The following is a 72,089-nucleotide window of genomic DNA, read 5'->3' as shown; positions in this document are numbered from 1 at the left end:
GTTTATGTTTCCAAGAGATGACTTTTTACCTCATTATGGGCCTCATGTAGGTACCTCAATACCGGTCGGTAACGCCTGAAAATCGGTAAATATCCCGTTACCGACCGGTATTGAGGCACTTGAGATGTAGGTGGCTCATTTCTGGATTCGGTATTTACCGAATCGGAATTTTAAGAAATCGGTAAAATACCGATTCGGTAAATACCGAATCCAGAAATGCAATGTAGGGGGCACTCAAGTGAGTGCATTATTAGTGTCTGGATTCGTTATTTACCACCAACTACAAGTTGATGGTAAATGACGAATACCTTACAAAAAGCATTTTTGTGCTATTTGTAAAGTGCCATGTGGCAGACATACATGCCCTTAGGGCATGTATGTGCGCCACATGTGCACACATGCACGAATCAGGGGTGCAACAGGGTGTCAATGTGACACCCTGCCACCCATGATAATGCCTCCCCTATTACTGATTCGGTATGTAGCGAATCGGTAATAGTAACTGGCTTCCCATTCATTCCTATGGGCCTCCAGGCCCATAGGAATGAATGGGAAGGGATGCATTATTACCGATTCGGTAAATACCGATTCATTATTACCGATATTTACCGAATCGGTAATAATTACCGATTGTTTACCTACATACTATTTACCGATTCATAAATACCGAATCGGTAAAATTCGGTATTTATGAATCGGTAAATAGTATGTTACCTACATGAGGCCCTATATGTTTATTTCGCTTCTTTCTGGATGCTAAGGGAAAAGGTATGGTTTGAGGGTAGACACAGGCATTGAAGGAGACAACAATCTATTTCTATGCATGGCATCTTAAGTCTTCCTTTCTTGTCCATACCATATATTTCTAACTTCTTCATCATTTGTAGATTCCTACTCCAGTGCTTCCCAACTTAGCTCATTCTTGGCAGAGGGGTTGAGAAATAACACAGATATATTTAATGGCATAGACCAAGCAACAAAAAATGGCAAAATGTTGGAAGGGAACCCACAAAATATTGCTAAGGTGGACAGACACTGCCAACAAGCAAACTTACGGTATGATCCACAAATCAATCTGTCCATGAAATTTAGGTGATTCTTGCCAGATTCAAGTGTAAACCACGCCTGGAATACTCAAAAGGTAATTTGCACTCAATAAAGTAGGTGCTCATACAAAGACTTTCTTACAAGTAATCTACACCGAGAGGGAGAGAGAGGCAAGAGTGGTTGTAGGACGTTTATTCCAAGGATGGAATGCCCTTAAATTTGGTCACACCAACAAATTTTCAAGTTTGTGGTTATTCTCTCCGACTCATCTCCATCTTGAAAAAACGTAGATTAGCTCCTCCTGAGGCCCCAAGTACATCTCTTTCCACGATGGGAGTGGGAAAGAAAACTCCCCCAAATTTGGTTTTACATGTTGAAGAGGTGTCTCCATAGAGACAACATTCTTTGCATGGAGAAACATTTCTAGGGCTATGGATGAAAGCCTGCAGGTTTCCAAGGGTACTCTTGGAGGTCTTTGAATCTTATAAAAAGCTGAGAATCTGCACCCATTCGAGGGCTGAAACCTAGAGGTGCAAATTTCTGACTATTTCTGTGAATCGAACACCAGGTTTATGTCATTGTGAGCAGAATTGCTTTTTTGTTTTTTTACAAAACAGCGATTCAATGGCAGTGATGGTTCAATTTGGGTCTCGGCTAGACAGCCTTTAGGACACTCCAATTTTTTTTTCCTTTAGCTCAGTTAAATATTTGTGAATTGGGATCATTTTAAAGCAGAGATGATCTATGAGGAGGAACAAAAATAATATTAGCATCAAGTAAAAAAGTAAGAACATTAAATACTCTATTGAATATTTCCCCTTTAGTCCACAAATCAACCCCATCTGCAGTTAACACATGGCTCTGTAGAGGGAACCATTTCTTTATAAAAATGTACAAAAACAGAGTGTGAAGCTCACTCATGGGTGTATCGTTTTCTGTTTTGGCAATAAGAATTAACTCATGATCCTGCTGTTGCGCTTTGAAAGCTAGGGAGACTCGAATGTTCTCTGCGTCAGATAACTTACACACCAATTAGTTTCCTTAGACATGAAGCCTTTAATCGGTTGTCCCACTGTCTCTCTGGGGATGACTTTAGGTGGCAATTGAAATACAATTTACTTCCGCCCAAAGGAGTTTTGTTCTTTCCAAATAAGATTGTTAAAAAGTCACTACCCATAACTCAGAAAAACTGTTGCACTATAAAGCTCTAACCTTAAACCTAGATTGCATAAAGCATTCTTGCCCAGAGGAGCGGTTTCTTCACGGAGAGAGATGCCTGCAACCAAGTTGGCTTTTTCTACTAATGGAGGTTAAAAGCATCTGTCAAGGAAAGAGCCGTCTTCTAACAAACAGTTGTGTTTTTAGGACATGAAATTACCTTTCTCTCGTAAAATGAAATTGACTTCTATCCCTTTTGATTGCTAGCACTCTGATCCTACTGACTCCTGGAACATTTTAAGACAATATACTAAGTAAGGGATTTTTTAAGTAAATGAAACAGTAAAAGTTATCAGACAAATACATGAAAAATACATATACAGATGGCAATAATGGCAACCCGTTTCAGTGGAGAGAAATGTGAGCAAACTTTACATACATTTTTTATCTAATGTAAACATATTACCGCAAGCATCCAAAAGAAACATTTTCTGTCAACCACAAACATAGAAATCAGTGACGGGCAGTGAAAACTGTCCTCTAATTCCGTCCATCTAAATTAGGTGGGTGGAATTAGAGGGCTGCCTCCAATAGTCCTTATTTGCGAGGGTGTCAGAGAGGCCTAATCACAGCAGTGAAGGTGTAGTCTCTGGCGTGACTAAACCTAATGTCCAGCCACTTCTAAATTTGACGGATGGACCATAATCTTGACGGTATAGATACTCCTTCACAACAGAGTACTGCCAAGATATAGATCGGGCCTTAAGTCACTAGTGCTGTGTCACTTATTTAGTTTTACATTTAAAATAAATATATAACATTAATTTACATTAATCTTTAACATCAAATGTTATTTTACAGACTTTTACCAACTTTAGCACATTTTTTAATACTTTCTCTATACTTTACCTAGAAATTGCCACCTCGAGTGCAGAAATCTCCCTTTGGTGTAGTAACTTTACATGGGCAGTTTGTGATTACCAATGTACACGTCCCAGTCTAAATCCCTCCCTATCCCTATCCTTCCTCTCCTTTCGCAGCCGTGGTGCGTGGAGGTAACAGTGGTGGGGCGGTGGGGCCGGGTAAGGGGGGATTTCGAGGGAGGATGCCTAGGGAAAATTAATTATTTATTTAATTTTCCCTTTGCATCGTCCCTCAAAATCAACCCTTACCTGGCCCCACTGCTGTTACCTGCATGGACTGCGGCTGTCCTTACTCTTTCCTAATGCCCTCTGCTTTAGCAATAAGTATTTCTCAGTTTTCAACCACTCCCCCTGTCCCTCCTATATGTACTACTAAAACTAATACTTACGTATACAGAGACTCTGCAGTCGGGGGCATGTATCTGCGAACAGAAATGGATAGGGAAGGAAGAAAGGGCAAACTCTGCATGTAGATTTGTGAATTGCATTTTGGACAATGTTTGTAGTTGTACCACTGTAGTGCTACAAAATGTATAACAAAATGCACTTTGTTAATAGGCTTTAATAAATCTCATTAATTCCCACATCACCCTTGCTCGTACGCTCTTCTAACACTGTCACACACAAACACATGAGAATGTGGTGATGGCAGTGCTGACAATAGTGGTGTTCATGGTAGAAGTGGTGACAATGGTATTAGTGGTGACAATGGTAGTAGTGGTGATGGGGTGGGAGTAGTAGTAATACTAATATTAGCAGCACTAGTGTTGATGGTGATAGTGCTTTTGTTAGTTGTGATCATGGTGGTATTGTGATAGTGGTAAGAATGGTGTTAGCTGTGATGGTTGTGATAATGTTGATTGTGGTAGTGAAATTGGCATTGCTATGATAATGTTTGTTTTGGTAGTAATAGTGGTGCTAGTGGTCGTGGTGATACTAGTAGAGGTGATGTTGATAGTGGTGGTTGCAATAGTGATGACGGCTGTGATAGTTTTGGGAATCATAATGGTAGTGATGGTAGTTGTGGTGATAGTACTGGTGTTGCTGATAGTGATGCTGGTGACTATAATGGAGACAATGGTGCTAAATGAGAGGACGGTACTGGTGGTAATAGCGGAGATGTGATAGGGGTGATGGTAGTTTTGTTAATACTTGTAGTAAGGTTGTAGTTTATTGGTTGTTCTAATGGTTGGAATGGTGATGGTAACTATGGCAGAAGTAATGGTAGTCCTGAAGGTGCCAGTGAAAGTGATACTGGTGGAAGTAAAGGTTGTTCTCGTAGTGATGGTGGTGTGGCGATAGTAGTGGTTCTGGTAATGGTGGTATCCATGGTTTTAATGGGGGTACCAGTGATGGCAATGGCTTTGTTGCTGCTAAGAACAGTGTTGAAGGTTCAGCTAATAGTGGTGGCAACGATGTGGTGGAGATGTTAGTAATGGTGTTTGTTGGTAATGGTCTTGAGATACTCACAGGCAATTTGCCGCGCTTTGTAAATCCTTGATTGATTGACTTGAATGGTGGAGGCAATAAAGTGGTGATGGTAATGCTAATGGTAGTAATAATTATAGTGGTGGTGATGACGGCAGTGGTGGTAATGGTAATACTATCATGAGTACCACTGACCTGTGTATCAATAAATATTTCTTAGTCATTGACTAGATGGCCCAAGGTGTGAACAGGTGCTCTAAAAAATGCATATTTTATGTTATAATGATGGTAATGGGGATAGTGCTGGTGGTGATAATGGTAATGGTGTTGGTAATGACTGAGATCATAGTGTGGTGATTGTGATAATGGTGATGGTGTTATTGATATAATATATGTGGTGGTAACCAGTGTAGTGGTGATTGTGGCTGTGGTAATAGTGTCAGCAGAGTTTCCAGTGGTGGTGACAGTGATATTATTGATAGTGATGGTAATGTCGGTGATAGCTGTGATGATGGTGGTATTGGGGGTGATAGATGAAGTGGTGATACTGGTAGTGGTTACAGTAATAAGGATAGTGATAGTGGTGATACTCATAATGACAATGGTGGTGGTAATGATGGTGATGCTGCTAACGGTGCTGGTAGCAGTAATGGTGGAGGGGATACTGTCAAGTGGTGGAAATGATTGTGGTAATGGTGGAGGCGGTGTGGTGGTGATGGTGATAACAGTGGTGGTGATACTGTAATGTTGATAGGAAGGGTGGCAAAATCCATCAGCGCACACATTACAAAAAGATTACACGTTTTAACGCCTACGGGCATTTGCACGATCTACAAACCGGTTACTTACTTATGCATTTTCTCCTCACTTATCAAAGATATGCAGTGTGCATTCGGATGTCAATTATTGCAGCTCTCCCTTAAACATTCACGGAAGAGCCCATACTAGTCATCTCACTCTTGCACCATGATACTTATTCACCACAAGTGACATGTCCCCTGACACACATGCATTCATTAAGCTTCATTAGTTCTTAAGCTTCAATACTAAAATCTGAATTCATCTCTAACAGAAGGACTAGAACAAATAAGTGCTAACAAACATTACAATGGGAAATAGTTTAATGGTTAAAACGTAATTAAAATGTGCCACATTTTGAATCATTTTATCTGTTGACTTATTCAAAAAGAAGACAATTTAAAATTAATTAAACATTTATTATTTAAACGATTGCAAGAACTGTCTGTGCCAGATCGACAGCGGGGGAATAGATATGATTTCTATAGGTTTATTAGTTTAAACATTTTCAAAAGGCTGCATCGGGTTGCACGACTGTTGACTTTTCCTTCTGCTACATATAGTTGTAAGTACTCTTTCTACTAGGGAAGTCTGCATGTATTGATACGCAATGTGGTGCCAACCAGACACCAGGCTCTTTGCCCTCCATCTTCGTAAGACCAGCCTCCCTTTTTAATTCGTTCATATTTAGAAACAGAATGCGCCCCACAAAGGAATCCCCGTTTAGCTTCCCAAAAACAGTAACGATCTGTATTAAACAATACATACTGAAAGAAGCATTTTTGTTCCAAAAGACGAGGGTTTTTCTTCCATTCCGAAGGTTCACGATTGAATAATAGAATACACCTGGAAGGCAACATATTTGGAATTCGAGCTGTTTTCCTTGTGCACTTCCTAATGAGAAACTCTAGAAAATGAGTATCTAAGAGTTGCGATATTTGATTAAAGTAAACCTAACACAAATAGAGCCTTTTTTGTTTTGCTATGAAATAAATTCTATCATCCATGTCACTGTGACAGCTACAAAAGCTACAAGTAGTTACGAGGGACGGACTAACCTTCTTTTGGCTTCTCTGTTGGCCACCGATTCCCACATGAGCCTTTCATTCGTGCCCGGTTGTAAAATCCAAAAGCTGCTCTGCAGGGATGGTTTAGGGCAGAGAATTTCTGTAACTTCAAAACACAGTATAAACAAACAAGTATGACCAAAATACATTAAAAATAAGAATAAATAAAGCAAAAAAAGTAATGGTAAAGTAAAGTATTGGCCCTGAAAATAACTTCCTTTTACTCAAATGTACTAATCTGATCAGGCCAAATGCTGTTAGTGACAGTGCAAGGGGGCCATTGGCAAAAAAAAACATTTCCCAATGCTTTAGCTGTGGTGAGCGAAAAGAAGGTGTAAATGGCAATTGAACAGACTAATGGATGCAGAGGGCTGACCCAAACCTCTGTTGTGTATGTATATATGTAAACATTGTTTAATTAATTGTTCTCTGCCGGACCTGAAACACAAACAGATTCAGTGACTGTGGGGCTCATTGAGACGGACATTAATGATTGAAGCAGTATTAAAATATGGTTTTGGAAATAAACTTGTCAACATAAACACAGCCTGTGCAGAAACCACTTGGCCATACACTCAAAGTACACACATCTAACTACTGAACAGAGTGAGGTAGAATCCCAAGGGTTACTTCATAGTCTCATGTAACGCCATCAAAAGAGTTACACAGTCACATGAATCATACATGTTTTGAATACATGGTGGGCTGGAAGTTATTGTTGTACATAACTGTGTGTTACAATTCACTAGCATCCCCCTTTACAAACGTTATTACCAGTGAGACTGCAAAAGGTTTCCAACCATGCAATGCCTTTTTACGTAGCCAATGAAAAATCTTTTGGGGAACAACAGTAAAGAGTGAACGGTGTGCAAAAGTGAGTGAAGAGATGGAGCATGCTCAACAAGATGGCAGACATGATATGAAATTGATATCATTCACCTGGAACCCCATTAATCAGCTCCTCATCCAGTCCTCCAGTGCATATCGTACCTGTTGCCAAACGCCCCTGCTTTGCTGCCAGCGGTCTTCCCGGTTCCGCGCGCCCGCAAGGGGGAGGCCATTCAACTGGGGGTGCCTGGACCACCACTCCCAGCAGCCTAAGCGGCGTCTGCGCCACCAACGACAAACCAACGCGACATGAGGTGCTTAAATTGCGGCCAGGACTCCCAGAGCGCGGGAGCCCTATCGTATCTGTTGCCTGCAGCCACTGCTTTGCCGCCAGTGGTCTTCCCGGTCCCGCGAGCCCGCGAGGGGAGGCCATTCAACCGGGGGTGCCTGGACTACCACTCCCAGCAGCCTAAGTGGCGTCTGCGCCGCCAACGCCTAACCAACGCGCCAGGAGGTGCTTTAATTGCGGCCAGGGCTCCCGCAGCACGGGAGCCCTATCGTACCTGTTGCCTGCCGCCACTGCTTTGCCGCCAGCGGTCTTCCCGGTCCCACGAAGGGGAGGCCATTCAACCGGGGGTGCCTGGACTACCACTCCCAGCAGCCTAAGCAGCGTCTGCGCCGTCAACGCCAAACCAATGCGCCAGGAGGCAGGCCTCCCGCAGCGTGGGACGGGCGCGGGCCTGCTCGAGGAAAACCCGGGCCAAGGGCGGGCCCGTCCAAGCCGGTCAGAGGCTGGTTGAGGCTGGGCTACCCTGCTGAGTTCTGTTATTTTTAAGGACTGTGAAGCCCGGGAACAAAAACAGAATCGGACATAAGTAGATTATTGTATTTGTTTGAATCCCTGGTACCACTAGTAAGTGTCATATTCATCTTATGCATGGTAAGGGGGGACTCTTGGAAACATGTTAGTGTGATTGGGTTTGTGCAGCCGAGTATTGGTACCATACGTATTCTACAGAGGTCACGATAGCAAGGGGGATTGTTTAAAGCGGAGCAAACAATATGGGGAAAAGAAAATTACCAACTAATAACTCAGTGAAAAACCCCAGCAAGTTAAAAGATGTGAATATGACTCTGTTAAACTATCTCACGGGTGCAGTAGGTGTCATAGAAAAACAGATTTCTTCTTCTGTAAAAGAATCTCTAAATATGGAGTCCCAGGGGATAACAATTTATGATAAGGTAATACCTACACCCGATATAGGGATAGACGAAGTCTGTATTCCAGGACCTTCTAACTCAGGACATTCTAATAATGGCTGCATCCGGGTTATTGTAGACGATATTTCGATCTGCGACTTGGATGGTGAAATACAACCCTCGTCAAAAAGACCCTGTAATCCAAATTCAATTTTGAATTTGGATAAACCCCTACGAGCAACAAACCTGGCCGCTCCTGAGAATAACCCAAAAAACAACAAGGGAAATAGGAAACCCTTAGAATCAAAAAGGGTAAAGAAAATGTTCCAAGACCAAAAAATAAAGGTAACGGTCCCCCTGCGGATAGTGAGAAAATGTTAAATTTGATCATGGATTTAACAAAGTATGTCAAACAGTCTTTCAGCACCCTGGAAGCTAGATAGGAGAAAATTGAAGCAGGTGTGGAGAAAGTCATTGGAAACCAGAGTCTTATCATGAAAAAGGGGAATATGAGTAACCTGGGAATGCTCAATGTCTCATTACAACCTCAAGGTGTAAATCAAAATAATACCTCTGTAATACCTGATAAACAGAAAGGTGCAAGGGATAAGGCTGATTGGGTGGGGCCGGAAACTACACATAGTACTTTAGCTATAAAGGGAAGGATGGCTAATGAAAAAGAGAAGGCTGCCTCTGAATTATGTATGGGGGGTGAGACATGAATAGGATTCTCTACCACAAACTAGTTCAATTAAGTTTAAGACTCATGACAGTTCATGTAACCTAAATCTAACCCCGGCAGTTACTCCCTTTACTGTGATCATAGCCAATGTTCCGACCCTGGCCCTAGGGGAAGATGAAACATGGATTTCATTGAGGAACAAAGCTATCCATTGCTTAGGGAAGAGAATAGTACTAACAAGGGAAATGCTCAGAGAATTTAAAATGGTTAAGCAGGTGACCTGGGTTGGTAACAGTAGGACATTTTTTCCAGGAGGTTGTGTTGTTCATTCTTTTGGTGCTCCACCCCTGCTAAGGGAAATTTAACTTAGAACCCGGGGTAGAAACTTTACTGATCCAGGCATTACAGTCCTCCCCCTGGGCTATTTCAATCAACCGAAATGTTCACTTTGGCAAATAGAAAACCATCCATCTATTGAGCCTAGCGATAATTTCTCCTATAATGTGGAGGTATCAAATAAATGTGGGCCTCTACAATCTCTGGATATGAACGAATGACTAGCCAGACAAAAGGGCCAGAGTGTTATTGTTAAGTTTATTGATAATCGAATAACCCATGAATTCTGCCATGATTCTGGGCATTGATCCGCTGGTTAATAAGATCAATATGGGTGAAGTCATTGGGGCAGGTCCTATGACTAGGGAGGCAATGGAAGAAAGTATGTCCAGTAATTCAAGTAGGGTTGAGAATCCCAGCTTTGAATCAAGTTGTCAGTTAGAATCTGTTTCTGGACTAATATCTCCCAAAAATATTAGTCTGCTTTTTTGGAATGTAGCGGGCCTCCGTAATAAAGTGAATAATCCAGTCTGGTCTGAGTTTGTCACTAACTTTGACATCTTGTGTCTACAGGAGACTTGGGTGACAGATGAAATCCATATAGATGGTTTTAAGACCTATCATACCCCTGAAATACACTCAACTCACGGGAGGCCAAAATGGGGGATTAGTGTTTACATCTCAAATCTGTTGAGGGTGCAAAGGATTGAATTGATAAAATCTGAATATTGTTATCAAATAATTTTGATTCACATAGATTCTAGTTTTACCTTGGCCGTAATAAATTTCTATAATAATGTAGAAAAGGGACAGCTGGGGGTAATTTTGAATATGCTTAGGAATGATCTTAGTAAAGTAACGGTAAATAAAAGGACTGAAATGATTATTGTTTGGGGAGGGGACTTTAATGTTACCCTATGTGCGAAAGCTGGCCTTGGGATCTGAGGGCTGGAGGCAGAAGAGGATGAACACCCGATACATTTCGAGCATATTGACAGGGGGGAGATGTTTAATGAACTCTTGTTTTCACATGATTTGGGGTTTGCTAACTGTTTGTGCTCTCCGAGCGTGGATTTTGACTATACTTTCAAAAGTAGGGGTTTACGATCTATAATAGATTTTATTATTGCCCCCAACCGTTATGCTAACTATTTTGCAAACTATAAAATCCACTCAAATGTGATGAGTGATCATCTGCCCCAAAGTATTAACATTCTCTTTCCAACTATTGACGACCAACGCATTTGAAATGAATTAGTTTGTACTAAAAATATTTCTCTTGGCCCTTTATTCAGATATACTTTATGCTGGTCTAGCCGTGATCCCGTAGAATTGAATAAGCAAATTATAACAAAGGCATATGATTCAATTCAAACGTACTTGGGGGAAATGACTACCCATGAAAACATTTTGGGTGTTTTTTCCCAAACAACCTTGACTATACAAAACTTACTCAGAGTGCAAAACAAGGGCACTCGTATTTGTAGTAATGGGTGGTTTGACTCACACCGTACAAAAACATATTCACGATTAAAAGAGGCCCTACATAGGAATATGAGAGACCAGGGGGAAATTCAAGAATGTAGAAGGATGTATAGCCTGGCAAGAAAATCTAGAAAGAAAGAGCTAAAAGAACATGCTTGGGCTGCACTCCATGAAGCATCACTGAGTAAGGATGGTTCTTTATTCTGGAGGACAGTGAATGCACCGTTTTTTACCAAATCAGATGTTGCGACATCAGCGGTCGCAATAGATGAGAAAACTTGGATCGATTTTTTCTCAAGCATGTATGAATCAAAAGAGAATGTAGAAAACATGACTGATTCTCTGGATTGCCAGGTGGGAGATCATTCTATTTTTTCACCAATGGAACTTCAGTTCACATGTGAAGAGGTGACTGGAGCAATACATGCAAGTGTGGCAAGGCCACTGGCCCCGACGGGGTGCCTATTGATTTGTTAAAGTTAACTCCCACATTATGGTCTCATTTGATAATACGGGTCCTCCAAGCCTGCTGTGAGAAGGGGTTCATTAAAACATGGTCGGAGTCTGTCATAGTACCGATTTTTAAAAAAGGGGATCAGGAAAACCCGGCATGCTACCGCCCGATATCCCTTTTAGACTCCTTGATGAAGGTAGCTGGTAGGATAGTATTAGACAGTTTACAAATATGGGAAGAAGATAATAATATTTTAAGCGACATTCAGTATGGTTTTACACAGGGCCTAGGAACAAGCGAGCAAGTCTTAAATCTAAGTATTTTAATTGGAAAGTACACCCAGTCAAAGGCAGGGAAATTTTATGTGGCGTTCGTAGATCTTACAGCTGCATTTGACTGAATTATGCACAGCAAATTCTGGGACATTCTGGCTGATCTGAAGGTCGACTTGCTTTTGGTACAGTTCTTGAGACAGCTGTACTCCAAACCTACGGCCAGGGTGCGGTTTGGAACTAAAGGGGAGTGCACTACGCCGTTTAAAATTGAGAAGGGAGTGAGACAAGGTGGTGTCTTGGCGCCTTTCCTGTTCTCTCTATATACCAATACTTTGGAGCATGAGATGGCAGGAGGGGCGAGAGACCTGCCGTATGTTAATAAACGACCGATTGTCTCCCTTCTCTATGCAGACGATACAGCGCTCATGGCCCCGACGCAGTTAGGTCTGCAGAAAGCCCTTGCATCCTATTCTAGCTATATGGACGATTTAGGACTAAAACTAAATGCTAAAAAAACTTTTATTATGACCTGTGGGCGGAGGAGACAAAAATGTAGAAGTCTCCCTTTGGGTGAAAGCAGGGTAGTTTCCACTAACACTTTTACATACCTGGGTGTCCTGTTTGAGCATTCAGGTTCCTGGGGACCGGCGGTCAAGAGCAGGAGCCTTTTTTTTATGAAGTCGACCACGGTCGTTGTGAAGTTCTCAAAGAAAATGGGAAAAAGACCTCGGCGGATCCTTCTTAAGATATATCAAGCAAAATGCGTGAGCATTGCACCATTTGGGGCAGGTGTCTGGGGTTATTATGATGTATCCCCCATACAATGTGTGGAAAATGCTTTTTTAAGGTTTATTTTAGCTGTACCGTCTAGTTCCCCAGTTTTTCATTGTCATAGTGAGTTGGGAATTGCTTACATTTCGGATGCGATTAAAATGCAACCAGTGCTACTTTGGCACAAAATTTGGACCTCAAATTGTACGGGACTAAATAGAAGAATTATTAAGGACTTGATGAACCTCGATCATGCAAGCAAGATTGCATGGCTGAAATATATTCAAAACATTCCTACTGACCTTGGGCATCAAGAGTATTATAATATTCCAGAGTCGATGAACTCCATCTCTAGGAAGGAGTTCAAAGTAATCTGCATGGTTCATCTAGAATCACTTAGAGTGGCCCTAGAGAAGAGTAAAAGCATGGTAGTCCAACACCAACTGACCTTGATAACCTATGATGTTAAACCATATCTTTTATGTTGCACGGGGGGGGGATATGATAGGTGCCTCTTAACATGTTTCAGGTTTGGCATTTTTCACCGATTAACTAGCCATCCAGTGATGAATGATTCGTCTAGAGAACTCTGCCATTGCTTATGTGACAATGTGTCACCACAAACTACTATCCACGTGATTTTATTTTGTAAATTCTATGATAAGGAAAGATCAAGATGGATTAGGCCTCTATTAAAGATAGGGGGATGGAGGCAATGCAGACCCGCTTTCTTATATTTACAATTGTTGGATAGTATTTATTGTATTGGTGTTATGGCTGGGTTTTTAAAGAATATAATGAAAGTGAGGAAGAGTTTAAATAGTTAAAATTCAGAGTACATAGTTCTGCCTGTACAAACAACTCTGGATTTTATTTTGTCCTAAAAAGTATTCCCGCAGAATATTAATGTGCCTGGGTTAGTTATTCTTTTATTTAACAATCTGTCCGATAAGTCTATCTTTGTACTGTAGATCTGTTTTTAGTCTGTTGTATTTATGAAGTTTGCTTTTGTGATTTTAAATGACTAAAATCGAATAAAGCATATTTATGATTTGATTTAATTTTGATATAATTCACCTGGAACCCCTTTAATCAGCTCCTCATCTAGTCCCCCAGTGCCTATAAACGTTCAGAGAGAGACAGATTTGGGTAGTGGCTAAGGTGGGGTGCATGCAAGCATCCTCGAATAGGAGACATCCTGTGGCAGGTGAGGTCCTGTCCTATAACAATGTCCATTTCTGCCTCTCACACCACTGTTTACATTGCCCCATTTGACCTTAACAACAATCAGGTGCTGCCCTTTTTGGTGAGCTAAACTCTAGTTGCACTCACAGAGATCCTGAAAGTGCACCTTGATACACCATTTACAGTGCAGGATGTAAAGAATGCAGTAGGCCTCATGGTTGCAGTCAAATCTCCAGAATCAGTAGTTTCTCTGCCACGTTTTATGTCACATTCTAGGGTGGGTTAACCTCTAAGCTTCTGGAAGTTTATAAGTAGGGGAAAAAAGAAGGTAGACTTCCCCTCATAACCTGCAAAGCAATCATGGTGTCGGTATGTCTTGCTTTATACTCCCAAATAAAAGAAATCCAGCCCTCCCAAACAGAGGCACTCCCACATAAAGTAAGAAAACACCTGGAAAGAGGTTGGCCGTAGAACTCACCAAATGAGGCACATCAAGAGACTGTTTTCAGAATAAAGCGTGGGGTTTTATTAGTGCAACACTCTCTAACAGACAGACTTTCCCAGATGTCAAATGAAAACAACAGGCAAATGTAGAGATTCACTGAAAAAACCAAAGGTTACATGGACATTATAATTAAGCTGACATTTCAGTTGTACATACCCAGAGCAATTCAGCAGTTACAGATAGCTGAGTGAACTATTACTCGCGTCCTCTCAATGCACTGCTTATGACCTCACATATTACATCACTCATGACATGGTCAGAGAGATCACTGACGACATCATTGATGACATCTCAAATGACATCACTGATGACATCATACGATGACTGTGAGGGTTTCTAAAAAGTATATGAGTGTTAAACATATATACTTTGAGGTGTTATGTTATGTTATGTTAATAGAGCTTATAAAGCACACTGTTACCGTGAGGTGTCCTGGCACTGAAACGTTGCCTGCGTGGTCAGATAAGAGGTTCAATTAAGAAAAGAGCCAAGTTTTCAAGCCCCTCCTAAACTCTAAGAGCCCAACTGCTCCTCTAAGCTACAAGGGGAGGCCATTCCAAGCCTTTGCAGCACAACAGAAAAATCTCCTGCCCCCCCAGCTAGCGGTTTTAACGCGTGGGACTTTTACCAGCATTGCCTTAGTTGATCGTAGGGCCCTGGGGGGGGGCGTACCATTGAAGGTGTTGACTCATAAAGGCAGGACCATGCCCCTCGAGGGTTTTAAAAACCAGGCATAGAGCCTTAAATTCTATCCGTTGTTTCATTGGGAGCCAATGAAGGTCCCTGAGTCCCTTCTTTACGGAGACAAGCCTGGGGATACCCAAAAGGACCCTGGCCGCTGCATTTTGCACTGCTTGCAGTCGATTGAGCTGCCTTTTATGGATGTTGAGGTATAAGGCGTTGCAATAAGCTAGGCAAGACAGAATAAGCACAGTTATTACTGTCCTAAGGCTATCCACTGGAAGAAAACGCTTAATTTTCCTCATAATCCTAAACGGATGAAAACAGGAGGATACCACTCTGCCAACCTGATCCGCAAAAGACAGTCTAGAGTCCACCATCACTCCCAAATGTTTTGCCTTACCAGTTGGGGCTGGGGGTGAACTCAGAGATTCTGGCCACCAGTCGGTTGACCAGCGATTTGAGGGATTACCAAAACTAATCACCTCAGTTTTCCCTGCATGCAGCTTGAGGCAGTTTGCTGACATCCAACCTGCAATAGACTGCATACAATTGTAGCAGTCCCGACCAGTCTCAGCCTCTTTGCCTTTGTATATGGATGACACTATTTGAGTGTCATCAGCATAAGAGGTCAATTGGAAGCCGAATGATCGCATAAGGGCTGCCAAAGGAGACACATATATGTTAAACAGCGTAGGGCTTAGCGCTGACCCCTGTGGAACCCCACAGGGCAGAGAGAAAGGCTTTGAGCAGTCATTACCCATGTCAACTGTTTGAATTCTGTTAGAGAGGAAGGATTTTAGGAGGGCGAGGGCCTTGCCTGTAACCCCCCTTTTGCCTAGCCGGTCCAGCAATACTTCATGGTGGACCGTGTCAAAGGCCGCCGAAAGGTCCAACATAATCAGAATTTCAGCGCCACCATGATCTAATACTTCTCTAATTTCCTCCGTTGACTTAATCAGTGCAAGCTCTGTGCTGTGTTCTGTACAAAAGCCAAACTGAGTAGAGTCTAAGAGTCCATTGATGTTAATAAAGGAGCTCAACTGACGGTTCATTTCTCTTTCAATCAACTTGGCCGGTAGGGGAACACGAGAGATAGGCCTATAATTGTTAGGCTCCGTTGGATCCAGGTTAGCTTTCTTGAGAAGGGGGAGGATGGAGGCTTTTTTCCAGACTTTGGGAAGCAAAGCGCATTTAAAATTATTATTAAAAACAGGGGCAAGAGCAGCTCCGATAGTGTTAGGAACTAGTTTAGCTACTAATGCTGGGCATGGATCTGAAGGGGACCCTGATTAAATTGCTCGCAAAAGCTTAGAGGCATCTTGGGCACTCATAGTCTCAAAACTGTCAAACAAGGGCACCTTCTTGGTGTCATTGGGAAAATTCCAGACGTCCAACTTAATTCCGTCCCTTGGCAAAGTGCTAAAAGACGAAAAGATAGTGCCAACTTTTTCTTGAAAAGCAGAGGCAAGAATTTCACAGAATTCAGGGCTACTCCGAGGTTTTGCCATGGTGGGTGTTGTAAGTTTTAAAACTGTATTAAAAAGTTCTTTTGTGGAGGATTTCGCTTTACTGATCTGTTCCCCATAGAATTATTTTTTTGATTCAGAGAGCGATTTTTTGTAGCTATAAAGGCTATCCCTATAAGACGTCTTGGTGGAATTAGTGTAGCCTTTCCTCCATGCACGTTCCAGTTGTTTACATTCCGTTTTTTGTAGTTTTAGATTCTCAGAATACCAGGGGGCCGAGGGTGTCATCCTCCTAGGGGTACACATTCTAATTGGGGCTAATACTTTACAGGCCGAATCTAACCATTCGGTGTATGCCACCGCGGCCTTATCGACCGATAGGGGCCAGACACCCATGGTAGACTTCAAATAGTTATCGAGTTCCTCGCTATTGATGCTTTTCCAGGCCCTGGTTTCAACCCTGAATGAAGGTTTGGTTGTTAATTAGAGTTCTTAGTATGAGAAATCTCAAAGAAGACAGCTGCATGGTCTGACCAGGGAATTGGCAATACACTGCGATAATGAATACTGGGATTATTAGAAAAAATTCCGTCCAAGGTGTGACCAGCGGTATGGGTAGGTTCTGGAACAAGTTGAATAAGTTCCCCCCCACCAAGTATTTCTTGAAGCTTAGCATTGTCAGCATCCATAGTATCCTCAAGATAAAAGTTAAAATCTCCTAAAATAGTGAATGAATTAGCACTGAGTCCTTCTTCCAAGAGCATTCCTACTGATTCTAAAAATGCGCCTCTCGCTCCAGGGGGGCGATATAGAAGAATAGCATTAAAAGTATCGTGAGGGGAGATACGGACATTCACTGACAAGGCTTCACACGTTAAGATAGGAATTGAACAAAAAGAGGGCTCTAAGGAATTATGATAAATTATCGCCAACCCTCCCCCTTTCCTGCCGCGTCTGTCTTGTGTATAGCAAAGATATCCAGGCGGCAGGGATTTTACTAAGTCCGGGCCGGAGGATTCATCCGACCAAGACTCTGTAACAAAAGCCATCTTAATGTTATGATCCTCAATTAACAGTGCGCATTCATCACTGTGTTTGATAAGGGATCTGGCATTAAGAAGCATGCTGTAATGGGTGCAGGGGAGCTATTATCTTTCCTACAGGGCTTAGACCTGTTCAGGCATTCTGTGGAGGAAGGGAGCTTCCCCAAACATTTGGAACATGAGGCTAGATCACCCTTAGGGAACGCATCAGGGTTTATCCTTGGACAACACATGTTCCTACCGTTGGGATCTAAATGCAGAAGAGAGTCTCTGGAATAGGTGATGGTTTCGGATACCAGAATCAGTATGAGTGCCTGTATGGATGATTTAGTGGGTGCACAACTGACTGTATAAGTGAGTGATTATACGTGTCTCAGTGAATGTATGGGTGAGTGATTAATTTGTGTGAATGTCTGTATCAGTCTGTCCATTGTGTGTAAGTGGCTGCATGGGTTGGTGAGTAAGTACATGATTGGCTGTATGGATTATTGATTGGTTGTCTGAGTACCTTTATGGGTGGGTTAGGGGGTATGTGACTCCTTGCATGGATGAGTGAGTGGGTGAACCAGTGGGTGGGTGAACCAGTGGCTGTATGAGCTGGTGAGTACATCTGTGAGGGGCTGTATGGGTGAGTGTGCGTATGGCTGTGTTGGTGAGTGAATGTATTTGTCAGTGGTATATGGGTGAGTAACTGCATATGTGAAAGGCAGTATAGGTGAGTGTTGGAGTATGTAAGTGACTATGTGTGAGTGAGTGATTGTGAATGTGGCTGTATGGGGAGAGTGTGTGCTTGTGTCAGTGACTGTATAGGTGAGTGAGTATGTGTTAGTATCTGTATAAATAAGTGAGTTGGTGGGTGTATAACTGTCTAGGTGAGTAAGTGGCAGTTATCATAATTTACTTTTTTCACTTTTAAATATAAGTCAACAGTCTGTGTTTAAATCTTCTAGTAAGTGCTTCAACAACCTATACAAACATACTCTGCTTTTTACAGAACACTCTTAAATTTTATAATCTCCTTTTTTGAACTATCAACTGTAATATATGTGTCTTGTTCTGCAAAGCCTTCTCTTGACAACTCTTCATTTTCCCTAGAATCCTGCTCAGGATCAAAGAAACAAAACTGCACATCACCACAAACCTTTTCTACGTCTGCTACACTACCACAGAAAAGTGCTTCACTTATTTCTCCTAAACACAAAGTAGCAGTTTTCACATAATACAGCCTCCTAACTGAAGTTCACATTGTTGAGTGGTATGACTTATTTTGTGTTTTAAACTTTGCCTTGGAAAGATAAGTCAGAATTTTCTTAATATATCAATGGATGACTGGAGAACTACTAAAATTCCATTTGTATAAAGGACCCTGACCACGCCTTGGTTGTACCTTTTGCAATAAGACTTCTTGCTAAGGCATCCAACACACTACCTAATTTTATTCACTTTCATGCTGACAGCACAGCATCCAATGAAATATATCTTTTTTTTTAACTACCTCATTCAGCTCCAGCCCTCTCCTGACTACTGTTGCTCCTTCACTTCAAAATGTTTAGAGTATGGATTTTGGGCAACACCTATATCTAGTGGTCAAAAAGGCTTAAAAAAGAGAGGTATTGGCAGGGACTTCAGTTTGCCAAATGTGAAGATTACTTGGTTTGCCCACAGAGGGTTAAAGTTTCATCCGTTGCTGGCTTTGGTTAAATCCATTGTGGATTCCCAAACTCCTTTCCTCATAATTGTGCACTGTGGTGGCAATGACCTCGGAACATTGACTGAGGTAGGGCTGGAAATACAAATGAAGGAAACCTTTACAGAACTGATGTCACTTTTCCTTCATACTGCCAACTGTTTCTGCTTTCCTAAGAGACCATTGTATGGACTGTATCTATAACAACAATCTGTGTTTTGACATGCGTGGAATGTACAGAAATGATGGAGTGCACTTTACAGATGAAGGCAACAGGGTGTTTCTAAGTAACCTTAAACTTTGCATCCAGTCTTATGTGTAGCAGCCATATACACACAACCAACTTAACAGCTCTTGTTAGAGCCACCCAGTACCCAAAATATTGTGAAGTGTTTTTCTAAAGGGTTTTTTTTACCTTTAATTTTTGGGGATCTTCGCAATGACATTGTGGTCCCCCTGGACACATTGCGAAAAAAAGCAGACATTTAATGGCCACCAACACATCCAAAAATAATATGTAAAAAAATCCAATCTGAACATTGCCCTACACACATTACTATATACATACTTCTTTCAAAGCATGTTTAGACTCATATTTTTGTACCAAGTTTTTTTTTACAACCATCTTTCAGACGTATTTTACGTTGTCGCTGTTATTCTGGACATTGTGATGACATCGTTAACCGCAACGGTCGCGCCTTTCCCATAAAGTAAAAACACATATACACACACATCCTACACTATTTTACACACTAGGGGTTCATTACTGGAAACTTCAAACTCATGTTTTTCTAGTACATTTCTATAACAACCATCTCTAAAACCTATTTTCCGTGTTCGTGGTGAGGCCAGAGATCGCAATGATGTCAGTAATCGTGATCCTTGCGCTTATGTCACAAAAGCAGAAAGCAAAAGCAGGATTTCAATGGCCGCCACCACATAACAAAATTATAACTATATAATTAATTCTAACCATAACAGTAGATAAATCACCATGTAAATAACTCTATAAAAACATTTATTAATATCTCTATAATATTGCATATTAATGATTCATTGATATATTTTTTAATATTTTCACCAATATTCACAATGACGACGGTGGTCACAAAGTCCCCACGATGGTACACAGGGGGGGGCGCATAACTTCTGTCATTAACACCTCCATTTCTCAACCATGGGGTCAGAGTATCTTCACCCTGACCCCATATATGGGCTTTCACACAGATTTTCAGCCCCAGGAACCGTTCCCAATAGATAAAATGGCAGCTGCAACTTTCTATTCAGGTTGTGAAGGCCAATCAGAGCATTCACTTTGGAATGTGCATTCAAGATTCATCGCGAAAACCACCATGAAATATCCGTCGCTGAAGATATCACTAGAATTTTTAGCTTACATTTCTCAAAAAATACTGAACAGATTTACACCAAATAAGCAAAGGCACTTCCTTAAACCAACAACTACCTCCTGTTAGTCCGTTCAGCGGTTCAGGCTGTAGAGGTGGCTATTACAAAAACAACCTTATTATTGGCAACATTTCATGCAGATTGGTAAAATGACGTCAAAGTTATAGCCACGTAAAAAAACGCTTGTCCTATGGAAACTAGGTCCTAACTATAACTACCTACTGCCAATCGCCAGTATGTAACATACATATGTACAAGCAATAATAACGCACTTAAAAGTATGCAGATTATAATAATGGCAAATGCAAGAGAAATAGAACACAAACAAGTAATAATAATGATAATAATACTGGACATTCACTGCAAGAAATAGGATATACACCCAATCAAAGGAAAGCATGGAAATATATCAAATATACACAAAATACATCAGATGATTATGACATACATATAAATGAATGCCAAGAATCACTGAATACCTGAATGTACACACAGACACACTCATACATCACAATACCAATAATCAGAGAAAATACCTCACCGGCTGCAATAGCTTTATCTTAGCCCACACAAGACTGGGGGCATTCCAAATCACAGTCCTGGGGACAAGAAACTCCTCAAGCTAGAGAGAGTCAGAATTTGAGATGTAGTTTAGGGCATGGCAAAGCAAATAGTAAAAACTTCATAACTCTTCCCAGTGTACAACATAATGCACATTTGTGCACCACTGCCTATAGCATCACACACTTCATTTCCGTATGTACAACAAAATGCACATTTGGGCACCAATGCCTATAACACTACACTCCAAGACAGAGACGTACATTTGACACTTTTCTTTCTCTCTCATGCTTTCAAACGCACATCGCACACGTTCTGTTCTTGGAAAGACTAAGGGTGTCTTACTCTGTGAAACAAAACTACACGGAGACACGAAATGAAATCTCAATTAAAACAATGGTGGTTAAAGTTCATCATGTGGTCACAATACATGGGAGTGCCTATAGCACTACATGGTACCAAAGTCTAACCATCATGGGTTGGAAATGACTTCCTACAGTCCTTCGACCCTGCTTAATTTTGACTACAAGACACTGAGCCAAATTTTGGTATATAGACTTCTCCCAGTGCCTAGCACTCTGGTGCACCTGGACCAAAATGTAGTTTGTCCTAGGACAGAGCACCTCCCCAATCTTGGAAGGTTAAACCATATAATGAGGTTTGACTCAGTTTTCTCACCTGCTCACTAGAAATGGAAATGACACCCTGAACTGGAATTATCTTTACTGGGTGCTCAAATTAATGAACTTTGACACAGAGTTTATAAGTGGAGTTTGTCCGCTGTACACTGATCCAGCGGTGAGAGACCAGACAGATGACAATGTGCCCAGACAATGGCCCGTGGGAAGGGGCACTCACAACAGATGTCCAAAATCACCCTTACTATTTGCCTTGGGAGTTTAAACTGTGGCTTGGGGGTTTTGTCAGGATTCCCATGAGAAAGGGGTTTTGGTCCTGCACACACATCATATTGTTTTCTTATATGCTGACAACATCTTCCTGTATACTAGTGATCCAAAGGTGAATTTGAATGACATGATGTGAGCAGTCATTGATATTTGTCAAGTATCAGGCCTGTGTTTCAAGTGAGGAAAGTTCTGTCTGTTCCCATTAAAACCACAAAATCATAACATTTTGAGAGAGACCATGTGTGACCCACTGAAGTGGGCTCCCTGAACCTTCAAGTATATAGGCGTCCGAATATTTCATAGCTCAGATGACTTACTGGGAGTTAACATGGCACAATGAGCATTGCATAGGTTTGGTGGCTTTTTGGTGCAGTCTCAACACGTGTGTTTACATTATTGATTAGGACCGCATGGCAATGGGAGCATTCCCTGAAGAGGACCGAATGCAGACAACATATGTGCTGGAAATATATTGTGGCAGGGAGCAGCAACAATAAACGGTGTTATCACTCTTTCCTATAGATTAAATCATACAGTCCAGTACTTCAGTGAAGACTTCAGATACTGAGTCCTTCAAGAAAAACATTCTTTATTTCATAATATAGTCTTGAAAAAAACACATGAAGACAGCCAACTCGTCTCGCTCCCATATCAAGAGATTCTTCAGGGCTGTACTTCAAAAGTACACAAACAACAAGATAAAAACATAAGATTAATATGTACATTAAAAATACAAAGTAGAGAACATTTTCCAGTTTTCAAAAGTCCAAATCATCTATATTGTGTGATAAAGAGAAAGACAATAACCTGAATCAGGATATCGACATGTGTAGCCCGCATAAGCATATGATTTGACTGAAATACAATACGTTTATTTGTTAGGGTTAATATTTTCATAAAAAATATGGCATTCTAAATCATGTTTTGCAAGGGAAGAATGTATAGCCCAAATCGTGCTTCATTAGGTACTCATTCTATAATAAGTGGGATAAGGCAACCATTCCTTATCTCCCAGTATCTCCACCTCCCTTTCATATATATATTAAGACCTATGCCTACCTAAAAGGTGCAGTTCTCAAGTGCATAGTCTACATATTAATTCTTCTTAGTATTCTGAAAGGAACAAAATAACAAAAAATGACTATCCTTTCAGACATTCTTTTTCATTCAACTAAAGAAACAAAATATCAGGAATGGCTTACCTGAAGATCATCCTAAAGAGTATGGGCCAGATGTGTGAAATTATTATGCATTCGCAATCTGTGCAAATAGCATAGTTTGTGCGTTTGCGAATGCAATATAGCCTTTCCTTATGTATGAAAGGCTTTGGTATTCACAATTTACGTATTTACAATTTTTTGCGATTAACTAAATTGCGAATGGAAATAGGGAATCGCAATTTGCAAATCCCTAATAAACATGTAAGAGGCCTCTCCTGAAAGCGAACTGTGCATTCAATAAATTAAACAATCACTCAGGGGTTTACAGAGTGCACTACTCATCCATAAGCATCTCAGAGGGCTGGGGGGAGGAGGTTTCAGGCAGCTCTGAGATCATCCGAAGAGCCAGGTCTTGAGGTCCTTTCTGAAGGTTTACAGTGTAGGGTTTCGTCTGATGCTGAGGGGGAGTTTGTTCCAGGTCTTGTCTGCGATGTAAGAGAAGTATCTGCCTCCCGTTCTGGCTCTGTGAATGCGGGGGATTTCGGCCATGGCTTGGTCAGCGGAGCGGATGTTTCTCTTGGGGGCATGGAAGGTGATTCTTGAGTTGAGGTATTAGGGTCCGGTGTTTTGGAGGGCTTTGTAGGCGTGAGTGAGCAGCTTGAAGGTCACTCTTTTTTCAACTGAGAGCCAGTGGAGGTCTTGGAGGTGCTAGGTGATATGGTCGTGTCATGGAATACTGAGGACGAGTCTGGCTGCATCATTCTGGACGTTCTGGAGTTTGTGAAGGATAGATTTGTTGATTCCTGCGTAGAGGGCATTTCCATAGTCCAGTCTGCTGGTGATGAGTGTGCGGTTGATGGTCTTTCTGAATACGGGGGATCCATTTGAAGGTCTTGCAGAGTTTGCGGAGGGTGTTGAAGCATGAGGAGTATATGGCATTGATCTGTCGGTTCATGGTGAGTGGGGATTAGAGTATGATTCCAAGGTTGCGGGCATGGTCCATGGATATGGGATGGTTTCCGATGGCAGGGAGGCACCAGGTGTCGTCCCGTGCGGTGGGGGTGGACCCGAGGAGGAGGACTTCCGTTTTCTCCGAGTTGAGCTTTTGGCAGCTGCTGCTCATCCAGGAGGCAACATCATTCATTCCTTCCTGGAAAGGGAGAGGATGAGCTGGGTGTCATCGGTGTAGGATACTATGCTGAGTCCATGTTTTCTTACAAAGGTCTCTGGCGGGAGAGCCTTCTCCTACATTGCAGCCAAACCCTGGAACGAGCTCCCTTTGAACATCAGGCGCTCCCCGACACTGCACACGTTCAGGAAGGACCTCAAGACCTGGCCCTTCCACTGATCCGGAGCCGCCCCTTCCCCCCCCCCCAGCGCCTTGAGACACTCAAGGGTGAGTAGCGTGCTTATAAGCCCCCGATTGATTGATTGATGGTTGCAAGGGGGGCCATGTAGTTATTGAAGAGCATGGGGCTGACGGAGGATCCTTGGGGTACTCTGCATCTGATCTCTGTGGCTTCGGAGAGGAAGAGCAGGAGTCTTTCTCTCGGAATTCTGCCGGAGAGGAAGGAGCGGATCCAGTCCAGGGCAGTTCCCTGAATGCCGGCGTTGTGTAGTCTGGCGGCTAGTGTGTGGTGGGAGACAGTGTCGAAGGCTGCTGGGAGGTCTAGTAGGATGAGGGCTGTAGTGTGGCCTTGATCAAAGAGGGTGCGGATGTCGTCTGTGGCGGCTGGGACGGGGGTCTCGGTGATGTGGTTGCTCCGGAATACAGATTGAGATGAGTCGAGGATGCTATTGGATTCTAGGAAGTGCGGGGAGTTGACGATTTTCTCTGCGACTTTGGCGGTGAAGGGGGAGGAGAGAGATGGGCCTGTAGTTCTTTAGGTCCGTCGGGGTCTGAAGAGGGCTTCTTGAGAAGGGGTTCCACTTTGGCACGTTTCCAGTCATCGGGGAACGTTCCTGTTTCGAGGGTGCAGTTGATCGTTTAGGAAACGTTATTACCATCAACTTAAGCATGTGCAAACTTTGAATAATGCACAAAACGGCATTTTTTAAAGTGACAAATACCTTACAAGTGCACCTTTCTTTTTTTTTAGAGTCGCATCGGGCAGCCTTGCCTTTGCATTACCTAATTTGTGATTACCAAGTAGGTAATCGCAATTTAGGTAATGCAAGACCATTTGCACCTATGGAAGGCCCATAAGAACAAATAGAGTCACAATTGCAAATAGCGATTCCCTAATTGCGTTTCCGATTTTTAAGAAATCACAATTAAGGAATCACTTTTTCCTGGCTGTTTTGTTACATCACATTTTGAGATTCCCAATCACTATTTGAGAGAAGTAAAATGCTTTTTTGATACATCTAGCCCTAAGTGTCCAAGCCGCAAGGTGCCTTTGAGAGTAGCGCACTGTGAGGGTATGGTTGGCGCAGCAAGTACTGTCGTAATTAGTGCTGCCAGGTTAACTATGGAAAAAAAGGGAACGTAGGACATAATTAAGTAATTGTAAGGCATGTACTATTGGTTTGAGCAAACCCTTAGAATTTGAATGAAGTACAAGACAGATATAAAATTGACCATTGGATTAACTGAGTACATCTGCTGTACATGTCAATATCTGTAGATAGTGAGTTATCTGTGAGACAAAGCGAGGCCATGAATCCTAAAAAGGTATGGTAGATGCAGGGCTAGCTTCATGCCCTGGTATAATGGACTATGCTGGGGCTAATTTATAGTGTGGTGGATATAGACCTTCTAACAATGTGTATAGCCTGCACACCTATCTGTTCAACTGAACAAAGTTAATCTGTGATTCAACAGTATGTATCTATTGTGTGCAACCTGACCCACTCCTATCAGGATAACACTAACTGAAATGATGTGTACAAAATTTGTCACATACTAAAAGGTGCACCACTCTATACCTATGGATATTATGATTTCTATACATGACAGTTCACTATGTGGTAATAAAGCGGTCACGTGATGACAGGGCAGGAATAGGATGTTTCATGAAGGCGTTTTGAGCTCACGGGCATGTTTTACAACACGGGTGATAAAATTTGGAGTTACAGCACACTGACAACAAACAGGGTACAACTCACTTTCACTAAATCAAGCATGGCAATCAAGGCAAGTGCGGCAAATGGAGTATCCGCACGTTTTTGATCATTTTAGATAATGTTTGCATCACGCAGCACATCAAATAGACAATCCTTTGAGCAACAGCACGGATGCATCCCTATAATTGGGCAGTGACGGAATAGCCTATGATGTTCTTAAACTTCTTGTTACCTCAGCATATCTGAATACATGTAGTAATCATTATTTGTAGAGTTCCCCTGACGAAAGGACTTCCCGAAATGCATTGGGGACACAGCACTGAAAACTGAATATTGATCTTTTGATTGTTATTTCAAACAATGTGAAGAATGTAACAAGTACATTTCATGTGTTATAAAATTGTTGAAAACGAAATGACTAGCAAACAAATGTTTCGACTATATGGGTCAAGTTCTCGTTCTGTGCATTAAAGACAATGTGATAAATTGGAATAAAATAGAATGATGAACAATTCAAAAAAATGTTATTGTAATTGCTGCACCTTAAGATGCAGACCTTCTACCATACACCAGCGGTGTCCCGCATGCACCACTTATGTGTTTTTTCCATGTATCATTTAGAGGTGAGGGAAACTCAGAGTTTCTAAAGGCTTGAACCTCAACTGGCCATCTGCCACAGGTCCATTGACCCTTGAACGTCAACTGGCCAGCTTTATTTAGCACTGGCCTTTAAATACTCATTTTAGCTGCAAAGCAAACCCATAAAGAAATACTAAAAATAGTCATTATGTACTGGCAAAAAAATCACAGCATGGCAGCGGCATTTGTTTAACGGTTCACAGAAATAAACCCATGGTTTAGGAGTTTATTTCTGAACAAAAAAAAGCACTAAGGCCCACATGCATCAAAGCAAAAACCGGTCGCAAACGGGCAGATTCTCAGAATCTGCCCCTTTGCGACCGGTATTTTTGCATTTGGGATGCATCATCCCAAATGCAAAAATCGCAATTTAAGGAATCTCTAAATTGCGATTACTTAAATTGCGATTGCATTTAAGGAATCTCAAATTGAGATTCCTTAAATGCAATGCACTAAAGTAAAAAAATTTGCGATTTCGCTAATAGGAGGAGAAAATTACCATGAAGTTGAACTTCATGGTAATTTGCAAAAACGTTGAAAAATGCACTAAAGTGCATTTTTCAAAGTTCCATTTTACACACACACATGCCCTTGGGGCACGTGTGTGTGCAAGATGTAATCATATGCAGATTTCAGGGGTGCAAAAGGGTGTCCTTTTGACACCCTGACACCCTTGAAATTGCATGAGCAATTTGCGATTCTCTAATTGAGAATCGCAAATTGAGAAGGTCTTCCCATTCATTCCTATGGGCCTCTAGGCCCATAGGAATGAATGGGGAGGTATTCCTTAATTGCGATTCGCAATTTGCGAGTCGCAATTAAGGAATGTTTAGAAATCGCTATTTTTTAAGCGATTTCTACATGCATAGCCTTTTGCTATTCCTTATTAGCTAATCCTTATTTTAGCATTTCCGTTTTTACCGAATGTGCACACGCTGTGCATCTGAGAGCAGGTTTGGGAAAATGTCCCACCAAAGAGGACTGCCAGTCTGAAGGAGGTGGGGGTTTCTGCTGCCCGAGCGGTTTGGGGGCCAATCCTCCAACATATAAATGATGTGTACATTGCCCCCTATATTTTCTATATCTGGAACGCTGTACATTGACATAGGAGTATGAATCACTGTAATGTAAGGGAGTCAAGCGTTCACCAACGCAGAGGGACAGTACTTAATTCCATTATGAATTTTGGCCCCTTGCTGTGAATGGCCATGCGCTTTGACTTGCTTATAGTTTATATACACTGCCCCGGTAGACTAGATCATCATTTAACATTACTGGCCACCAAACATTTTCGTACTCAATAAAATGAACACCACTGATACCTACAAACAAGACCCTCATTCAACAAATGGTCATAAACAAATCTACATAGATTAGTAAGGGCCCTAAGAATTAATGTTGACGAGGACTAATCTTTCTGGTATACATGTTACCATAGAATACAATGGGTGTGCTACAACTCCTCCTATATTCACAAGGCAGCCTGCTTCATTGGCACTATAATGCTGGTGTAAAACTGATCTGCAGAATGTTTCTTTTAATATACTTTTCTCTGCACTAATCTGCAATTTTTCTAATCAGTGAGCTGAGATCCATTAGGAAGATAATGCACATGACAGAATTGCCTAAGTGAGTGAGACAGGTCTGCTTTAAATGAGTTTTGCAAGTGATGGGGAGTAATACAAGCTGTAGGAAAGTAGGATCTTTCTGGCATAGGTCCCCCCACTTTTTGACTGGTGTCAGTCTGGTTTGATTGTAATTAACTGGGATCCTGCTAACCAGGACCACAGTGCCAGTGCTCTTTCCTATAAATTCCATGGTGAGTACTTTGTACACCCCACAATTAGCATACTGGGGTACCATTATATGTCCATAGTATATGGTACTAAGGTACCCAGGGCACTGGAACGCCAGGGGTCTTTCATGGGCTGCAGCATGTATTATGCCAACCATGGAAGCCCATGCATACTGTATTTGCAGAACAGCCTTTGCAGTCTGTGTGAAATGGTGCTTCCACCTTTCACTTTGGATATAAGGTTTCCCACATATCCTGGTCACTGCACTTTTAACATACAAGTCACCCCTAAAGTAGGCCCTACAATCCGAGGGCAGGGTGCTTGGTTCTAAGTGTGCAGGTACCCCTGTACGAGCAGAGGTACCGCTAAAAAACACGTACTCCATTTTCTTGGGTTTGTAAGTGCAGGTGGTATAAGGTATGTAGTGAACATTGGCAAGTCAAGATGTCCAACTACATAATGGCTGCCCCGAACCTGGTCCTGTTTGGTATCAAACATGTTGGAATCATGCAACTACACCGATTCCAGTGCTAGTTGCATGATATCATGTACTGGGGGGCTCATTAGAGGACCCCCCCATACCTACCTGAGTAGCCTTAGACGGTCTCCCTGCCAGATTTTGCTGCTGTCTACTGTAGGCAATGGTCTGCACCCCTGCTGATGAGCTTCACTCGGGCAGGGAAAGCTGAACAAAGGATTTCTTGCAAAGGAGTGACCATGGTGGGGGCGCTTCAGAGCATCACCAGACTGCATTGAAGGGCACATTTGGTGCCCTGCATGCATAAACCAGTTTTACCCAGTTCAGGAGCCCCTGGCTCCTGCTCTGGCATGAAACCACACAAAGGACATGGGAGTATCCACCCCCTGTCCAGCCCCTCCCTAGGGAGCTCCTCCAGGTGGCCACTTGATTCTGCCATGTTTAATCTTGGTCCCTGGTAGCATCTAGCTGGCTAGGACAGATGAGTAGCGTCCCTGACCTCCTCTGATAGGTGGGTCACCAGAGAAGAAGTCCTTTCCCATTTTTGGGTTACTTAAGGGCTCCCCTGAAGGTGGGTCCTTGGATTTGTCCCAACAAAAACTTCAAGATCCGACTGCCTGCCATCTGTAGACTGCCCAAAGACTCTTTTGTTGGTGGGCAGAGGAACTATGCTGTTATTTGAGCCAAGACCGAAGACAAGACTACTTCTGTATGAAGATTACTGATGCATCTTCGTCCCTGTGCTTCTTCAAGCTCTGCAACTCAGTGGTTGTGCATCCTCTGAGTCACCAAGGACTCAGTCTCCATCCCAGCCAGAAGGAATCTCCCTTGGAGTGAAGGAGTCACTTCCCTGCATCCGCAGGCACCGCTATGACAACAACCTGTTTGCTAATCCTGTTGTCCCATGGACATCACCTGGCTCTTCAACACAGGTGGTGATTTTTTGGTCCTCCAGACCAGAGGCCTGACCAGTGTTCACTACAAGTGGAGTGACTGTAATCCCTCTCCAGAGGATGTGACCCGCCTCCCTGTGCACTGTATCTGTTTGTCGTTAGCAAGACTTGTTGGCTCTCTTCACGAAAGGTCTTCAAGTGGTTACCAAAGCTTGTTGGGTCTCTTCACGATAGGTCTTCAAGCTCCGAGAAGCGCCAACCTCCAGCACTGCTCATCTCCAAGAACGGCGTCTTGCCTGCATCCTCTGCAGCATCAGCCTTCATCTCTGTGTACTATAGAGGCTTCCCTGCGACTCCCTGTGCCTGCTGCTAGAGGGTCCTCGAGGGGGCTCCATCAATTCCTGCTGGCTGTCCTGAGTGCTTAGGGATGTCCTAACTTACACTTGCTGGGTTAGCCCCACAGAATTTTCAGGTCTGCAACACAGCATGTACTCCTGCAAACTATTGTTTTCGTTTGCCGAGGCTTGTTGGTGCTCCTGCTGGCCACTGACCTTCCTGCACTCGTCGACCTGCGTGGGGTAGCTTGTGGATGGCTCCTGTATTCCTGCATCATCGCCTGAGCTCCACAGGTGGTGCTACAACTCCACCGTGCTATAGAAAGAACCTCCAACCAGGGTTGGTATTGTGCTCCTGTGTCTCATGGTCACCTCTGGGTGGTTAGGACTCTGTCCCCTCTGCTTTCAGGTTCTTCTCGTCTGGATTCCATGTCCTGTTTCCACCGGCCTGGTCCACGAGATGATGTAACTGCTGAACTTCCAAGAACTTCCATTGGTGTCTATGGGCGGTTCTGACACCACTTGATCCCTATGCACCGGGGTTCCCTGGTGTTTGTATCCTGGTTCCTGGGGTATCCACAGGTGGTGTGGCCCTCCAACCTTCCTTGACCCAAGTGGTTTCCACCGGGGTCTTTTGGGAAGGGTCCTAGAACTGTAAAGTTCAAACCGCAATTTACCCTGTGTTTTCCTATGTACGTTTGACCCCATGTAACCACTCTGCATCCTGGTGTCTTGGGATCCCTGGCTACTCACTTTGGGTGGTTCCATGTTTACCCTGGGGTACTCTATCTTTGGGTTCTGTCCCGTTTAGGTATTTACCTCACATCCCACTATTTTAGAATATGGTTTGGCCCCCTGGTTGGGCCCTATGTGTTTTCCTATGCTACTTACCTCTTTCTAAAGTATTTTTTGTGGGTAACCGATAGTTGCGGGTAGGAGATATACCAAGTTAGTGTCTAGTGTGTAGTAATAAAGACAAAGTGTGTTTATGCTCACCTGGTGTGGTTCTTTCTTGTGTGAAAGGCTTACTGACTGACTATAGTGCTACATGCAATTGCTTTACACCCTTCTGGATAGGCTTTAGCTGCTCTCCACAGCTACCCCTTGGGAGCTCTTGTTTTCAGGACCTAAACACTATTACTAAGGGTTTCCTGGTCTCAGTGCACAGTGCCTCACCATAGGTGAACAGTATATACTGAGCCAGCCTCCTAAACAAGTCCAGAATTGCAGCAGGTGAGAGAAGCAAATGAACCAGACCTCTTATAAGAAGGTTAGGAGGTCTGCCCCGAAGAAAATATTGATGAAAATAGGGTCAAATAGTGCATCATGTTATAGAACAATTTTCACATACATTTATTAAAAAGCCATAGGCTCTGAATTTCCTTGCATGATGTGCTAAGCCAATGAAACTTGACATTCCACAAGTGTCGACCCCATTTTTTCAAACTGCTATGGGGGCCCCAGAGACAGCTTTTCGTCATGGGTGCACCTTTAGGGCAAAAATTGCATACAGTATACCAGAGCCAGAATTGTGCCCATAATGCCATTGATGTAACATGGGTGACCCTCATGTCACAAATTACCTCAGTATGTCAGGGCCAGCTTTTTTGTCATGGCTATTCCCTCTCATAAACCACGGTTTTCCCTCATGACAATAATTACCTCCAATGTGCTACTACCAGCACAGGTGCCTCCATGCCAAGAATTTCCAAAGAAAGCTAATTCCACCATTTGTCTATGGATGCACTACATGTGAAGAATTACCTCTAGCATGCGAGCACTAGCATTTTACCATTGTGCCAAGAACTATCTCCAGTACTATTCACTTCTAGTAAGCCAGTATCACTATTCTACCATTATGCCAAGAATCACCTCCATAAGTATCAGCACCTCCACTCTGCCAGTATTTTGTCACATGTACCTGTCATTATAAGGATTATCAGTGTCAGTAGTTTGCCAAGGGCACCACCATAAGACAAGAATAACCTTCTCTATGCCAGGACAAACAGAAGACTGTGAGAAATTGGGTTGTTGATTGACTAGGGTGTGAGCCCTGGTCAAGCAAAAATCATAATTCTTGTCAGGGTGAAGAAAAACCCTTCCCTAAATTAACCTGTGCTCAACACTCTGGTAGGATAGCACAGAGCAATGAGGCCTAACTTAGAGACATTGTGTAAAGTATTTGTGCAACATTTCAAACACTAATAAAGTGATAACACCACACAAAAGGATCCCACATCAAGTTAGAAAAATAGATCTTCCTTTAATAAATAAAACAATGACAAAATGACAAAAATCCAATTAGTAGAACCGTAGATATTCAATTATAAAGATTTTGCTAAAAATAGTGGCAAAAAATACAAAGCACCAACTGTGGATATCTGGTTGCATTGGACCAGGACAAAGTTATAAGTACAGGCTGACCGCAATGGAGTGTGGGCTGGCTACAGGGACCAGTTAGGTTTGCTGAGGAGTACCTTAAATCCTGGTTTGCTGAGAGTTGGGGAGGGATCAGCGTTGAAGATGTGTCACGCAGCAGAAAACTATGCGTTGGTTCCGAAATGCAGCGAGGCTGCTATGCAGGGGCCTGCGTCGTCGAGGATCCCGTCAATAGGGCTTGCAATGTGAAGTGTGGCATGGAGGATGCAGCAAGGAGTTGGGGCGATGTGTCGGTTCTGAGTAGCTGTTGAGGCTGCAAAGAGGAATCTGATGTTGTTATCGAGGTTGCCGTTGACAAAAGATGTGAGGGCCTGCAGTGTGGATGTGTTGTGCTACGGCAGTGCTGAAGGCGATGTGGGCTGAGACAGCCATGCAGATCTGTGTAAAAGGTCCAATCCAGGTAGCAGTGGAGATGTGTTGGTACTGCTTGGGTTTACACCGAGCAGCACAGGAGATGCGTCAGTTCTTCTGGTTCCACAGAGACTGTCTGAGCACCTTAAGCCTGCTTCCAAGGGTTCAGGAGACCGCATGGCAGAGTAGACTCATTGATGGCAGAGTCCAGGTGCAAGGTTGTTGGAAGCCTATTATGTCCCTGAGTCTTCAGATCAGGCCAACTAGCCCTTGGAATCACTCTGGGTTCAAGAGATGCAGGTCCAGTCCTTCTCACCCAGGCAAGAGGGCAGCAGGTCAGCACAGCAGGGTAGAAGTTCCTTCAGAGCAGCAGTCCAGCAGAGTAGCAGTTATTGTAGCAGCACATCAGTCCTTTTTCCTGGAAGAATATCCACAGGTCCATCAGTGTACTGAAGTGGTGGTGTCTGAGTTACAGAATATATACCCAGTTGTGCCTTTGAAGTAGGTAGAAGATGTGTGCCCTGCCTTAGAGGCCTTGGCTGCAGACTACCTACAGGGAGTATGCAGCCCTTTGTGGAGGCAGGACACAGCCTATTCAAGTGTAAGTGGGGCTTGGTTCAGTTCCTCATTTCCAGGGATGGCCCATCCAGTCACACCTACGCTCCCCATTGTGTATGGCTGTCTAAGAGGAATACACAGGGACCAACTGTCATCTACACCCAGTCATGTGACCCAGTGAAAGGCTGCAGGCACCAAATAGCTAAGGCAGGAAAAAGTAAACTTTTTAAAAGTGGCATTTTCAGAATTGCAATTCAATTCCAACTTCACCATAAGTTAGGATTTTAAATAGGGATTCCAAAGACACCAAACATTAAGGGGTTACCTGTTCCAATTTGGCAATTACACTTACACAATGTATTAAGGAAATTCCAACATAACCACATGGGAGAAGTAGGCCTTGTGGAAATGAAAAATTAATTTGAGTGTTTCACTACCAGAACATGTAAAACTTAAAAGTACATGTACAACCTTTAGAACAAACTGCACTTTGTCCATGGGGCTGTCCAGTGCCTACCGTATGGGTGACATATGTATTAAAAAGGAAGGTTTGGGCCTGGCAGAACATTCATTTTACCAGGTTGAAATGACAGTTTAAAACTGCACATACGCAGGCTAAAATGACAAGCCTGAGGCATGCTAGGGTGCTACTTAAGTGGGTGGCACAATCAGTGCTGCAGGCCAACTAGTAGCATTTAATTCAAAGGGCCTGGGCACAGGTGGTGCCAATTTACTAGGGACCGACAAGTAAATTAAAGACGCCAATCGGGTTAAAGCCAATGTTACCAGGTTTTAGAAAAGGAGCACAAGCAGTTAGCAAAAACAGGAGGTGTGAAGGCAGAAATGTAGGGAAAAAAACACCCCAAGGATGCCAGGTCTAACAAAGACTCACAAGTATTATACCGCATTCTCACTCATGCCCACTAACATTCACTCACTCACACCTATTTTCACTCACATTCATTTTCACTAACTTGCTCTTTTCTTCACTGTCACTCTCTCTCTTGTACTCACTTTTACTCCCTAATTCACACTTTCTTTCACTTAAACCTCACTCTGACTTACACATTCTCCCTGACTACCTTTCGCTCTCAGGCAAATTCACTACGACTCTGACTCAAACTTTGTCTCTGAGACTCACTGGCACTAACTCTTTTTTCTCACTCACACACTGTCACTCTCATGCATTTTCAGGTGCACTGATTCTCACACTGGTTAACAATCCCTCACACTCATCCCTCTTTGCAGTCACATCACTCTCACTCACTGACTCAGTCATACTCACTTACTGACACTCAATCTCACACATTATCACTCACTATCTATCATTGACTCTCACTCACAAATGCTTCCAAATACACACACACACTTTCATACACATGCTCTCTCACATAAACAAACTGTCAACCACAACTACGCAGCCAAAATAAGTTTAAAAGCCTTTTTTTACTTACCTCAGCTGCCATGAAGTTTCCTATTCCAGCTGAGCTCTATTTTCATTACACCAATAGTGAATAATATAATAGTCACTAATAGTGAATAATAATCTAGAATTATTCATGATTAGTGAAATAAAAATTTGGCAAGCAGAGTGAAGCTCTAACCAAAGCCTATAATGTTGAGCTGTCCCTGTGTTTCTGGCACATATTTTTCCAAGTGTCGCAAAGGCAGTGCCAGAGGTTACAATGGACATGGTAGGAATTGCCTCTGTAACCCCTGGCAATCCCTGAATGACATCCATGCTCACTAGTTCTTAATTTGTGTACGTGACTTGATTGGATCTGTGGTATTGACAAATATTTATTAATTTTTTCATTTTCCTTTTTTCACAACTAAACCTTTTTATATATATTCTTCATATGATTCACATAGAAAACACTTATAGGCTTGTCAATACACAGGGAAAACAACAACAATGTATTTACAAGAAAGGAAAAAAATCACAAATTTCCACAAAACTTACACAAAACAATGACAACATTACAAACAGCAAATCTCAAAGGAAATCTTTAAAGCCCAGGTTCATGTTTTTGGGTTATTTAATTGAAGCTTACATTCTTTTCTAATTCCAGTCCTCCTTGAGCGGGCAAAACCTAAACAGTGTCCATACTGAGCTCTGAGAAAAATCACAGTTCCTTCAAAGTTTGATTTGTTTGGAGTTCCAGTAATATAACATTTATAATACACTTGTTTGGTTCATGGAAAAAAGTCGATGCGTTTTGAACGCTTCTATGAGTTTAAAAAACGGAACCTGGGCTTTAAATATTTGCTGTTTGGAATGTTGTCATTGTTTTGTGTAAATGCGTGATTTTTTTTCCTTTCTTGTAAATACATTATTATTGTTTTCCCTGTGTATTGACAAACCTATATATGTTTTCTATGTGAATCATATGAAGAATATATCTAAAAAGGTTTAGTTGTGAACAAAGGAAAATGAAAAAGTGAATAAACATCTGATGGTCATAACATGTGGTGTGTGATCATGGGTGTGGATGATTTTGTGGAGTATCTGTACTGGCACTTCTGTTGTTTTTCAAACTTATAGAAAGTGGACATTTCTCTGCTCTATAACTCTTTGTGGCCTTTTAGTTTGACTCCAGTCCATACTGGAGGCTGAGGTAGCATATCTGTGCATTCCCTAGCGACAGCCATAAATATTGGGCACACAACTTGAATGACAGACATCTCCCATTTGAAGGCCTGGCTGGATCGATCCAGAGAGAGAGGTTTTGACACTTGGCCCCTGGGAAGCCAGATCATGGCCCCACTAAAGATTAAGATCTGCATTCCACGGCCTCATGGCAGACAGGACTGAAATTTAGGGGAGACAAGAGTGGTTCAAAGGGAGCACTCAGACCCACCTCCTACTTCAAAGGCACACTACAGTATAACTACTGATGAACATACTTCAGCAGGGTAGAGATACATTTGAGGGTACATGTGACCAGACATCCTGGAACTGCGTGGTGCACACTGTCAGAGAAATCTATTGTGCAGAAGAAGGATTACTGCCATTGGAAGGGACCATGCACCATTCCTTAATAGTGGCTGGCATGGGCTGACAACCACTGATGTGTGGCACCCTGAGGTGTGCTCTCCAAGGGCTTGTGGTCTTGCCCCCTGTTCTCTTGTGGTCTCAGGAACATCAAAGACCTACCGCGAGGGACCCACACCAACTACGTGCCACACATGGAGAGCACTGACCTCTTAAGAGCCAATATCGTCTGCTGGATCTCAACTGGTAGCACGGCATGAGTATGGAACTGAGTATTTTACCTGAAGACCTGGATTGCCTTGTGCGGAGCCCCAAAAGTATTGCCCACAACTAAGGAGTGAGACCCCTGTATCATAGGGGCCTCAACATGCATAAGCGTCTTGGTGGGGAGTGGATTTACCACTTGAGGGACTCCGCGTGGCCGGCTTTGTGGATTGTACCACATATCTCTCATGCCACATGCCAGACTGTATGCTCATTGTGTGCAGTGTCCGCTTCACAGGTCGCAACCCTTGGAGCGAGGGCGTACCGGTAGTAGTGCCTCATTCTACCTTGTGCAGCACTGCTAAACTTGCGCCTGTGTGTGTGACCAGAATTGTCTGGGGCAAACCATATCAACGTTCACCAGGTGTTGAGCCTCATTTCCAGGGAAGTACAGAATTTGCAACTCTACGTTACGTATAACCGATAGCATCTGGTGCAACCCGTATCTACGTGCACCAGACATGGTTTCTCATTTTCAGGGAGGAACAGAATTTGTAATTCTTCATTGTGTGTGATAAGTATTGTCTAGTGTGACCTGTATAAATGTGCACCAGAAGTGCCTTATTTCTAGGGAGGTACAGAATTTGTAATTCTTCGTTGTGCGCAACCGGAACTGTTTGGTGTGACTCGTATCAACACACACCAGATATTATGCCTCATTTCCAGGGAGGTGCAAAGGAGCAGGTTTGTGTTCTGTTGTGCCCGGATTGCCTGGATACTACTTTTATCAACGTGTGTCTGCCGGGGTGCCACCTTCTTCAGAAAGGCTTCCCTGCTTCACCCCACATTCACCTCCCACTCATCGATTATTCCTTTTGTGCCCTCAGTGAGAGTGATCAACTGCTGTCTCCTCACCCGGGTCCAACGACTTTGTGTTGCCAAGCAGTATTGCCCGGATCAGGCCTGGGTGGTGAGACTAATTGACTGGACTGAGGAACGCTTCAGAGAGCAATCAGAAATTGGTCAAGAGCCTGCATGACCCCCGTGCTTTGCAGAACTGGCCTGGTGCTGGAAGGCCAATGTGTAACCCTTTGATTGAACGATTATTGCCCTCTGCCCACTTCTGCTATGCATACAGTGGGTAAACGTGCCGAATGGTGGCCAAATCCCCATTTTTCAAACGTTTCCTAATTAGCCCTGCTACTTACTCCCACCTTCTTCCCGGGGACCCTGACTTAGTGTAACTCCAGTCGCAATCTGCCTAATATCAGGGGAGGGTTATTTTATCTCTAACCCATGGGTATAGGGTAGTCAGGGTTAGCTGAAATGAGGAGGAGGGCTTGGGCCACAGGGTCTGCATTCGTATTATTAATTGACCTGCCAGATTTGAGTTGCACGGCATTATGGTGCTGTGTGTGTGCGAGTGCTCTCCATATGGACCTACCTGATATCTGTTGCACAGCATAGCTAGTGGTGCTGAATGCGTGAGTGGCAGTGACTGCATGAGGCCCGCCTGCTATTAATTACACCACACTGTGGTGTTGCTTTACATGTTGATTCCTTGCCAATAGAATAATACATTTGACATTGTTTTTTACCCGTGCAGCCTTGGCACGCTGCACTGATTAGAAGTGTAATTATCTGTGTGTACACATTTCCGATATCGTTGTGATCTGCTTGATATTGAATTGTAATAATTGCCAGGATAGGCCTAGTTCTGACAATGCTTCACACTACGTAAGGATGCTGAGGGGTAAAGTAGGATCACTTCGTCGATCGTACAGCATCTCTCTCATGCGACATACCAACTGCATACACCATTGGTTATCAGCATTAATGTGTGCTGCAATTCTTTAAAATATTTATGCACTAACTCAAGACTGTCCCTTTCCTTTCCACCTTTTATTCTTGATACCATTTATTGAAACATCATGACCATGGTGTAGGAGAACGAGGCATTATTTGTGTGGCCTGCACAAGTAATAGGTCTACATTTGTCCTTCACTGGGAACCAAACACCCCATTGTAGCAATTGACTCTCATATGGTAGCGTTGCAGAGCAGTTCAAGGCCTACTCAAGGGGTGGTGGTGTGGGTTAGTAATCACCATACACAAATAGACAATAATAGCACTCAATAAATGACTGTCTAGTCTGTGCTTTTCTTTAGGAAAAGTACACTTATTACACACACACTACTCAATACTATGCAATAATATATATACAACAGCGAATGGAATTACTTTTGGTTGACATTGGCTTAACATTCTTACTCCTCCCCAAGGAGGGGGGGGGGCTAGTACATATAACTCAAATGTGTAGACATTAACCAGTTGGTAAATGCCAGAAGCTGAACATAACTTGGAGTGAGGGCCCTTACCACTGGTACCAAGCCAGTGGCTGCCCGCCGCCTTATTTCAACAAGCATATCCTTAAGGGTATAAATGCAGTAACTACACATGACTGAGAGCACCTACTACTGGCAATAAAGCATACAACTTTAATCACAAGTGTATTTCAGTCGCCTTATTCAATTAAAGCATGAGCAAGAGTAAATAAATGTCCAAACATGTCTGAGTGTGGTGCACTCATCATGACTGATAGCATGAACCACTCAATTCCCTCACAGCCCTTAAAGGGCATCTGCATTTATACTTACACTCAATGCAATGTTAATCCCATCCCTAAAGGATGCTTACAACGTTCAGAAATCAACATTGAAAACATAATGCATACGAACTACTTTAGTGAGTGCACATCTTTGCAATTTCTAACATTCACCCATAGAGGAGGTCTCACAAAATGAACACTCATACTAATCATATTCAGGCCACAAGTAGTTACAGCCATACACTTCACTGAAAACACCCTCAGCTGTAAAACAAAAGTTCCAGCATCAGGATGACTTGATAACATTAAAAAACCCTTAAGAGGTTATTTCCTAGAGATCACCAGAGACTTAGTGTGGGGACTTTTCAATTCTTTGAAGGAGAGGGGGGGAGGGAGGGGGACTGCGCTGCACCTGCAGCTCCCCCCCCACACATTAGCTTCACAATGGTGGTAACCCCATCTCCCTGGAGCCATTTCAGTCCACAGATCCGGCCAGACTCTGCATGGTATTATAGGGCACTCCCTCGTGAGCACGTGCATAACTGATCAGTGGATTACCCGCTGCTCTGGGAAAAGCTGCGCTGGAGTGCTTGCAGGTAAGCGGCCTTGAGCCACACCCGGGTACCCCACATGCCTTCCTGCCATGGCAAGCAGCTCGGAGAACCCACCCGTAGCTGCCCTCGCCTGGTTCCCTGCCATGGGAGCTGGCTCTTCTCCCCTGGTCTTCCCGGTCCTGCAGCCAGGCCGGCGGGCGCATCGTGCTGCTTCTGGTGCCCAGGGTTGGGGTCCTAGGACACTCGGGCACCTTCACGTGAGCGCAATGCAACTCCCAAGCTTCCTCCACTTCTCTGGAAACCCAGGATTTCCCTCATTGGAGTCCTGAACTCACTCAGAGGTGCAGTCCAGAGTCCTGGTGACAGTCAGGGGGTTCCTCTTTCCGACTGCTCATGGCGTCAGCTTCAGCATCTAGTCCCAGTGTTCCTCAGAAAACACACATCCCAGAGTTCTACTTCCTGCACAAGACCTTTTAAGGAGGGGTGGAGGATGCTGGCAGGAATGCACCTCTGGCCTATCCTGCAGTGCCACATCACCTCTATGCCCGTGTTTCAACCTTCCTGCACAGGCCTCTGGGATACTTCAATATGAATGAATGAAAAAGATTTATAGAGCGCAACAAATGCCAAAAGGCGTCAAGGTGCTAATAGCAGAATAGTCTCAGGAAGAAGAGAAATACAACCTTCTGGCTGTTAACGATTAAACAGCCAGGTCTTTCAAGCCTTACGGAATAAGGTGTGGGATTAAAGGATAGAAGTTGATAGGGGAAGAGAATTCCACAACGTGGATGCCGCCACCGAAAAGGCTCTGCCTCCCCATCCTGATCGCTGTTACCTAGGTGTCATTAGAAGATATTTTCCTGAAGATCGAAGCTGTCGGGGTGGGGTGTGGGGTGTTTAGCGGTGAAATAGATACCCGAGTTGTTGAGGGCCTCTGTTGTTAAGGGCATTGTGGACCAAGCAAAGAGTCTCATAGGTAATTTGATTGGTAACAGGAAGCCAATAAAGTTTACGAATCCCGACAGGGACAGGCTGAACTTTAGGGACATCAGGAATCAGTCTGGCAGCTGCATTCTGGACTAGCTGCAGTTTCGTAAGGACTGTCTCGTTAATGTCTAAATAAAGAGCATTATAATAATCCAGTCTGGACATAACATGGCCTTGTCCAAGGGTCCTATGCCACAGGGTCTCTGAAAAGCACACTAGCCCACTCGCTGACATCATGACACGGGCCTGGAACAGGCTGATTTATGCCGAGCAGCTTCACTCAATCTCTCCCTCCTACGCTCGGTGCAAGCCAAACTAGTGACCCTTCCCCGCCATAACAAAGCTAATTGGGGAGGCAGGAGTTTCTGCCATTGTGCTGCTAAGGCATGGAACAGTTTGCCTTTCCACCTTAGAAACATCACTGAGCTCCTCCCTTTTAGAAAAGAATTAAAAACTTGGCTATTCATATAATCACCTTTTTCAGCAATAACCACAGGTTAATTTCAGGTGGGTAGTGCACAGCGCCAGGACACCTCTGGGTAACAGAGCACTATAGAAATTATTTTAACATAACATAACATACCTCAATCTCTCCCTCCTGGAGAGAAGACCTCTGCCCTGAGGAATGCTTGCCGTAAAGGGCTAGGTGTTTGATGTTACAGCTTGGGATGGAAGGTAATTAATCCAGCCTGGCAGGGTCACATAAGGCCTGGGATCTGGTTCTGAGCTGAGTCAGAGAAATATGACATTTCTGGATGACCCATAAGCTGTACAGATATGCTTTTCAACACAGTATAGTGAAGGTTTGAGCATATGCTCCTCTTTGAATAATAAAAAAAGTTTCAAACACCCATAAGGTTTTACTCCTTAGTTTCTTGAGTTTTGTAGGAAAAGCAAATTTCATATGTTGTCTTTTTAGAAGATTCTTTATTGATTACATCCTCATTGGTCCTGAAGAGGTTTCGGATACGAGGCAAGGAAGGTCCAGTGCCTCGAGCCAAGCTCCTCTAAAAATCATTAATAGATGTAGGTTATTTTATCCAGATACAGGATTCCTGGACCTACTACGTACTCTTTGATATGCTTTTCAACACAGAATGGTTCTTTTCACATAGTTTGCAATGTACTTTTATGTGTGTCTGGAGTTTGAAGGCCCCAGGGAACTGAAGCTACACCGTGAGGCCTCCTTTCCGATAGGAGTATAATGGAGTGTTCCAACAGAGAAACAGTAAAGCATACCGACTACCCCTTACATGTGTCTAGCCACATTATAAGGCCTACTCCAGGTCACCACCCAACTCTGCATAGTCCCTTCAGCACCTGTCAATCTGTATATAGCTCCTGGGGTGTGCAGGATGGGAATCTCTCCCAAGCAGCCATTACACGGGTGCACACACATGTGCACACATGTCCACAGTTAACCAACCCAGTGTCTCTTACTCTGGCTGAATCGCAAAGGCCTTTTTCTCACAAGGCGGACACTGCCGGAAAACCCTCACAGTCCATTTTACCAAGAGTTTACAGTGGGTGAGTCCCAGCTTATGAGAATCTCCCACAGTAAAAGGTAAAAAATTCAGGTGATCAAAAAGCGGAAAATCATTATACCTTTTTACTAACCAAAAAGGATTCCACTAATAGATCCATTTTGAACACTTTTTCTAATTATTCTGTGGAAAGATATCAACCTGAAAACCCAGTCCTATACGTCTTTTCATTTATGTAAATTTGTCGCCAACCCATCCTCCTTCCCAGTCATCACTGTAGCCTTCGATTAGGAGTGGGCCAAATGTAGATGCGTGAAAATTGTGTGGACAGAAATTACAAATCGAAAATTTATCCTTGCACCTAAATCTGGATATATAAAAAAAATTATACCAGGTGTGGGGAATAATAGGAAGAATGACCAGATCCACAACTTCTTCCTGAGTGCCAATAATGGGGTCATTTCCTCTCCCGTTTACCACCTGCTGTGAATAGGATGTAAACGACAACCATGGTCAGTGGGTGTACACAGCATGAGGCCATTGGGAGCTGGAGAGGATATGGGCTGGCGGGTGAGAATGTTCTGTCCTCCCATGAGGGGGGGGGGGGGTTTGGAAGCCAGTGGAAGGGTTGTATTTGCAGCTTTTTAAGCACATGATTTTACCATCAAGATTTTCTGGGCTGTAAAATTGGGCAGGGTGTCACTGCAAATGGAAAATCTGGATGGCGGAATATTGGCTCTATTGTGATCAGGTGAAGAGGAATCCCACCTGCAGATGTCACTCTACCCAACACATAATCGTTCCCCATGTTGTGACTGCTAGCCTGCTACACCATGGAGTGCATTACTAACATCAGATTTTTTCTGCCGAGATATTTCATTGACATTGCTACTGGCTAAGTAACACTAGATCATGATGAATCTATTAGTTGTCACTTTCTAAATAATGTAATGAGAAAAATGTCTCTTACAACCTAACAGAAAAACGTGACTGAAATATAGATGAGCATTATCTTACACTTATTATACCTGTTTATTAAGGAAAAATCTTAATTGTCAATGATATAGTATTCATTTATGTGCAGGGGAAAATCTCACAAGTCCAACTTTGTGTTTTTTCAGCCTATAACTATGCTGCGCTTCAGTGCAATGATAAATCAATATCTTTTGTATAAAAAATTCCATTATTATCTATCTTGCTAAAATGGCCAAGGCCATGGATAACACAATATACAATTTTTCATATGTCATACACTTAGGATATCAATAATGCAGGTATAATATTATGTGATGCTCAGTGAACGTACCATCTACCTAGAACAATGCAGTGCTCTGTCAGGTGGTTTAGTTCACTAGCAGGTGCCAAGTGCCAGTTTGTTAACATGCAGCAGATCGTGTGGTGATGGAAGCTGAGGTTGACATGACACCCTGGGGTAGTAGTACACCAAATGTTTTGTCTTCTCCCTTTCTGTTTTGCTGAATTCATTTTTGATGGCTGTAGGACTCCATGCACTTCACCACTGCTAACCAGTGCTAAAGTGCATGGACACTCTCCGAGAAACATGGGACAATTGGCCTCCACCTAATTGGTACATTTTATTTACTTGTAAACTCCTATTAAATGGTACTCCGTGTACCCAGCAACTATAAATTAAATGCTACTAGTACGCCTGTAACACTCATTGTGCCGCCCACCCAAGTAACCTTATAAAACATGCCTTAGTCTATCCACTGAAGCCTGTAGTGCAGTTTAAACCACAATTTCGACCTGGCAAAATAAACCTTTTGCCAGGCCCAAACCTCCTTTTTAATACAAATAAGCCACCCCTAAGGTAGTCCCTAAAAGTTCATAGGGAAGGGTTTATTGTACTTGAAAAGCTGAAAATGTGGCTTTAAATTTTACATGTCCTGGTAGTAAAAAACACAAAGTCGTTTTTTCACTATTACAAGGCCTGTCTCTCCTACAGGATAACAGAGTTACCTTTTTGCATTTTATAAATGATAACTTCAGTTGGGAGCAGATAGGAAAATAACGTTTGTACTTACATGAATTGTAATTTAAAATTCCCCTAATTGTAAAGTCGGATTTTAAGTCACAATTTTCAACAGTGTCCTGGGTTACATGACCGTGAATAGCTTAGCAGTTGCCCTTTGTGTATTCCTCCCAGACAGTGAGATAAAGGGGGCAAAGCTGTTGGTAGGTTGGGGCATCCTGACAGGATGTTTAGTGAGGAGGAGTTCCCTGCCCCATTTACATTTCAAAGGGCAGCCTACAGCACACACACAAAATAACTTAACATTAGTCTTTTGTTGCCCTAGACCACTAGGGGCCTTGACAAGGGAAAGGAAGAATTCTCCAAAACCAGAGTGGGGGTAGTATAGGAATTCCCCCCTATTCAAACTCTGGCATCAGGTATAAATAGTGGACTTCCAAAGCTACTCATCAGATCACTTCTCTGCCTGTAGAAGACTCAGAAGGGCTGCCCTGCTGCCTGAGGAAGGAAGCATAGACCTGCTCCTTGAATCTAGGACTATCAGAATGACTCCAAGGGCCAGATGGCTGACCTACTGTGTGAGTTACAAGTATACAACAAGCTTCAGAGACTATGCCCTGCATCTCTTCAGCTAACCAGGTCTCCAACTGGACATGCCTGAACCCTGCTGGCCTCTGCTAGAGCGACACCCTGATCCGCGAAGACGTGTCTCCTCAGGTCCAAGACCCTTGGCTGTGATCAAAGTGAACTCGTCTGGAAGAAAAGGAGAAAGCCTGGCATTTTGGGCTCTTCACGACCATGAACGGATCCGTTTGTGCAGAGACTCTGCTGTTCATGACGATGGCCAAAGCGAAGCTCAGGTGACTCCGTCTCTTAACGCTACAGCGAATTTCGTTGCGCGCGCTGCATTGCATTTGGCGATGCAGCGCGCGCAACGAAATTAGTTTTATTAATTTTTTTCATAACTTACCTGTACTCGGCCGTATGCCGCATTTTGCAACCCCCCACCCTGCCCCTCCTCTGCGCCACGTCACCGCCCCGGTAAAACGCCCTACACAGGCAGTCACTGAGTGTGGGCATCAAAGCCATACTTCTGTAAATGCAAAGCTATGGCAAAACCTACTCCTCAATGTTTCTTCTCTATGAGGGATATCTTGATACCATTAAAAGAAAGGTAACAAAGTAAAGAATTTGTCTGTCAAACTAAAATACCGTGGAAAAGGTAGCAGCATTTTGAATGCTCCTTTCAAGGTTCTTAATACCACATTCAAGTGATTAAACAATACTAATAACTTTTGCTAGAAATAAGATTTAAGGTACTGGGAAATGTGCTTTTGGCAGAATAGCTGAGATGAAAGTAATAAAGGCTGATGAGAAAATTCAGGTCTTGATTTAAAGGGGTTCGAGTGACATCAATCTGACTTTAGTACTAAAACTGACTCACCTTTCAGAGTAGGTTTTATAACCAGGGCCTAATTGTGGGTCACTGGCATACAAATAAAGACTTTGAAGCTCTTTCTGCGGTTTCAAGGCCGTCAATAAATTGCAGAAATTTGGCATGTCATTAATCTCAACGTGTGTTAAGCAGCGCAGTTATTTTGGTGAGTGAAGAAAACACTAGCTCGTATAGCTGTGACTGATGTTTCTAAACGAAGAGGCATTCGGAGAAGATGCAGTTGAAGGAATCAAATATGTTTTCTGGCTACAATACAAATAGCTTCATAGGTATTTTATATTAAAAATAAATATACAGCTTAGCGAAAGCATGAAAAGCACATTTCCTCGACAATCTCCGCCCCAACCCCACAAAGTGTATTTCCTAACTTCGAAATCTAATCATCAGCAGATAAAGTTTTGTACCTTTCCATATTAACACAACTATAAGTAGAATGTACTTGTACACAACTCTGCGGAACTGTATCACTGTTTTAAGATACTGCTGTGTTGGCAGAATTCAAACAGATGAGAACAATGCAAACAAATGTTTTGTAAACAAAACTGGTCTAGGTTCTGAAAAGTAACTTAGTCCTCCTTTAACCCACATTAAACACAACTCTAAAGCAGTTCTCCATAACTTTAATATTTGAGGATAGTCTTTGTTTTTTCCCCTTACACGGCCCTCAACAAAGCAGTTACATTGATTGCATCAAGCACTTAATTGAAACATATTCATCCCCGTTTGCAGTATTTATTTTTTTTTCCCCAAAAAATTCCCCGACTGGAGTCAAAATGATAATAATTAAGCTTTATGGACTATGTTCGGAAAAGTTGACTTTCCATGTATAATATCTCCAGTTAGAGTAGTAAATTAGCTGTTCCATCAAGCAGGTCTGCCATTTTCACAGATAAGTAACTTTCTAAGCTACCAGTTAGTCACATTTTAATACTTGTTGCTCCAAAGGTAAGTTTGGCCGTCCTAGAGAGAGAGGAGGTTATTTCCTCAATAAGTAGCCTACAACATGTTTGTAAAAGAAAGGTTGGACTAATTTGCTGGGTGATGTAGACATTTCCCTGATTCATTGTCTTGGTCATAGCACAATTATTAAAGTGATGTTCAGTCGGAAAAAACATGATAGAATAGGATAATCTGTCCATTCTTCCAGGGCAAGCAGTTGACTTGCTCTTTTCTTTCAGCTCAGTTAAGTTTGTTTCTGGCTTCTGGACCTGGTGTTAACTAGAGGTGGGCAGAGAACTACGCTTCGCCAGTGGAGCGGAGTAAGCCAGCCACCCCCGCCCCGGATCCTGCTTCTGAACCCAGCCAGGTCGGGTGAGCCTGTCCTGCCCTAGATGGACCCCTGTCCCCAGCGCCCGCAACCTCGGATGGCTTGCAGGACCTGGGGGCTCCAGCACCCGAGGGCCCGCCACATGGCGCTCAAGCCCCGGTCCTAGCTTTCGAACCGGAGCCAGGCTGGGGAGAGCCTCCCCGGGCCCCGGTGGACCCCCTGTCCCCAGCGCCTGGACCCTCAGCTGGAATCAAGGAGCGTCAAGCTCAGGCCACGTTCTCTCCCCACCGGCCTGGCCGGGGAGACCATTTTTCAAGATTATTAAGCCCCCACTACAGAACCCTGGGGAGGGACAAAAGTTAGAGGTAGCCCGGCCGGCCGGCCATCTGGTCATCCAGCCCGCAGGGTCATCTGGTCACCCAGCACGCAGGGTCATCTGGTCATCCGGCCCGCAGGGCCATCTGGTCACACAGCCAGGCAACCAGATGGTCCGGGACGACCGAGCGCCCAGATGGCCTGAGATAGCCGGACCCAGTCGCCCTTGCAGTCTGACGATGACGAGGGTGGCCAGGTGCTCTGAGGCCGCTGCTTGGGAGGCTCCTTCCCCGGGGCTGCTCGCCTCCCTGCTAGGCTTGCGCGGGAGCAGTGGGAAGAGGGCCTGGCAGGCCCAGGCCATCTGGTCACCCTGCTGACCTGCAAGGGATGGTGGCCCCCATCCCATCCCTGGTGGGGCAGGGATGTGAGGGGGAGGCCCCCGTGCTGGAGGGCACGTGGTGAAGGCAGCCTCCCGCAGGCCCGCATCACCCCCTCTGTGTCCCTCCCGCCGTCCCAGCGGCAGAGGGACCCACCCCTGGGTGTGGTGGAGGAGGGCATCTGCGGGCATCCATGCACGGAAAGACAAAAACGTGGCTCGCAGGATGACTTTCAATAGATCGCAGCGAGGTAGCTGCTCTGCTACTTATGAAACCCTGACTCAGAATCAGGTTGTCTACAAATGATTTAGCACCGGGTGCCCTACGAACATACGGTGTACTAAGGGCGATGGAGGCAGCCCCCTACCGTCTGGGCTCCGGTTCCCAAGCCAGCGGCTCTACGCACCGGACCCCAGAGAGAGGCCGGCTATCGTAGGCCAACCCAGGCTCCACGGCACTGCGGTATCGTTACAGTTTAGGGGGGATTCTGACTTAAAGGCGTTCAGTCATAATCCCACAGATGGTAGCTTCGCCCCATTGGCTCCTCAGTCAAGCACATACACCAAATGTCTGAACCTGCGTTTCTCTCAAACTGAGCAGGATTACTATTGCAACAACACATCATCAGTAGGGTAAAACTAACCTCACGGCGGGCTAAACCCAGCTGACGTTCCTTATTAGTGGGTGAACAATCCAACGCTTGGTGAATTCTGCTTCACAATGATAGGAAGAGCCGATATCAAAGGATCAAAAAGCGACGTCGCTATGAACTCTTGGCCGCCACATGCCAGTTATCCCTGTGGTAACTTTTCTGACACCTCCTGCTTGAAACCCAAAAATTCAGAAGGATCGTGAGGCCCTGTTTTCACGGTCTGTATTCATACTGAAAATCGAGAACAAGCGAGCTTTTTCCCTTCTGCTCCGCGGGAGGCTTCTGTCCTCCCTGAGCTCGCCTTAGGACACCTGCGTTATCATTTGACAGGTGTACCGCCCCAGTCAAACTCCCCACCTGCCACTGTCCCCGGAGCAGGTCGCGCCCAGCGGGTGCCAGGCGCTTGGAGACAGAAGCGAGAGCCCCACGGGGGTCGCCCCTGCCTCACCGGGTAAGTAAAACCGGAGCTCCCGGGCCACCGACCTTCCCGCTGTGTTGAATCCTCAGGGCGGGTTCTACCCTCTCCGGGAATCCGTCCGGGAAGGTGGGCGCCCGAGGGGCACAAACAGGCAGTCGGTGGGACACCACAGACAGCCACGCACGGAATGCAGCCAGGCGCCCGGGACGGGCCCAACGCGGACCGTTCGCCAGCCCCCTCCGTGCCGCAGCAGGGAGGTGAGGCTAGGCGCGCCAGCGGTGTACTTACACGACAGGACTGGGTGAGGGACCCTGCCGCAGGTGATCGGGGCGTCTGCCCTAGTGGGAGGACGAAGGGAAGCGGAGCTTAACCCTGCAATGGCCCCAGCCGCTTCCCGGAAAAGCCTGGGGCGATTGACGATCGAGTGACCCTCAGACAGGCGGAACCCGGGGCCGCAAGGTGCGTTCAAAGTGTCGATGATCAATGTGTCCTGCAATTTACACTAATTCTTGCAGGTACGTTCTTGGTCGATGTGCGAGCCGAGTGATCCACCGCCAAGAGTCACAGACAACTTTTTGAAAACGTTGGCCCACCTGCAGGCGCAGGAGATGCGGGGGAAGGTGATGCCGTCTGTCTGTCTACCGTCGCGTAAGCCCCATTCAAGACTTCTCCTCTGGGAGTCAGACTGCACCGTATGGGACCAGGTCAAACCGGGCCCCTGGCAACTAGGGTGGGTCGCCACACCTGCACGTCAGCCACCCGGGCAGCCAGAGCTGTGCCAGTGGGCTGGCAAGTAGCCCACCCCATCCTTGCCCGGGTCAAAGGCGCCAGAAGGGGAGAGCCAGGCGGCTCCCCATTCCGCACAGCTACCACCGAGACAGACGAGCCGGGGTCCCTTCGCAGAACCTTGGCTCCTTCTCTTCCAGGCCGCCCTGCCGCGCGAGGAGGTCTGCTCCTCGGTTGCCAAAGCCCAGGACTCGGGCACGGGAGGGCCCGGGGTGGCAGGGCCTTTCAAGGGGGGGTGGTACCAGCCTGGGGAGGCACTTCCATTCGTTTTCCCCCAATCACAGGGGTCGTGCTGGGTGAGAAGGGATTCCGTTCCGGGATGGCCTACCGCGGTGCCCCTCCCGGAGACGGACAGGGCACAGGGGCCGCCCCCGTCCCTTGCGCATCAGTCAGGTCCTCCACCGGGGGAAGAGGCCCGCTAAAGGCCCGGTCCTCACCCAAGCACCCCGTGCGGCCATGGACTGCTCCGCCGGCTGGGGTACGCGAGGGCCTTGTGCCCACATTGTATATGTTGGAGGCAGCCGAGAGCTTCGGGCTGGCGCCGTCGGTCGCTCCGCTGTTAATGATCTTTACGCAGGTTCACCTATGGAAAGTTTTATCGTCTTCTCGGCGCTCCGCCAGGGCCATTGCCGACCCCGGCGGGGCTGATCCAAGGACCTCACTAAACCATCCAATCGGTAGAAGCAACGGGCACTGTGTACAAAGGGAAGGGACTTAATAAACGTGAGCTTAAGACCCGCACTTACTGGGAATTCCTTGTTCATGGAAAATAATTGCAATCCCTATCAAGAACGGGGTTCAGCAGGTTACCCACACCTGTCGGCAAAGGGTAGACACATGCTTATCCGTTCAGTATAGTGCCCGTGCAGCACCGGTCATTGAAGGGCTTCACAGACCTGTTATGGCTTGATCTCGTGTGGCTGAATGCCACCTGTACCTCTAAGAAGTTGGACGCCGACCGCTAGGGGTCGCGTATGTAGTTAGCATGGAGGAGTCTCGTTCGTTATTAGAATTAACCAGACAAATCACTCAACCAACTAACAACGGCCATCCACCAGCTCCCACAGAATCTAGAAAGAGCTATCAATCTGTCAATCCTTTCCGTGTCCGGGCGGGGGGAAGTATCCTGTGTTGAGTCAAATTAAGCCGCAGGCTCCACTCCTGGTGGTGCCCTTCCGTCAATTCCTTTAAGTTTCAGCTTTGCAACCATACTACCCCCGGAACCCAAAGACTTTGGTTTCCCGGAAGCTGCTCGGCGGGTCATGAGAATAAGGCAGCCGGATCGCTAGTTGGCATTGTTTATGGTCGGAACTACAACGGTATCTGATCATCTTCGAACCTCCGACTTTTGTTCTTGATTAATGAAAACATTCTTGGCAAACGCTTTCGCTTTGGTTTGTCTTGCGCCGGTCCAAGAATTTCACCTCTAGCGGCACAATACGAATGTTCTCGGCCGTCCCTCTTAATCATGGCCCCAGTTCCGAAAACTAACAAAATAGAAACGGAATCCTATTCCATTATTCCTAGCTGAAGTATTCAGGTGACAGGCCTGCTTTGAACACTCTAATATTTTTAAAGTAAACGCTTCGGACCCCCAGGACACACAGTCAAGAGCATCAAGGGGGCACCAAGAGGCTGGGACAGGCGGTAGCTCACCTCGGGGCGGACCGCCTGCTCGATCCCAAGATCCAACTAAAAGCTTTTTAATTGCAGCAACCTTAATATACGCTATTAGAGCTGTAATTAACGCGGCTGCTGGTACCAGACTTGCCCTCCAATGGATCCTCGTTAAAGGATATAAAGTGTACTCATTCCAATTACAGGGCCTCGAAAGAGTCCTGTATTGTCATTTTTCATCACTACCTCCCCGAGTCGGGAGTGGGTAATTTGCGCGCCTGCTGCCTTCCTTGGATAGCCGTTTCTCAGGCTCCTTCTCTGGAATCAAACCCTTATTCATCATTATGCGTGGTCACCATGGTAGGCACAGAAAGTACCATCGAAAGTTGATAGGGCAGACCGGATTGGTCTTGATCTGATAAATGCACGCACCCCGGGAGGTCAGCGCTCGTCAGCATCTAGAATGACAACAGTTATCCAAGTAACAGATGGAGCGATCAAAGGAACCATAACTGATGTAATGAGCCATTCACAGTTTCACTGTACCAGCCGTGTGTACTTACACGTGCATGGCTTAATCTTTGAGACAAGCATATGCAGATCAACAGGGTAGTTGCACCTGCTGAGAGGGTGGGTTCGGGAGCTGCGTGCCCGTCTCCCTAACCTGCAACCTTCGCACATCCCTGGGCAGGAGGGCTCGCTGGAGGGGTGGAGAGGTGCGGTCACACGGGCACCGGCGGCCCAGCCGTCTCTCCCGGAAGGGAGAGGTGGGCTGAGGCGTAGCCTGAGCGAGACGCAGGGGTGCCGAAGCCTGGGGGCGGCGCCAACCCTCTGAACGGTCATTCCGAGCTGCTGCGGAAATGTGCTGGGCAGAGAAGGGTGACAGAGTGGTGCGCGGGGCCTACGGATCTGCCGGGCGGCAGCGTCCGAGGGCCGGTCGCCACCATACCTCTTCTGCTTGGGTCGGACCACTGGGGGGCACGAGCTGCAGGGGCTACTCAGCCTTCGCTCTGGCGGGTAGGGTGAAAGGCGTCCCGCCCGGTAGCAGGCCCTCGAGTCGATGGTCCGTTCAGCGAGGAAGCTCTTTGCTTTAAACAACAGCCGAGGCTGGCCAAGCAGTCCATTCCTAAACAGACCGAGAGCGCCCAATCGATCGGAGTACGGCCGGGGCCTCCCCCTTGCAGGCCACCCTGCGCAGGGAATTCCGACTTCGCATCCCTGCCTGCTCCCGGGGAGAGCAGGCTCGGAGGAAAGGCCCATCGGGAAGGGGCTGAGAGGCAGGTGCGGACCCGGGCCCCTGGCAGGCAGGCCCGGGTCCTGGCATCACCTGTCTCACAATAGCTAGACCTCAGATGTCTGACTGACTCTCTTGTGAGAAGTTGGCCTGATATATGCTGTCCACTAATTATAGTGGACACCTTGTATCAGTCCAAACAACCCCTTTTGGTGAATAGGTTAAAGACAACCTTTATTGAAAGCTATCCTAGTGGTAGCTATGGAGAGCAGCCTTCAGGCTAAGTCGTGAAGGAATGTAAAGCAGCTTGTTTTAGCAGTCTATAATCTCTTGAATGACCAAATGAAAGGACAACCACACCAGGTATATATTTAAAATATATGTATTTAAGATAAAACACACCCCTCTAGTCTCTTTATGAGACTGGAGTTCGAAGTACTTAATTTACAAGTTAGCAATCAACAGTAATAGCACAAATACACGTTTGGGCCCTAGGGGTGTACCAAACCATATACCAAAAAAGTGGTATAAGAACCACGACTGAACTAGACACAAGGCCTAGAGCCTGTAGAATCGCTGGGACCCCAAGGAACCACCCAAGGTAGTGACACAGGGGACCCATGGGTGCCGTGTGCAGTGTGTAAACACAACCGCGGGTTCCCGTTAGCTTCTATGGGCAATGTCGCGGTTGGAAATTTAAAGATTATGGACACTTAGAATCGAGTTAGGACCAAACCCTTTTGGACCTAGGACGTTCTAGGGCTAGGACCCACGGGAGCACCGGAGTACTCGTGTTACCTCACCCAGGGAAGCCAGGTGCATAGGTGTCTTCTGGTGTCGGGTCAGGTCGTGTCGTGTCGTGTCGTGTCGTCGATTTCAATGGCAGCTGGCAAAGAATTGCTGCTGCCGTGAAGAGGAGAAGTGTCCGGAGAGATCCAAGCCTGGATTAGAGCTGTCCCACGAAGTCTGTCGAGTGCTGCGGTGTCGGCGACCAGATTGGACCCAACAAGCCTTGGCAACGGCAAGTTACTGGAAATCAGAGAAAGGACTGCGGTGCAGACCAGCAAGGTCTGAGGGACTCACCCAGCGAGGGTAAGTCGGGGCACGTCTGGAGCAACCAGGAAAGCCCAAGTAGAAGAGGAGTTGCCTTTGTGGGGACCTACTAGCCAACGGGCTAGCGATTGCGAAGGAGCCTCGAGCGGTCGCACTTGAAACTGGCTCTCGTGGAGTGGAGGCCAGCAATCTTCGGTGCAGGAGGTGCTCCAGGCTGGGGCTACTTGGAGCCCAAAGCACAACTTCGGGGAAGACCAGGAAGATAGTGTTGCTGCAAAACTTCACGGTGTCCAGGGGTCACGGTTCCACGTCACCCACGATAGCCACGGGCCTCAGCTTTGCTGTGGACTCAGGGTAGCCTCGGGGAAGTCTGGAAATCCACCTCTGGTGATGCAAAGACTTCGGCGTCTGGCAGGAGCTTCAGCAATGCAGACCGGTCAGTTGCTTCCTTGGTGCCTGCCAAGCAGGGGAGTCACTCCTTGACGCCAAGGGAGATTTCTTCAATTTTCTAGTAAAAGTAGAACGTTGAAGGTCCAGGATATATGTTGCAGAGTTTCGTCCAGGGTAATCTAAAGTCGCAAGGATTGGGTTCCCATACTTATACTAAGTTTGGGGGTTGGACATACTCTAGGCACCCACCTATGGGAGGGTTTGGAAAGAGGGGTGGTTACACCCATTTCGTTTGTCCAGTTTCGCGCAGGGCCAGGTAGCCCCTGCAACCGGTTTGAACCGGACTATGCACAGGGACACCAAGTGTTCCCCCAGTGCAGGACTTCAAAGCACCAGAAAGTGCTCCCGCCCAGCCCCCATACACATCCACCTGTGTGGTTACACCTCCCTGGGACAGGAAACCTATTGTCCAGGCCTCCCCTGCCGGAGTTTCGGTCAGCAGAAGGAGGCCAGACCCATGTCTGTGGCAGAGGCATCCATTTTGTGATGCCAGGGCTCTAGAACGTCCTACCGGGTTAGACCAGTGTGAACATGCCTCTCCCTCTAGAAGGGTGGAATGCTACCCCCACCACCAGAACTGGCGGGGGGGGTAGTATTCCAAAGCATTTGACAACAAACATGACATGTTTCCGTGCAGCCATCTCAAAGTAAGCATTTACCACGAGGTTATAATGCACTTAAGAGTATATGTTCAGGCTGCACCACAAACAGCATCAGAGGAGGTACTCCGAACGCTGCAGAGGAGCTCTGCTCATGCAGGGGCACCCTCTCACATAACAAGCATTGGCATAGCCAATAGGTCTCGCCTTTGGGACCTGCTGCATAACTAAATACTTATAAGGTCCCAAAGCGAGACCTATTGGCTATGCCAATGCTTGTTATAAAAGGCAGTTGTTGATTAGGCTCTACATCCTTGAATATGTAGTGGACACTTGTAGTAGGCCTTTTAAGTTGGAAGCACAGCTTTTGTATTGTGGGTTCACCTGACAGGGCTTGAGGTTTGACTTAGTCCAAGTTGGGCTGTCCAGGCCAAATTGTGAGGAAAGCTTTCAAGGTGGCTACTGGCTCTGTCCGTATTTATAGGGGACGGGGAAGAGGCTAAGGGGTTGTGTAGTGGAGAAAAAGAGCAGCAAGTGGGTAGGTGCGTAATGGCATGGTCTCAGGCTTAAAGGAGTAAAGGCATGGCAGTAAAGCGGTGCTGCAGCTCATCATAGATGCAGTGAATCGTTTGTTAAAAAAAAAAAAGCATTGGATGGTAAGGGCAGTAAGTTTCATCCATGAATCCTATTGACTTGTCCCTCCCCTACCCGTCCACTGCCCAGAGGAGGATGTCACATATATGGGGATGTGCTGGATGCCATGCACATAAGGATGCGCAAGTAGCCCGATAGTGCGCAGCTGCTACACCCCGCAAAAAATGTTCAAAAACAAAAGTGCCAACTAGGTTGCCCAAGTGAGATAGATCTGGAGAGGGGCGTGCACGACTCAGAGCAAATCCACAAATGCGATGTGCCAGGTAGCAGTGTGCAACTTCCAGGAGGTCATAAAACGTAACTAAATACAATGGGGAGAGAGAAATGAAATAGAAGCATTCTATGAAGTGCTAAAATTAAAATTAAAATAAATTGTCCACTTACGTCTGCTGAAGAAGGATGCATACAATCAAAACACAGTGAGAACGAAATGCATCATCGGCAGGACAAACACAAGACTGGGGAGGGAAACCATCAAACCAGGGACACGGAACTGAGACGATAAACCTGAAGGGCGCTGAACCATAATGGAAAACCTATCTCTTTGCTAACAGACAGCTATAGCTGACTATAGGCGAGACCTGAGATGTGCAGGGGTCCAAAGTTGTTGTTAGGAGCCTACTGCAGGCAGTGCTGAACACAGGGATGCAGAACTTCAAGGCGGTCTAATCTTCATTCCATCGCATGCATGCCTTCTTTCCACCACTGGAACTTCTGATCTTCGTTTCTTTGCTTTCTTCCTTTATAATTCTATTCCTATCTTTCTCTTCCTCATCCTCTCTGCCTTTTCTACTTTTCTCTCTCTTAATATAAATCGAAGTCTGATGAAGAAGAGTAGGCCCCGTCCCCAAAAAGGAGTTTCTCGATCAGCAGGGACCAAAGCTGAGACAGCTGCATCATGGAGTCCGCTGTTGCCACAAAAGTCGAAGTTGCTCCCCTCGGCTGCTCTGGCGGTGTTTAGAAATGTAATTAGTACTTCGAGAGGTGTGATATCACAACAATGGTTGTTCACTGGTGTGATATTGAAGAAATGTAATATCAGGATCGCATCAGTAAAAGTGTGTGTGGCAGCAGCCCACAAGAACGCAATACATCGAATTACACAAGCTTCTATGGCGAGGTGGGGCTTCTATGTTCTACGCACAATCGACTAACATATTTCAAACTTCAAGGATTGGCTATTGCCGACTCCCACTGACAAACCACTTGGAAAACCGTTCAATTTACTAATTTTAATTCATTCTATTGTACATTTTTTTACCAACTTCCTCCTACACTGGGCCCCATGCTTTAAATGCAGGTGGCACTATTCGTGAGGATTTTACTGCTGATTAATTTATCTTGCCATTATTTCCTCATCAAATTGGAACTAAGAATACGCCTGGGAATAAGTTGTTATTGCTTTCTGTCTTTGTTCTCTGCACATATAAAACTTGTAGCAAGACGGGGTGCCAGCTTTTCTGTTTTGGGATGTAGGGAATGTTATAAATGTTAGCACAGGACTTCTCTGCTTTGATAATGAGCGCAAGAAACGCCCACCAGGAGACAGTAGAACCCAGAGATGAATCCTCGAAGGCTTCGGAGTTTATTTAGTGAATATGGCACCCCACGGGACCTGCAGCAGGTACAGCAGATGGCAGGGGTAAAATCCTACCTGTTATATGTTAAACACGCCCTGGTTCTCTTGATGCCTATTGGTGCAATCACTAGAGTACTGTATTCAAGCGATGTTTCAAGAAGAGGGCACAGGAGGCATGGAGGTGACAATCTGAATCACTAGATCTTTCCTCACCACTGGCTCTTTTAAAAAATCTATTTCTTTACCTTTGGTATAATCGCGGCACCTGTGCTTTACTTTTAATGTTATAAGAAAAGCGCAGGTGCCGCGATTATATCAAAAGTAAAGAAATAGATGATTTTTTCTATTTCTTTACCTTTGATATAATCGCAGCACCCGCGCTTTACGTATAACATAAAAAGTAAAGCACGGGTGCTGCGCTTATACCAAAAGTAAAGAAAAACAAGTAGCGCGCGCGTCACGCCTGTGTCCGTGCACGTTCATTGCTTCTCCCACGGCCTATTGGTGTCTATTACGCGCTTGGTGCTTGTCTTCAGGGGCCCCGGACGGAGCTCCTGGACCCAGCCAAGCGAGGGGGGCTCTCAGGGCACATCGGAACCCAGTCTCGGGCGTTTGGCGTAGCAGCAGGCTGGGGGTTGGGGCCCAGGGCTGGAACACCCGACCCAGGGCCTGGCGGGGCCACTGGACCCAGCCTGGGCTCCCTGGCGCAGAGGTGCAAAGGACAGCCTTCCCGGGCCCACAGGACACCTTCCCGGGCACCCTGCCATGTGGCAGGACCAAGGATGGACCCCAGGCTAGGGGGTTGGCCTAGCCTGTCCTGCTGCCGGCTCAGGACCGCTAGGCTGAGTGAGAGGGGTTCCAGAGTACCCTGTCCCTAGTAATCCGGAGGAAGGGTACGCCCCTTTCTGGTAACCAGTGCTCACCGCGAGACTGAGGGGTCCCTGGGCACGGACGCGCCCGACCTCCTGGAGCCCTGGCTGGGATCGGGGAGGCGGACGACCCCTCAACGGGACTTCCAGGCCGGCCCGGCCATCTGGTCGCCCAAATGGAAAGCATTGCGTGCAACCAGATGGCCGAGGGGTAAGGCGTGACCAGACAGCCGGGCCCAAAGGACGCCCATCGGCCCGCCCCGAGCCTTCACGGGAGGGCTCCCGCCTGCCCTTTGGGGGTCTCGGGGGCTCTGCTTCCTGGGGGCTCTGAGACCCCAGCTGGGCCTCAGGCACAGGAAGCCCACAGGAGCACTCGGGCCCGGAAGCCCAAGGGAGGACCGGACGAGGTCCGATTGAGCCCGTCCAGGGCCCTTTGCCATGTGGCGGGCCAGAGGAGGGAGCCCTGGACGGTGGGGAGGTGTTGTCCGGGCCTAGTCCATCTGGTCCCCGGCTGAGAACCGCCAGCCCGAGAGGGGTTCCGGCATTTTCTTCCCCTAGTAATCCGAAGGAAAGCTACCCCTCTTTCTGGTAACCTGTGCGCACTGAGTGACGGAGGGGACCCAGGGCGCAGAGGCACCCGACCTCCTGGAGCCCTGGCTGGGATTGGGGTGGCGGACTATCCCTCATCTGGACTTCCAGGCCGGCCCAGCCATCTGGTCGTCCCTTTGGAAAGCATTGCGCACAACCAGATGGCCGGGATCGAAGGATGCCTATCTACCCTCCCCGGGCCTTCGGGGTAGGGGTCCCACCTGCCCTTGCATGACTCGGGGGCTCCTCGTCCCAAGGGCTTGGGACCCCAGCTGGGCCTAGGCACGGGAGGCCACAGGAGCTCTCGGCCCAGATGACCAAGGGAGGACCGGCTGGGGCCCGATGCAGCCCATCCCGGGCACTTTGCCACACTGCAGGCCGGAGGAGGGAGCCCCGGACGGTGGGGATGCGTTGTCCGGGCCTAGCCCATCTGGTCCCCGGCTGAGAACCCCCAGCCCGAGAGGGGTTGCGGCATACCCTGCCCCTATTAATCCGGAGGAAATCTACCCCTCTTTCAGGTAACCCGTGCACACCAAGTGACAGAGGGGACCCAGGGCGCGGAAGCACTCGACCTCCTGGAGCCCTAGCTGGGATCGGGGAGGCGGACGAGCTCTCATCGGGACTTCCAGGCCAGCCCGGCCATCTGGTCACCCCATTGGAAAGCATTGCGTGCGACCGGATGGCCGATGGGGAAGGCGCGACCGGATGGCCGGGCCCAAAGGACGCCTATCTGCCCACCCTGAGCCTTCGCCCGAGGGCTCCCGCTTGCCCATGCAGGGCTCGGGGGCTCTGTGTCCAAGGGGGCCCGGCCCAGGGTTGAGAATGGGGTCCCTGGCAGACCACCGACCCGAGCCCATGGCAGAGCTTAACCCATCCCTGGGCCAGCCCGGCGGTCACAGGCCAGGCCGCGCGAGCAGGCCTCCACGGGTCTGCGTCGGGCCACCAAGGGCCCCCGGGCCTATGCTCCAGAATCTAGCTACTTTGGGGCTATCACGCCAAAGTTGTTCCCCGCTTTTTGGAGTTATCCCCTCTCCCATGTCTGCTAGCTATTGCCTCTGGTATGTGTGGTAGGCGAGTGCTGTGGTACCTAATATGTGCAGGAGATAAGGCCAAGGGTGCTCTTGAAGGCTCGAACCAGGGTCTGAAAGGGAGTAAGCAGTCTGGTTGCTCCCTGAGTATAGTTGGGGGTGAGCGGCCAGTGTCAGAGTTGACAGTATTGTGGCCTGGGGGATTCTGTGACATGGAAGGATTTCTTGCAATGCTCAAAAGTTTTAAAGGTATCCCCCTCAAAAAGATCATGAATTGTGCAGCATCCCCTCCACCCCCCCCCCCCCCCCCCCCGAGAGTAATGAATGTGGTTCTAGGGCTGGTGGAAACATGGGGTTGGGGCCATAGGAAATTTTGGGGAAAGGGAAGGATGCGAGGCCTCTGGGATATTTTGTCCCAGATGTACTGTTTTCATGGGGGTGGCTATATATGCGCTATGGGGAGAGGAGATCTGGGGTCTGCAGGTGACTGAACTCTTCATATGGAACCAGCGTATTTCGATATATAGCGAAGATGAGATGCCCAGTAGTATTCCAAGAATTTGGCGCAGGCAAAGCCCCGCGTTCTTGGGGCAGCATGAGCAGTTTGTTGGAAAATCGTGGCGACCTTTGACACATATAAAGGAATTTAGGTCAGCTAAAGGCCTTGCATGTCTGCCTGAGGAATCAGCGTGGATAGTGTTTGGAACAGATATATTTTTGATCAGAGTGACATTTTGACCACATTAAGGCGGGCAAGCCATGCAACTGGGAGTTTTTGTCCAAAAGTGCAGGTCTTCCGGAAGTCTCGCCTGCAGATCAGCCAGATGGCCCAAGTTCGGGGTCAGGTTAAGACCCATGTATCGGATCGAGAGATTAGCCCAGTGCAAGGGATTGCAGCTGTTGTACTTACGAGGTTGGGAGGGTTAGATTTAGGGTGTGGGATTTGGCCATGTTAATTTTGAAGGCCGAGGCTTTTTTGAAAGAGCACAGGAGGGAGGCTACCATCGGTAGGGATGAGCTAGGGGCAGTTAATGAGAGTTAGAGATTATCTGCAATTAAGGACACTGTGTTTGTGCCCTCTATAAGAAATGCCCCTATGCCCACCAATTAGTGTAGTGCAATGGCTAGGGATTCTACCGCCAGGGCAAGGAGCAGGGAAGAAAGCGGCAGCCCTGCCTGGCGACCCTGTGCACAGAGATCACGGGGGTGAGTCAGACGTTGATACGGATCCGCATTGTGGGGAGACATACGGTGCCATGCATTTGGAGATCATGACCAGACCTAAGCCTATTTTGTGTAAGACTGCGCCCAGAAAATGCCAGTCAACGCAGTCAAAGGCTTTCTCTGCATCCAGGGACACCAGAACGGCCGGGATGTCCCGACGTTGAAGCTTCTCAATAGCATAGCAGTGTTTATGTTGTCCAGAGGGTGTCATATGATATACGTGTTCTAGGGTCTTGATGTCCTTGGCTAAATTTGTTTTGACCAGACGCGCTTCACGAGAATGGGCAATGGCAATAGAAACGAGGACTCCTCAAATAGTCGCCTTAAAGGTGTCCCATCAAATGGGTTCAGGCGAATCTGGGAGAGTATTTGTATCAAAGAAGGTTACAATCTGTTGGCGTATCTCGGTGAGGTCCCCCAGGTCAATTAGGATGTGGGGCGGAAGCCACCAGCGGGTGGGAGTCTTGTGCCGTCCACCGGGGGACCAGAGGGTTACAGCTATGTGGCGTGGTCTGATCTGGAAATGTCAAATAGAGCGGCTGTTTCCATGGACCTATCAGAGAAAGAGAAAGGAAGCAATAGTCAATTCGCGAGTATGAGCGGTGAGCATGGGAGAAAAAGGAATAGTCCTGGGTGACTGGGAATTGATATCTCTGAGCGTCTATAGGGCCCAGATCTGTAAGATCTCTCTTGAGGGCAGCGACATTGCCCCTGTGCCTACTAGGAGGCACTGCGTCCATGTCCGTGTCCCAAACCAAGTTAAAATCACCCCCAAGGATCACTAGTCCATCCGGGCACGCCAGCTGCTTCCTCAACAGAGAGCGCAGGTAGCGACAAGCCTGGCTTCGCTTGTTAGGTGAATTAAGTCCTTTGACATTAAGGGACATAAATTTAACCAGAGGGTCGTGTTCATGGTACTGGGTAGGGTGGGTAGATGTGGTGTTGAGACCAGGATTAAGGAGGCTGCGCCATGCTGGAGGGAGGAAGTGAAAGTTGGACACTAGAAGTAGCATAGCAAGGGCAGAGCACAGCCCTGTCGATAGGGTGTGCCCCCAATGTGATAAGTGTATCGGTGGATTACAGGGAATCCCCTTTATCAGTCTTGCTCCTTCCCAGATGTGGAGATAGGGGTGGGGAGGGGGGGGGGGGGGGAAGACAACATATTTTACACAGGGTGGCCAAAAGGGCCTGTAGAGTCTAGTGTGGTCCTGGAATAGTCCAGAAGTCGAAACAGAAGCAATTCTGAAGAAGTCACTCTTTTAACGGACATGATGACTCTGGGAGGCATGGGAGGAGGCGTCAACAGTAGGCCGGGGTCCACAGTTCGCCGCAAAGCTCAAGAGAAATGGCAAAGGGCACCAACCACAGGCCCGCCGGTGCCGACTAGAGAGACTGCGCTAATGGAGGCCCCATGCAGGTGAATCAGAGCAGGGTGAGTGGGTCACAATGGCCCGGGTAGGTCTTTAGTAAGATCCAGGTATTAGGGCCCATATGACCCCGCGGGCCAGAGATAGTGCGCAGGGGTATCAGAGTAAAGTCAGTGTGAGGCAGTGTACATTATTCAGAGGCTGCAGTAGAGTGGGCCGGGGAGCTGGGTTCACTCATGGTGTGAAGGTGGTTAATGATGTCTTGTTTGGCTTGGGAGGCACTGTGGACCACTCAGGCCGTATTCACTTCCCGAGGGTGTCCTGGGGAGGGGGCTAGAGGGTCTGGTATCCCTAGACAAAGTCAAGAGTTGGAGAAGTTGCTTTGTGTCCTGCAGTAAGCTGAAGACCCAGCGTTTGCCCTTCCAAGAGACCATCAGTACAAAGGGATAGCTCCTTTGGTACTTGATTTTGAGGTTGCGGAGCTGGTCGGTGACCGGTTTAAGGTCTTTGCGTCTACGGAGGGTTACCGGGGCAATGTCCTGGAAAATCTGGATCGGGTAGCCATTGTAGGCCAGGTAAGTGGCGCCACACACCTTGTGCAGGATAGCTTCCTTCTCATCAAAAAAGTAGACTCTGGTGAGACTATCAGGAAGAAGTTAGAGCGAGTCAGGAGACTGGCAATACGATGGGCTCTATCCAGGCCAGGAGGGGAGGCGTCATCATCAGCTCTAATCATTTGGAGAAGAGCAGCCATAAAAGACATAATATCCTGTCCTAGAGTGACTCCTCTAATGTGGATGTTGTTACATCTACTTCGGTTCTCCATATTTTCCTGCTTCAGTTGAAGATCGTTATGTTGGTCTTCTAGCACCACCATTCTGCACCACAGGTTTTCGGGATCTTCCAGCTGTGTGTCAGCAGTGTTTATGTTGTCCAGAGGGTGTCATATGATATACGTGTTCTAGGGTCTTGATGTCCTTGGCTAAATTTGTTTTGACCAGACGCGCTTCACGAGAATGGGCAATGGCAATAGAAACGAGGACTCCTCAAATAGTCGCCTTAAAGGTGTCCCATCAAATGGGTTCAGGCGAATCTGGGAGAGTATTTGTATCAAAGAAGGTTACAATCTGTTGGCGTATCTCGGTGAGGTCCCCCAGATCAATTAGGATGTGGGGCGGAAGCCACCAGCGGGTGGGAGTCTTGTGCCGTCCACCGGGGGACCAGAGGGTTACAGCTATGTGGCGTGGTCTGATCTGGAAATGTCAAATAGAGCGGCTGTTTCCATGGACCTATCAGAGAAAGAGAAAGGAAGCAATAGTCAATTCGCGAGTATGAGCGGTGAGCATGGGAGAAAAAGGAATAGTCCTGGGTGACTGGGAATTGATATCTCTGAGCGTCTATAGGGCCCAGATCTGTAAGATCTCTCTTGAGGGCAGCGACATTGCCCCTGTGCCTACTAGGAGGCACTGCGTCCATGTCCGTGTCCCAAACCAAGTTAAAATCACCCCCAAGGATCACTAGTCCATCCGGGCACGCCAGCTGCTTCCTCAACAGAGAGCGAAGGTAGCGACAAGCCTGGCTTCGCTTGTTAGGTGAATTAAGTCCTTTGACATTAAGGGACATAAATTTAACCAGAGGGTCGTGTTCATGGTACTGGGTAGGGTGGGTAGATGTGGTGTTGAGACCAGGATTAAGGAGGCTGCGCCATGCTGGAGGGAGGAAGTGAAAGTTGGACACTAGAAGTAGCATAGCAAGGGCAGAGCACAGCCCTGTCGATAGGGTGTGCCCCCAATGTGATAAGTGTATCGGTGGATTACAGGGAATCCCCTTTATCAGTCTTGCTCCTTCCCAGATGTGGAGATAGGGGTGGGGAGGGGGGGGGGGGGGAAGACAACATATTTTACACAGGGTGGCCAAAAGGGCCTGTAGAGTCTAGTGTGGTCCTGGAATAGTCCAGAAGTCGAAACAGAAGCAATTCTGAAGAAGTCACTCTTTTAACGGACATGATGACTCTGGGAGGCATGGGAGGAGGCGTCAACAGTAGGCCGGGGTCCACAGTTCGCCGCAAAGCTCAAGAGAAATGGCAAAGGGCACCAACCACAGGCCCGCCGGTGCCGACTAGAGAGACTGCGCTAATGGAGGCCCCATGCAGGTGAATCAGAGCAGGGTGAGTGGGTCACAATGGCCCGGGTAGGTCTTTAGTAAGATCCAGGTATTAGGGCCCATATGACCCCGCGGGCCAGAGATAGTGCGCAGGGGTATCAGAGTAAAGTCAGTGTGAGGCAGTGTACATTATTCAGAGGCTGCAGTAGAGTGGGCCGGGGAGCTGGGTTCACTCATGGTGTGAAGGTGGTTAATGATGTCTTGTTTGGCTTGGGAGGCACTGTGGACCACTCAGGCCGTATTCACTTCCCGAGGGTGTCCTGGGGAGGGGGCTAGAGGGTCTGGTATCCCTAGACAAAGTCAAGAGTTGGAGAAGTTGCTTTGTGTCCTGCAGTAAGCTGAAGACCCAGCGTTTGCCCTTCCAAGAGACCATCAGTACAAAGGGATAGCTCCTTTGGTACTTGATTTTGAGGTTGCGGAGCTGGTCGGTGACCGGTTTAAGGTCTTTGCGTCTACGGAGGGTTACCGGGGCAATGTCCTGGAAAATCTGGATCGGGTAGCCATTGTAGGCCAGGTAAGTGGCGCCACACACCTTGTGCAGGATAGCTTCCTTCTCATCAAAAAAGTAGACTCTGGTGAGACTATCAGGAAGAAGTTAGAGCGAGTCAGGAGACTGGCAATACGATGGGCTCTATCCAGGCCAGGAGGGGAGGCGTCATCATCAGCTCTAATCATTTGGAGAAGAGCAGCCATAAAAGACATAATATCCTGTCCTAGAGTGACTCCTCTAATGTGGATGTTGTTACATCTACTTCGGTTCTCCATATTTTCCTGCTTCAGTTGAAGATCGTTATGTTGGTCTTCTAGCACCACCATTCTGCACCACAGGTTTTCGGGATCTTCCAGCTGTGTGTCAGCAGAGCGCTCGAGGTCATACAGTTGACCCCCGATCTCCGTGATGTCCTGCCGAATCTCTTGCAGGCAAGCTTTAAACTCGGTTTGAGGGATCCAATTTCCAATTTGATTTATTGTAGGAAAGTGTTCATGTAGGTCTGTGTGACAGGAGCTGGTGTGGGCTCCTTAACGGCCATAGCCCCCAGAGGCTCAGACGTAGGCAGTGGAGGAGGGTTAGATTTAAGCCATAATGTGGCCACAGGACATTCTTTAGCCGGAGTAGAAAGAGCATCTTTGCTGGGTTTAGTGCATGGCATGGCCAAAGGGGTGTCTCCAGCTGTACAGTATCTGTATGGGGTCCCCTGCTTGAGCTGGTGCACAGGTGGCCAGGAGGGCAGCCAAAGTGGTGCTTGTAGCCCAGTCAGCCCCCGGGTATGCAGCAGCGTCGATGTCACAGAAGAGTTTGCAGGCCACAGGTGAGCTCAGTGTATGGGGATGTTTTGCTGGGCCCTGCTGGTCCCTGTGGAGATCACGCCCGTCCAGGAGGAGAGATTCAGGGGTGTGGGGGCACCTTCCAGCCCCGGGTACACTGCTGCAACAGTGGTAGGCGGTATGTAGTCTCCGGTGTGGCCAGGTAGGGAGGACCCCGGTTAAGCGCTTAAACTAGGCACATCAGTTCCTCCGAACTGGCCAGGCAAACGGGTGCAGCCGTGAAGAGGGGGGCCCCCAGTGTGACCAGAGCCGTAGTGTGCAACCGCTCCGCAGCTGATCCCACTTATCTTAGAGCTTTGCAGTTGACGTTTGTGCACCTGTAGAGGGGGCCGGCAGATGCATATAGAGGTGGAGGCCCCAGTCAGTGGATGGCTGTTGAAGGAATATTCAGGTGTATAGGCAGATCTCCCCTGCTAGTGGTGGCAGGGCAACCCCAACGTCAAGAAAGTTTGTGGGCGAAGGCCCGACTCCGCCCGACAAAGTCTTCAGGAACCGCTGATGGGGCCACACCCAACTTCAACCAAACAACGATCAGGGAAGGGGAGGCAGCACCCAGGTGCAGCTCATGCTGATCTGACGGCAAGGAATAGTCCTCTCTCACCCCCGGGTTTCAGCAGGGGCAGCAAGGCAATGTAATCCCTTTAAAGTGGCCTCCCTGAGGAATTTAGTTGGTCTTCAGGGCCTCGAGAGCACACGTCTCACTCGATTCACCGCTTGGCCACGCCCCCTCAAATCCTACCCTTTTTTGATGGTTAGTGGGCTAAAAAAGCATTTGTCAAATAAAATCATTCATATCCCACTCGTCTCCTCCGACAACCTTCAGAGACACCTTTAGAAACCAAAACCCACTCAACTGACAGTTGTTCGTTCAAATAATTTGCTAGTCCATCTACACAATGAATTCTATAAATCTCCCTAAATGGAAGGGTAAAACAGATAACTTTTACCGGTGTTTATTGAAGTTGACAAGGTTTCCAAAATGTTAGCACAGGGCTTGTCTGCTTTGATAATGAGCGCAAGGAACGCCCACCAGGAGACAGTATAACCCAGCGATGAATCCTCGAAGGCTTCGGAGTTTATTTAGTGAATATGGCACCCCACGGGACCTGCAGCAGGTACAGCAGATGGCAGGGGTAAAATCCTACCTGTTATGTGTTAAACACGCCCTGGTTCTCTTGATGCCTATTGGTGCAATCACTAGAGTACTGTATTCAAGCGATGTTTCAAGAAGAGGGCACAGGAGGCATGGAGGTGACAATCTGAATCACTAGATCTTTCCTCACCACTGGCTCTTTTAAAAAATCTATTTCTTTACCTTTGGTATAATCGCGGCACCTGTGCTTTACTTTTAATGTTATAAGAAAAGCACGGGTGCCGCGATTATATCAAAAGTAAAGAAATAGATGATTTTTTCTATTTCTTTACCTTTGATATAATTGCAGCACCAGCGCTTTACGTATAACATCAAAAGTAAAGCACGGGTGCTGCGCTTATACCAAAAGTAAAGAAAAACAAGTAGCGCGCGCGTCACGCCTATGTCCGGGCACGTTCATTGCTTCTCCCACGGCCTATTGGTGTCTATTACGCGCTTGGTGCTCGTCTTCAGGGGCCCCGGACAGAGCTCCTGGACCCAGCCAAGCGAGGGGGGATCTCAGGGCACAACGAAACCCAGTCTCGGGCGTTTGGCATAGCAGCAGGCTGGGGGTTGGGGCCCAGGGCTGGAGCACCCAACCCAGGGCCCGGCGGGGCCACTGGACCCAGCCTGGGCTCCCTGGCGCAGAGGTGCAAAGGACAGCCTTCCCGGGCCCACAGGACACCTTCCCGGGCACCCTGCCATGTGGCAGGACCAAGGATGGACCCCAGGCTAGGGGGTTGGACTAGCCTGTCCTACTGCCGGCTCAGGACCGCTAGGCTGAGTGAGAGGGGTTCCGGAGTACCCTGTCCCTAGTAATCCGGAGGAAGGGTACCCCCCTTTCTGGTAACCAGTGCTCACCGCGAGACTGAGGGGTCCCTGGGCGCGGACGCGCCCGACCTCCGGGAGCCCTGGCTGGGATCGGGGAGACGGACGACCCCTCAACGGGACTTCCAGGCCGGCCCGGCCATCTGGTCGCCCCAATGGAAAGCATTGCGCGCGACCAGATGGCCGAGGGGAAAGGCGTGACCAGACAGCCGGGCCCAAAGGACACCCATCGGCCCGCCCCGAGCCTTCACGGGAGGGCTCCCGCCTGCCCTTTGGAGGTCTCGGGGGCTCTGCTTCCTGGGGGCTCAGAGACCCCAGCTGGGCCTCAGGTACGGGAAGCCCACAGGAGCACTCGGGCCCGGAAGCCCAAGGGAGGACTGGACGAGGTCTGATTGAGCCCGTCCAGGGCCCTTTGCCACGTGGCGGGCCAGAGGAGGGAGCCCTGGACGGTGGGGATGTGTTGTCCGGGCCTAGTCCATCTGGTCCCCGGCTGGGAACCGCCAGCCCGAGAGGGGTTCCGGCATACTCTGCCCCTAGTAATCCGAAGGAAAGCTACCCCTCTTTCTGGTAACCTGTGCGCACTGAGTGACGGAGGGGACCCAGGGCGCGGAGGCACCCGACCTCCTGGAGCCCTGGCTGGGATTGGGGAGGCGGACGATCCCTCATCAGGACTTTCAGGCCGGCCCAGCCATCTGGTCGTCCCTTTGGAAAGCATTGCGCATGACCAGATGGCCGGGATCGAAGGATGCCTATCTGCCCTCCCCGAGCCTTCGGGGTAGGGGTCCCACCTGCCCTTGCACGACTCGGGGGCTCCTCGTCCCAAGGGCTTGGGACCCCAGCTGGGCCTAGGCACGGGAGGCCGCAGGAGCTCTCGGCCCAGATGACCAAGGGAGGACCGGCTGGGGCCCGATGCAGCCCATCCCGGGCACTTTGCCACACTGCAGGCCGGAGGAGGGAGCCCCGGACGGTGGGGATGCGTTGTCTGGGCCTAGCCCATCTGGTCCCCGGCTGAGAACCCCCAGCCCGAGAGGGGTTGCGGCATACCCTGCCCCTATTAATCCGGAGGAAATCTACCCCTCTTTCAGGTAACCCGTTTGCACCGAGTGACAGAGGGGACCCAGGGCGCGGAGGCACCCGACCTCCTGGAGCCCTGGCAGGGATTGGGGAGGTGGACTATCCCTCATCGGGACTTCCAGGCCAGCCCGGCCATCTGGTCACCCCATTGGAAAGCATTGCGTGCGACCGGATGGCCGACGGGGAAGGCGCGACCGGATGGCCGGGCCCAAAGGACGCCTATCTGCCCGCCCTGAGCCTTCGCCCGAGGGCTCCCGCTTGCCCATGCAGGGCTCGGGGGCTCTGTGTCCAAGGGGGCCCGGCCCAGGGCTGAGAATGGGGTCCCTGGCAGACCACCGACCTGAGCCCATGGCCGAGCTTAACCCATCCCTGGGCCAGCCCAGCGGTCCCAGGCCAGGCCGCGCGGGGGAGGCCTCCATGGGTCTGCGTCGGGCCACCAAGGGCCCCCGGGCCTATGCTCCAGAATCCAGCTATTTTGGGGCTATCACGCCAAAGTTGTTCCCCGCTTTTTGGAGTTATCGCCTCTCCCATGTCTGCTAGCTATTGCCTCTGGTATGTGTGGTAGGCGAGTGCTGTGGTACCTAATATGTGCAGGAGAGAAGGCCAAGGGTGCCCTTGAAGGCTCGAACCAGGGTCTGAAAGGGAGTAAGCGGTCTGGTTGTTCCCTGAGTATAGTTGGGGGTGAGCGGCCAGTGTCAGAGTTGACAGTATTGTGGCCTGGGGGATTCTGTGACATGGAAGGATTTCTTGCAATGCTCAAAAGTTTTAAAGGTACCCCCCTCACAAAGATCATGGATTGTGCCGCATCCCCCCACCCCCCGAGAGTAATGAATGTGGTTCTAGGGCTGGTGGAAACATGGGGTTGGGGCCATAGGAGTTTTGGGGAAAGGGAAGGATGCGAGGCCTCTGGGATATTTTGTCCCAGATGTCTAGTACTGTTTTCATGGGGTGGCTATATATGCGCTATGGGGAGAGGAGATCTGGGGTCTGCAGGTGACTGAACTCTTCATATGGAACCAGCGTCTTTCGATATATAGCGAAGATGAGATGCCCAGTAGTATTCCAAGAATTTGGGGCAGGCAAAGCCCCGCGTTCTTGGGGCAGCACGAGCAGTTTGTTGAAAAATCGTGGCGACCTTTGACACATATAAAGGAATTTAGGTCAGCTAAAGGCCTTGGATGTCTGCCTGAGGAATCAGCGTGGGTAGTGTTTGGAACAGATATATTTCTGATCAGAGTTACATTTGGACCACATTAAGGCGGGCAAGCCATGAAACTGGGAGTTTTTGTCCAACAGTGCAGGTCTTCCCGGACGTCTCGCCTGCAGATCTGCCAGATGGCCCAAGTTCGGGGTCAGGTTGGACCCAAGTATCGGATCGAGAGATTGGCCCAGTGCAAGGGATTGAAGCTGTTGTACCTCCGAGGTTGGGAGGGTTAGATTTAGGGTGTGGGATTTGGCCATGTTAATTTTGAAGGCCGAGGCTTTTTCGAAAGAGCACAGGAGGGAGGCTACCATAGGTAGGGATGAGCTAGGGGCAGTTAATGAGAGTTAGAGATTATCTGCAATTAAGGACACTGTGTTTGTGCCCTCTATAAGAAATGCCACTATGCCCACCAATTAGTGTAGTGCAATGGTTAGGGATTCTACCGCCAGGGCAAGGATCAGGGAAGAAAGCGGCAGCCCTGCCTGGCGACCCTGTGCACAGAGATCACGGGGTGAGTCAGCCGTTGATACGGATCCACATTGCGGGGAGACATACGGTGCCATGCGTTTGGAGATCATGACCAGACCTAAGCCTATTTTGTGTAAGACTGCGCCCAGAAATTGACCGTCAACACAGTCAAAGGCTTTCTCTGCGTCCAGGGACACCAGAACGGCCGGGATGTCCCGACGTTGAAGCTTCTCAATAGCATAGCAGTGTTTATGTTGTCCAGAGGGTGTCATATGATATACGTGTTCTAGGGTCTTGATGTCCTTGGCTAAATTTGTTTCGACCAGACGCACTTCACGAGAATGGGCAATGGCAATAGAAATGGGGACTCCTCAAATAGTCGCCTTAAAGGTGTCCCATCAAATGGGTTCGGGCGAATCTGGGAGAGTATTTGTATCAAAGAAGGCTACAATCTGTTGGCGTATCTCGGTGAGGTCCCCCAGGTCAATTAGGATGTGGGGCGGAAGCCACCAGCGGGTGGGAGTCTTGTGTTGTCCACCGGGGGACCAGAGGGTTACAGCTATGTGGCGTGGTCTGATCTGGAAATGTCAAATAGAGCGGCTGCTTCCATGGACCTATCAGAGAAAGAGAAAGGAAGCAATAGTCAATTCGCGAGTATGAGCGGTGAGCATGGTAGAAAAAGGAATAGTCCTGGGTGACTGGGAATTGATATCTCCGAGCGTCTATAGGGCCCAGATCTGTAAGATCTCTCTTGAGGGCAGCGACATTGCCCCTGTGCCCTACTAGGAGGCACTACGGTCCATGTCCGAGTCCCAAACCAAGTTAAAATCACCCCCAAGGATCACTAGTCCGTCCGGGCACGCCAGCTGCTTCCTCAACAGAGAGCGCAGGTAGCGACAAGCCTGGCGTCTCTTGTTAGGTGAATTAAGTCCTTTGACATTAAGGGACATAAATTTAACCAGAGGGTCGTGTTCATGGTACTGGGTAGGGTGGGTAGATGTGGTGTTGAGACCAGGATTAAGGAGGCTGCGCCACGCTGGAGGGAGGAAGTGAAAGTTGGACACTAGAAGTATCATAGCAAGGGCAGAGCACAGCCCTGTCGATAGGGTGTGCCCCCAATGTGATAAGTGTATCGGTAGATTACAGGGAATCCCCTTTGTCAGTCTTGCTCCTTCCCAGATGTGGAGATAGGGGTGGGGAGGGGGAGGAAGACAACATATTTTACACAGGGTGGCCAAAAGGGCTGGTAGAGTCTAGTGTGGTCCTGGAATAGTCCAGAAGTCGAAACAGAAGCAATTCTGAAGAAGTCACTCTTTTAAGGGACATGATGACTCTGGGAGGCAAGGGAGGAGGCGTCAACAGTAGGCCGGGGTCCACAGTTCGCCGCAAAGCTCAAGAGAAATGGCAAAGGGCACCAACCACAGGCCCGCCTGTGCCAACTAGAGAGACAGCGCTAATGGAGGCCCCATGCAGGTGAATCAGAGCAGGGTGAGTGGGTCACAATGGCCCGGGTAGATCTTTAGTAAGATCCAGGTATTAGGGCCCATATGACCCCGCGGGCCAGAGATAGTGCGCAGGGGTATCAGAGTAAAGTCAGTGTGAGGCAGTGTACATTATTCAGAGGCTGCAGTAGAGTGGGCCGGGGAGCTGGGTTCACTCATGGTGTGAAGGTGGTTAATGATGTCTTGTTTGGCTTGGGAGGCACTGTGGACCACTCAGGCCGTATTCACTTCCCGAGGGTGTCCTGGGGGAGGGGGCTAGAGGGTCTGGTATCCCTAGACAAAGTCAGGAGTTGGAGAAGTTGCTTTGTGTCCTGCAGTAAGCTGAAGACCCAGCGTTTGCCCTTCCAGGAGATGATCAGTACAAAGGGATAGCTCCTTTGGTACTTGATTTTGAGGTTACGGAGCTGGTCGGTGACCGGTT

At 47.0% G+C, this 72,089-nt stretch overlaps 3 pseudogenes; all 3 read right to left on the bottom strand.

Annotated features, from left to right (window-relative positions):
• Positions 1-48,061: 48,061 nt before the first annotated feature.
• On the bottom strand, positions 48,062-49,039 carry LOC146855059 (28S ribosomal RNA; annotated as a pseudogene; the record flags this gene model as incomplete).
• Positions 49,040-49,348: 309 nt separating this feature from the next.
• On the bottom strand, positions 49,349-49,486 carry LOC146855058 (5.8S ribosomal RNA; annotated as a pseudogene).
• Positions 49,487-50,269: 783 nt separating this feature from the next.
• LOC146855057 (18S ribosomal RNA) lies at positions 50,270-51,938 on the bottom strand (annotated as a pseudogene).
• Between the last annotated feature and the right edge of the window lie 20,151 nt (positions 51,939-72,089).

Source organism: Triturus cristatus, chromosome 4_1 (genome assembly GCF_964204655.1).
Source record: "Triturus cristatus chromosome 4_1, aTriCri1.1, whole genome shotgun sequence".
Lineage (NCBI taxonomy): Eukaryota > Metazoa > Chordata > Amphibia > Caudata > Salamandridae > Triturus > Triturus cristatus.
Note: the sequence above shows the minus strand (reverse complement) of the source record. Positions and strands in the feature narration are given on the sequence as shown.